The sequence below is a fragment of the Dasypus novemcinctus genome, chromosome 28 (genome assembly GCF_030445035.2).
Source record: "Dasypus novemcinctus isolate mDasNov1 chromosome 28, mDasNov1.1.hap2, whole genome shotgun sequence".
NCBI classification, from domain to species: Eukaryota; Metazoa; Chordata; class Mammalia; order Cingulata; family Dasypodidae; genus Dasypus; species Dasypus novemcinctus.
In genome coordinates, this window is record NC_080700.1 from 5,552,193 (window position 1) to 5,624,281 (window position 72,089).

General features: G+C 40.3%; 1 non-coding gene and 1 pseudogene across 1 annotated transcript; one reads left to right on the forward strand and one right to left on the reverse strand.

Moving 5' to 3' along the window:
* Positions 1 to 41,599: 41,599 nt before the first annotated feature.
* LOC131276471 (U6 spliceosomal RNA) lies at positions 41,600 to 41,705 on the forward strand. The gene has a single exon (XR_009183944.1). It is a non-coding gene; the product is annotated as a U6 spliceosomal RNA (small nuclear RNA).
* A 5,088-nt stretch (positions 41,706 to 46,793) lies between these two features.
* LOC131276459 (small ribosomal subunit protein eS4, X isoform-like) lies at positions 46,794 to 47,641 on the reverse strand (annotated as a pseudogene).
* Positions 47,642 to 72,089: the final 24,448 nt, after the last annotated feature.

The window sequence follows — 72,089 nt, forward strand, 5'->3', positions numbered from 1 at the left end:
AGGAGATTCCCAGGCACAGTGCTGCTCTAGGCCTTGTTCTTATTTCAGGCCTGTAGGCTCACAAGCATATTCATTAGTATCAGGGGCTTACTGTTGGACCTTCATTCCTTCTCAGTTCTTGCTGCTGCAGTTGGGGGGCTGCCACTGCTCCCCTAGGGACCATGGCACAGCACCCCCAGCCAGGGACCCAGTACCCCCCCAGCTTTAGTTTTTAATTGTTGCCACTATGAGTATATCCAAACATTACCATGCACCCTGGACATATGCCCTGTCAGCCATTTATCCCCTGTCAATAGTATCCCATACCAGTATTTCTCCACTGCCATTGTTGGATCACTCTGAGATCCAGAACTTTCTGAATATTGAAGCCCCAATATCATGTCAGGATCTCTTACTAGCAAAATGGAATATAGCGATGGGTTTAAAGGTTAGATATAGAATACGTGTTGACTTGGGAAAATTCTACATCCTATCTTTTTCTTTTCCTTTTTTTTTCCCCCTAATTATTTACCTTCTCTTCACAAGAGCCCTAGACGACAGCAATTCATGTATGCAATATACAGCACTCCCACACATCCATTACAAAACCTTTTCCCTTCCACAGCGATACTCTTACAACCTATTCACAACATATTTACTTAAAGTGATGTACATAGTCTGAGACAATAGCTTTCAAACCAGGTGACATCTGTGCTTACATTGTGGTGCATACTTTAGGACACACAGTTTTCTAACATTTTTAGTTATCCTATGTTTTACATTATGGTTTACATTGTCATTCTGTCGTCCCCTATATGTTTATGATGTAATATTACATATTTTATATCCTTCCTTGTGTATTCTCACGAAATTCCTCTCTTACCCCTCATTTACGTTGGTTTCACACATTTAACATACATTTTCCCATCCCCTTGGTGCCCACAGTGACAGCCAACCTCTGTTTCCCGAGGTGCCACATCCAGAGATACTTGCAGCAGTGTTCAGGTCCTAAATTGCTCAGCTGCCCCAATGCCCTGGGAGCCACCCTTTCTCCAGAGAGATACAGTTCCCTCTATTTGATGGCATTAGTCCTCCCCAGGATGTGGGTCCACCCCCACTCTCACTACTTGGGTCTCTATCCAATGGTATCACCCACTCTGGCAAAATGAGCATTCAGACATTCCCCAGGAGCCCGTCCCACATCGGGCCATCCCTTCCGAGCATCCTAAACAGGTAACCCTCTTAATTATATTTTGATACGATTTTTTCAGCATTTTACTCTCAACCAACACCTGACACTCTCCTGTGTTCGTATGCTACCCCTCCCTCCCCCCACTTTTTGGGCAATATTACTCATCTGCCCATTCCCAGCCCCCCTCAAACCCGCAAAGCCCCCCCAAAGGCAGCCCCTTGCCCCCATTTTATCTCTTCTTTGTGTTCATACTTACCACCAGCTCATCATAAATTCCACCCCTGCAGACGTCAGCTCACATCCTTCCTCCACCCCCTGATTTCCTGTAAGCCTATCATTCAGTCTCTAGCTCTCTGAGGCAGCTTGTTTATTTCATATCATTGAGGTCATGTAGTATTTGTCCTCCAATGCCTGGGTTGCTTCACTCAACATAAGGTTCTCAAGATTCATCCATGTTATCACGTGTGTTTGTAGTGTATTTGTTCTTACAGCCACGTAGTATTCCATTGTGTGTATATACCACATTTTATTGATCAACTCATCTGTTGATGGGCATTTGGGTTGATTCCAACTTTTGGTGATAGTGAACAATGCTGCTATGAACATTGGTGTACATATATCGGTTTGTGTCCTTGTTTTCAATTCTGCTGGGTATATACCCAGCAGTGGTATTGCTGGATCATATGGCAAATCTATGGTTAGCGTTTTAAGAAACCACCAAACTGTCCTCCAGAATGGTTGGATCCTTCTGCATTCCCACCAGCAGTGGATGAGTGTTCCCCTTTCTTCACATCCTCTCCAGCATTTGTATTCTTCTGTATTTTTTTATAGCTGCCAATCTTACGGGAGTAAGATGGTATCTCATTGTTGTTTTGATTTGCATTTCCCTGATAGCTAGAGATTTGGAGCATTTTTTCATGTGCTTTTTAGCCATTTGTATTTCTTCTTTGGAGATGTGTCTGTTTAAACCTTTTTCCCATTTTTTAAATGGGTTGTTTATCTTTTTATTTTCAAGATATATGAGTTCTTTATATATGCAAGTTATAAGTTTCTTATCAGATATATGGTTGCCAAGTATTTTCTCCCACTGTGTAGGCTCCCTTTATACTTTCTTAACAAACTCCTTTCAGGTGCAGAAGGCTTTAATTTTCAGAAAGTCCCATTTATCTATTAGTTCTTTTGCTGCTCGTGCTTTTGATGTGATATTCATGAAGCCATTTCCTATTACTAGGTCCTGTAGATGTTTCCCTACACTGCTTTCCAAGGTTTTTATGGTCTTGGCTCTTATATTTAGGTCTTTGATCCATCTTGAGTTGATCTTTGTATAAGGTGTGAGATGGTAATCCTCTTTCATTCTTCTACATATGGCTATCCAGTTCTCCAGACACCATTTGTTGAATAGGCCACTCTCTCCCAGTTGAGAGGGTTTGGTGGCTTTATCAAATATTATATGGCTATATATGTGAGGTTCTATATCAGAGCTTTCAATTCGATTCCATTGGTCTGTGTGTCTCTCCTTATGCCAATACCATGCTGTTTTCACTACTGTAGCTTTGTAGTATGTTTTGAAGTCAGGTAGTGTGATTCCTCCAATTTCGTTTTTCTTTTTCAGTATGTCTTTGGCTATTCGGGGTCTCTTTCCTTTCCAAATAAATTTCATAGTTAGTTTTTCTAGTTCCTTAAAAAAGGCTGTGTTGATTTTTATTGGGATTGCATTGAATGTGTAGATCAGTTTTCGTAGGATAGACATCTTGATAATATTCAGTCTTCCTATCCATGAACAAGGAATATTCTTCCATTTATTTAGGTCTTCTTTAATTTCCTTGAACAGTCTTGTATAGTTCTCGGTGTATAAGTTTTTTACTTCTTTAGTTAAATTTATTTCTAAGTATTTGATTTTTTTATTTTCAATTGTGAACGGTATTTGTTTCTCGATTTCCTCCTGATCTTGCTCATTATTGGTGTACAGAAATGCTACTGATTTTTGCGCATTGATCCTATAACCTGCAACTTTACTAAACTCATTTATGAGTTCTAGAAGCTTTGTTGTAGATCTCTCAGGGTTTTCTATGTATAGGATCATGTCATCTGCAAATAATGAAATTTTGACTTCTTCCTTTCCGATTTGAATGCCTTTTATATCTGGTTCTTGCCTCAGTGCTCGAGCAAGTACTTCTAAGACAATGTTAAACAGGAGTGGAGACAATGGGCATCGTTGTCTTGTTCCTGCGTTTAGAGGGAAGGATTTTAGGATTTCTCCATTATAAACAATGTTGGCTGTAGGTTTTTCATATATACTCTTTATCATGTTCAAAAAATTTCCTTGTATTCCAATCTTTTGGAGTGTTTTTATCAAGAAAGGGTGCTGTATTTTGTCAAATGCTTTTTCTGCATCTATAGATATAATCATGTGATTTTTTTCCTTCAATCTGTTTATATGGTGTATTACATTGATTGATTTTCTTATGTTGAACCATCCTTGCATACCTGGAATAAATCAAACTTGGTCGTGGTGTATAATTCATTTAATGTGTTGTTGAATACGATTAGCAAGTATTTTGTTGAGTATTTTTGCATCTAGGTTCATTAGAGAAATTGGTCTGTAATTTTCCTTTTTTGTGGTGTCTTTGTTTGGCTTTGGTACTAGGGTAATGTTGGCGTCATAGAAGGAGTTCGGCAATGTTTCATCTGTTTCGATGTTTTGGAATAGTTTCAGCAGGATTGGTGTTAGTTCTTTCCAGAATGTTTTGTAGAATTCACCTGTGAAGCTGTCTGGCCCTGGGCTCTTCTTAGTTGGGAGATTTTTAATGACTGATTCTATCTCTCTGCTTGTGATTGGTTTGTTAAGATCATCAATTTCCTCTTTCGTCAATATGGGTTGCTTATGTGTTTCTAGGAATTTGTCCATTTCCTCTAAATTGTCATTTTTGTTGGAATATAGTTTTTCAAAGTGTCCTCTTATGATAGTCTTTATTTCTGTGGGGTCAGTGGTGATATCGCCTTTCTCATTTCTTATTTTGTGTATTTGCATCTTCTCTCTTTTTTTCTTTGTTAGTCTCGCTAAAGGTTTGTCAATTTTGTTGATCTTCTCAGAAAAGCAGCTCTTGGTCTTGTTTATCTTTTCAAGTGCTTTCTTATTTTCTATTTCATTTAGTTCTGCTCTTATCTTTGTTATTTCCTTCCTTCTTCTTCCTGTTGGGTCACTTTGTTGTTGTTTTTCTAATTCCTTCAAATGTGCAGTTAATTCTTCAATTTTTGCTCTTTCTTCTTTTTTGATATATGAATTTATGGCTATAAATTTCCCTCTAAGTACTGCTTTTGCTGTATCCCATAAATTTTGGTATGTTGTGTTATCGTTATCATTTGTTTCAAGGTAATCATTGATTTCTTTTGAGATTTCCTCTTTGACCCACTGTTTTTCTAAGAGTGTGCTGTTTAATTTCCAAATCATGGTGTGAAATCTGGGCCTCTGTCCCTTGCAAATTTCCAGCTTGACTCCACTGTGGTCAGAGATATTGTTTTTTATGATTTCAATCTTTCTGAATTCATTAAGCCTTTCTTTGTGGCCTAGCATATGGTCTATCTTGAAGAATGATCCATGTGCGCTTGAGAAGAATGTATATCCTGCTGTGTTTGGGTGTAATGATCTATATATGTCTATTAGCTCCAGCTCCTCTATTATACTGTTCAAACGTTTTGTTTCTTTAGTGATTCTCTTTTGAGATGTTCTGTCCAAGGTAGATAGTGGTGTATTAAAATCCCCCACTATGATTGTAGATGCATCTATTGTTTCACTTAGTTTTTCCAGCATTTGTCTCACGTACTTAGAGGCACCCTTGTTAGGAGCATAAATATTTATGATTGTTCGATCTTCTTGACAAATTTTCCCTTTCACTTAAATATAGTATCCTTCTCTGTCTCTCACAATTGTTTCACATTTAAAGTCTATTTTGTCTGATATTAATATAGCTACTCCTGCCTTTTTTTTGTTATTGTTTGCTTGTATGATTGTTTTCCAGCCATTCACTTTCAATCTCCATGCGTCTCTGGGTCTAAGATGTGTCTCTTGTAGACAGCATACAGATGGGTCATATTTCCTTATCCAATGTCCCAGTCTGAATCTTTTGATAGGTGAGTTTAATCCGTTGACATTCAGTGTTATTACTTTCAAGGAATTATTTGTGTTAGCCATATTTTTATTGGATTTGTGTTTGTCATATTTTGTTTGTATTTTTTTCTCCTTCAAGTTTGTCTTTTTTTGTTGCTCTTATACTCTCCTCCAACTCTGCCTGTCCTGTTTTTTCCTTTCTTCCTGCAGAACTCCCTTTAGAACTTCTTGAAGGGGAGGTTTCTTGTTGGTATATTCTTTCAGTTTCTGTTTTTCTGCAAATATTTTGAACTCTCCATCATGTTTGAATGTTCGTTTAGCTGGATATAGTATTCTTGGTTGGAAATTTTTTTCCTTTAGTACCTTGACTATATCATACCACTGCCTCCTTGCCCCATGGTTTCAGATGAGAAATCAGCACTTAATCTTATGGAGCTTCCCTTGTATGTGATGGTTTTCTTTTCTCTTGCTGCTTTTATGATTTTCTGTTTGTGTTGAGCATTGGATAATTTGACCAGTATATGTCTTGGAGTGGGCCTGTTGGGGTTTATGACCAGTGGAGTGCGCTGTGCTTCTTGGATATGTACGTCTGTCTCTTTCAGTAGATTTGGGAAGTTTTCAGCCATTATTTCCTGCAACACTCCTTCTGACCCCTTTCCCTTCTGTTCTCCTTCTGGAATACCTATATACGTATATTTGAGCGTTTTGCATTGTCATTCAGGTCCCTAAATCCTAGCTGGATTTTTTCTATCTTTTTATCGACCCCTTCTACTATCTGTTTGATTTCTGATGTACTGTCTTCCACATCACTAATTCTCTGCTCTGCCTCTTCTAGTCTGTTGATATTTGCTGCAAGTGTATTTTTGATTTCTTGAACTGTGGTGTTCATTCCCATCATGTCTGTTATGTTTTTGCGTATGTCTGCAATTTCCCCTCCCATTGTTGTCTTCATGTTGTTAACCTCTTTTATTACTTCATCAAATTTGTTGGTGATAAATGTTGTGTGATCTTTCATTGCTTGTGCGAAGTTCTGCTCCCCTTCCTGATTTTTAGTTTGTTGATTGGATTCAGCCATGTTTTCCTGATTACTGATTTGGTTTGTCAATTTTTGTTGCTTTCTGGTCATCCTTTTATATTGACGGGTTTAATCAGTTCCTTAGCTTCTTTTTCTAGACTTGGAGATTAATTAGCTGTTATTTTTGTGTAAGTGTTATATCTTCTTTTTGTCACTTTGTTCTTCTTATTCTAATTTCTTGTTGCTGGTTAAGTTCACTTTAAAGGAAAGTATTAGTGCCAGGGAAAGGCAATTGTGTAAGCAAGCAAAAAGTGTAGAATACTATTGGTGATATATGTTAACAAAGCAAGAATATGAGATCTGGGAGGATGGAAGTTAGATTCATGTAGATTGTATAGAGTTATAGCTGTAGGTAGAGTACCTTTTATGAGGTAGATGACTGAATATGTGAGGAATAGGGTATGAAGTACAAAGCTATTGTTTTCGTGAGAGAGGGAAAAAGAAAAGAAAGGTAATAGTTTCAAGAGTGGATACCAGACAGAAAACAGAACAAAGGTATTAGAAATTAAGAGTTAGACACTTTGTGGATCAAAGAACGGGAGGTGGGGGGTGGAATACAGGAGAGACAGTAGATGATAGTGTATATCAAGATGCAGGGGAAGGGGGATAGTGTAGGTAGCCTAAATCAGTTCACACAGAAATGAGGCAGTGGAGGATGGGAAAACCCAGCAAATGTGAGGTGTTCCCTGTAGCACCTATTGTATACTTGAATTAAAATAAAATAAGTGGAAAATGAGGGACAAGAGGGCAAGAGAAAACCGAGAAAAAAAAACTAATTATAATAAAGAAAAAAAGAAAGACAAGAAGAAAGGAAGAAAGAAAAAGAGGATGGGCAAACGGTGGGGAACAGATAGGGGGAAGAGAGATACAGGTATACACATGTCACAATTGCAACACTATCTAAAACAACAACCAAAAAAACCCTAAATAACTGTATAAAAAAAAGGACTTTGGGGGACACGCTAGGAGAAAAGACTAGGGGATAATGCAATATTAGCAATCAGGGCGTCAAAAAGAGTAAAAAATAAGATAAAGTGAAAATAAAAACAAAACAATATGAACCAATAAAGATAAAATGCTAACGTTAAGGTCCAGGGCACTCAAGGACCCCAGATAGACCCCAGGGCGTGATGGATTCAGGGGTGGAAAGTCTGAGACACTGAAGACTCAAGACGTGTGAGTCTGGCATGTGGACCGCCAGAGTCCAGGGGACCCAGACCTGGCAACCTCAAATCTGGTCCACAGGAAGCTTAGGAGCCCCGCAGTGCAACACAGCCCTCAGGGATCCCCGTAGCTGGGTGACAGCCCCGTGGGGGAAGCCAGGTCCGCAAACTCTATATTAAATGTCTGATCCCTGCAATTCACCTACTCCTCAGGGTTTCAGCCTTTGGACAGCTCCCTCCCTGCGCTCCCAAAAAATGGCCACTTGAGGGCGCCTCTACACCACAGCCAGTTCAATGACCCAGATCCCAAGCCCCACCCGATGGGGTGGGCTTCAGCTGGAAACGCCGAAATCAGACTCCAAGACCGGAAATCCCAAACTTCACAAAATGTTCCCCAATCGGCTTCCAGACGTGTCCCCCTCCCTCACTGCACCCTACAACAGTCTCCCAATTGTGTCCCCTTATTGCCAAAAATCCAATTCCGTTGCAGATCAGCAGCCGGACCTGTGGGGATGGGGCTCCAGGCGGAAGCACTATTCCCCTTGTCCGGCGACCAAAACGTCCCCCGCTTCACAACAAAACACCGTCTGTCTCCCCAAATCGATCTGCAAAGGAGTCTTGTCCCATCAACCCCTCACCAGCCAGCCCAGTATACGCGAATTCCTCAGCACCGCAAAATCTCCAGAAAAAGGAAAAAAAAAAAAACCCTGGCCGCGGAGGCTCCCGGAGCTGCAGCAGCGCCCGATACCGCGGCTCTGCCCACCCAAGGAGGGAACTTACCGCACCCAGCTGGGACCTCCGTTTATATATTATAGACATATCCTCTCTGTTACCTTCCCACCAAATTGACGTCCAGACACCTTCCAACCAGCAAAAATCCCCGAAACAGCGCGGTCCCAAAGAGCCTTCAACGCTGCCCAGCCGCCCCCTGCAGAGACATTACCAGGCAAGCTCACTCAGCCACCATCTTGCCCCCTCCAGGTCAGTTTGTTTCTTGTTATTCCTTCCTCTTTATCCCACCATGGCCCTTTTTTATTTTTATTTTTCTCTTTTCTTTTCATGCTTCCTTTTTCCCTTCTTTTTTCTTTTTTAATATTAGGTGCTTCAGGCAGCATTTCTCATTTGTTGTGCTTCCTCATCCTTAATTTCCGCTTTTCTGTGTTGTACTGATTTTGGCTACCAATGCTATCCCCTTTCCTTTACATCTTTCTATCCTCCACCAGTTATTGTTTCTCTTTCATTCCACCTCTCTTTGTTTAGCCCCCAAATTTTCTGGCTTTTTATTTCTAATACCTTTATTCTGTTTTCTAGCTTTTATTCACTCTATAAATTATTGTCCTTTCTTTTCTCTTTCCCTCTCTGTTGATCACACTGGTCTTTTAATTCATACTATATTCCTCCCCATATTCAGTTCACTATCTCATTATAGGTACTCCACTTTTTTTTAATGTTATAACTCTACACAGCTTACATGAGTTTAATATCCATTCTCCTAGATCTCACATGGTTCTTCTGCTAACATTTACTATATATACTATGATTGTACTTTTTCTTTTCTTACCCCTTTTGCTTTTCTGGTCCTAACATTTTCCTTCAAGGGAAATTCGCCAACAACAAGGAAATAGAATAAGAAGAACAAAGTGACAAAGAGAAGACAACATGCACACAAAAACAAAAACTAACTAAACCTTGAGACAAGATGAAGAAGCTAATCAACTGAATAAACCCATCAATATAAAATGATGACCAGAGAGCAACAAAAAACTACAAACCATACCAATAATCAGGAAAACATGGCCCAATCCAATGAACAAACTTAAAACCAGGAAGAGGAATGAAACATTGAACAACTAATCAAAGCTTACAAAACATATACAATGGGCCAACTTAATGAAGTGAGAGAAGAGATTAAGGATATTAAGAAAACACTTAGAGAGCATACAGAAGAAATTGTAATCATACTCAAAAAGATAAAGGATATGATGGAGATGAATGGCACAGTTGAAGAAATAAAAAATACACTCTCAGCAAATAACAGCAGATTTGAAGAAGCAGAAGAAAGAATTAGTGATGTGGAATACAGTATATGAAACCAAGCAGATGGTAGAATTGATCAATAAAAAGATAGAAAAAATCCAGCAGGGACTTAGGGACCTGATTGATAGTGCAAACTGCACAAACGTGCATTATAGGCATCCCAGAAAGAGAAAAGAAGGGAAAGGGGACAAAAGGGGTGTTGGAGGAAATAATGGCTGAAAAATTTCCAAACCTATTAAAGGAGATAGATGTACATGTCCAGGAAGCACAATGTACCCCAAACAACATAAATCCCAATTGATCTACTCCCAGACATGTATTTGTCAAGTTATCCAATGCTCAAGAGAAAGAGAAAATACTGAACACAGCAAGAGGAAAAGGAGCCATCACATATAAAGGTGGCTACATAGGGTTAAGGGCTGATTTCTCATCTGAAACCACAGGAGCAAGAAGGATGTGGTATGACATAGTCAAGGTACTAAAAGAAAAGAATTTCCAAACAAGAATACTATATCCAGCAAAGCTGGCATTCAAAAATGATGGAAAGTTCAAAATATTCACAGATAAACAGAAACGATGAGAGTATGCCAACAAGAAACCTGCCCTTCAAGAAGTACTAAAGGAAGTTCTGCAGGAGGAAAGAAAAAAAACAGGAGAGACAAATCCAAAGAAAACATGGCTAATATATGTAATTCCTTGAAAGTAATAACACTAGGGAAGCGAACTTGGCCCAGTGGTTAGGGCTTCCATCTACCATATGGGAGGTCTGCAGTTCAAACCCCTGGCCTCCTTGACCTGTGTGGAGCTGGCTCATGCACAGTGCTGATGTACACAAGGAGTTCTGTGCCACACAGGGGTGTTCCAACATAGGGGAGCCCCATGCACAGGGAGTGCACCACATAAGGAGAGCTGCCCAGTGCTAAAGAATGTGCAGCCTCCCCAGGAATGGCACTACACAAGGAGAGATGACACAACAAGATGACACAACAAAAAGAAACACAGATTCCCGTGCTGCTGACAACAACAGAAGCAGACAAAGAAGAACACGCAGCAAATAGACACAGAGAACAGACAACTGGGGTGGCGGGAAAGGGATAGAAATAAATAAGTAAATCTTTATAAAAAAAGAAAGTAATAACACTGAATGTCAATGGATTAAACTCACCTGTTAATATATGCAGATTCGGAGATTGGATATGGAAATATGACCCATCTATATGTTGTATACAAGAAATACATCTTAGACCCAGGGATTCAAGGAGACCAAAAGTGAACAATTAGAAAACAATCTTACAGGCAAACAATAACCAAAAAAGGGCAGGAATAGCTATATTAATATCAGACAAAATAGACTTTAAATGCAAAACTATTGTGAGAGACAAAGATGGATACTACATACTACTGAATGAGATAATTTTTCAAGAAGAAAGAACAATCATAAATATTTATGCCCATAACAAGGGTGCCTCCAAATATATGAGGTAAACACTGGAGAAAATAAGTGATGGAATAGATGTCTCTACAATTATAGTGGGGGACTTTAATACCCCACTATCACCATTGGACAGGACACCTCAAAAGAGAATCAATAAAGAAACAAAGACTTTGAACAGTATATTAGAGTAGCTGGACCTAATAGACATATACAGAATATTAAACCCAAATAAAGCAGGATATGCATACTTCTCAAGTGCACATGGATCATTGTCTAAGATAGACCACATGCTCAGTCACAGAGAATGTCTCAATGAATTCAGAAAGATTGAAATCCTGCAAAATAACTTTTCTCATCACAGTGGAATGAAGCTGGAAATCTGCAATGGACAGAGATCCAGATCTGGCACCAAGATACGGAAATTAAACAACACACTCTTAGAGAAACCATGGGTCAAGGAGAAAATCTCAAAAGAATTCAATAACTACCTTGAAATTAATGAAAATGATAACACAACATATCAAAACTTGTGGGATGCAGCAAACACTATTCTGAGAGGGAAATTCATAGCCATAAATTGATACATCAAAAAAGAAGAAAGAGCTAAAATTGAAGAATTAACTGCACACTTGGAGGAATTAGTAAAAAAAAAAAATACAAACTCCAAAGGAAGAAGGAAAAAAAAAACAAAGATAAGAGCATAACTAAATGAAATAGAAAATAAGAAAGCACTTGAAAAGATAAACAAGACCAAGAACTGGTTTTTTGAGGAGATCAACAAAATTGACAAGCCCTTAGTGAGACTAACAAAGAAAAAAAGAGAGAAAATGCAAATACACAAAATAAGAAATAAGAAAGTTGATATCACCACTAACCCCACAGAAATAAAGACTATCATAAGAGGATACTTTGAAAAACTATATTCCAACAAAAATGACAATTTAGAGGAAATGGACAAATTCCTAGAAACACATAAGCAGACCATATTGATGAAAGAAGAAGTTGATGATCTTAACAAACCAATCACAAGCAAAGAGATAGAATCAGTCATTAAACATCTCCTAACTAAGAACAGCCCAGGGCCAGACAGCTTCACAGGTGAATTCTACAAAAAATTCTGGAAAGAACACCAATCCTGCTGATACTATTCCAAAAAATCGAAACAGAGGGAACATTGCCTAACTCCTTCTATGATGCCAACATTACCCTAGCACCAAAGCCAAACAAAGACACGACAAGAAAGGAAAATTACAGACCAATTTCTCTAATGAACCTAGATGCAAAAATACTTAACAAAATACTTCCTACTCGTATTCAACAACACATTAAACAAATTATACACCATGACCAAGTGGGATTTATTCCAGGTATGCAAGGATGGTTCAACATAAGAAAATCAATCAATGTAATACACCATATAAACAGGTTGAAGGAAAAATCACATGATTATATCTATAGATGCAGAAAAACCATTTGACAAAATACAGCACCCTTTCTTGATAAAAACATTCCAAAAGATGGGAATACAAGGAAATTTTTTGAACATGATAAAGAGTATATATGAAAAACCTACAGCCAACATTGTTTATAATGGAGAAATCCTAAAATCCTTCCCTCTAAACTCAGGAACAAGACAAGGATGTCCATTGTCTCCACTCCTATTTGACATTGTCTTAGAAGTACTTGCTCGAGCACTGAGGCAAGAATCAGATATAAAAGGCATTCAAATTGGAAAGGAAGAGTCAAAATTTCACTATTTGCAGATGACATGACCCTATTCATAGAAAACCCTGAGAGATCTACAACAAAGCTTCTAGAATTCATAAATGAGTTCAGTAAAGTCACAGGTTATAAGATCAATGCACAAAAATCAGTAGCATTTCTGTACACCAATAATGAGAAAGATTAGGAGGATATCAAGAAACAAATACCATTCACAATAGTAAATAAAAAAATCAAATACTTAGGAATAAATTTGACTAAAGAGGAAAAATCCTTATACACCGAGAATTATACAAGACTGTTCAAGGAAATCAAAGAAGACCTAAATAAATGAAAGAATATTCCTTGTTCATGGATAGGAAGACTGAATATTATTAAGATGTCTATCCTACCAAAACAGATCTATACATTCAATGCAATCCCAATAAAAATCAACAAAGCCTTCTTTAAGGAACTAGAAAAATTAACTATGAAATTTATTTGGAAAGGAAAGAGGCCCCAAATAGCCAAAGATATATTGAAAAAGAAAAACGAAATTGGAGGAATCACACTTCCTCACTTCAAAACATACTACAAAGCTACAGTAGTGAAAACAGCATGGTATTGGCATAAGGAGAGACACACAGACCAATGGAATTAAATTGAAGGTTCTGATATAGAACCTCATATATATAGCCATATAATATTCGATAAAGCCACCAAACCCTCTCAACTGGGAGAGAATAACCTTTTCAACAAATGGTGCCTGGAGAACTGGATAGCCATATGTAGAAGAATGAAAGAGGATTACCATCTCACACCTTATACAAAGATCAACTCAAGATGGATCAAAGACCTAAATATAAGAGCCAAGACCATAAAGACCTTGGAAAGCAGTGTAGGAAAACATCTACAGGACCTTGTAATAGGAAATGGCTTCATGAATATCACACCAAAAGCACGAGCAGCAAAAGAATAAATAGATAAATGGGACTTCCTCAAAATTAAAAATTTCTGCACCTCAAAGGAGTTTGTCAAGAAAGTAAAAAGGGAATCCACACAATGGGAGAAAATATTTGGCAACCATATATCTGATAAGAGTCTTATAACTTGCATATATAAAGAGCTCCTATATCTTGAAAATAAAAAGATAAACAACCCATTTAAAAAATGGGAAAAAGATTTAAATAGACACTTCTCCAAAGAAGAAATACAAATGGCTAAAAAGCACATGAAAAAATGCTCCAAATCTCTAGCTATCAGGGAAATGCAAATCAAAACTACAATGAGATACCATCTTACTCCCGTAAGATTGGCAGCTTTGGAAAAACCAGAAGAATACAAATGCTGGAGAGGATGTGAAGAAAGGGGAACACTCATCCACTGCTTGTGGGAATGCAGAAGGATCCAATCATTCTGGAGGACAGTTTGGCCGTTTCTCAAAAAACTAACCATAGATTTGCCATATGACCCAGCAATACCACTGCTGGGTATATACCCAGCAGAACTGAAAACAAGGACACAAACCGATATATGTACACCAATGTTCATAGCAGCAATGTTCACTATCGACAAAACTTGGAATCAACCCAAATGCCCATCAACAGATGAGTGGATCAATAAAATGTGGTATATACACACAATGGAATACTACTCGGCTTTAAGAACAAATACACTACAAACACACGTGATAACATGGTTGAATCTTGAGAACCTTATGTTGAGTGAAGCAACCCAGGCATTGGAGGACAAATACTACATGACCTCAATGATATGAAATAAGCAAGCTGCCTCAGAGAGCCAGACACTGGAAAATAGGCTTACAGGAAATCGGGGGGTGGAGCAAGGATGTGAGCTGACATCTGCAGGGGTGGAATCTATGATGAACTGGTGGTAAGTATGAGCACAAAGAACAGATAAAATGGGGGCAAGGGGTTGCCTTTGGGTGGGGTTTTGCGTGTTTGAGGGGGGCTGGGGATGGGCGGGTGGGTAATATTGCCCACAAAATTGGGGGGAGGGAGGGGCAACATACGAACACAGGAGAGTGTCAGGTGTTGGTTGAGAGTAAAATGCTGAGAAAATCGTATCAAAATATAATTAGGAGGGTTACCTGTTTAGGATGCTCAGAGGGGATGGTCTGATGCGGGATGGACTCCTGGGGAATGTCTGAATGCTCATTTTGCCAGGGTGGGTTGTACCATTAGGTAAAGACCCAAGAAGAGAGAGCTGGGGTGGACCCACATCCTGGGGAGGACTAATGCCATCAAATGGAGAGAACTGTATCTCTAGAGAGAAAGGGTGGCTCCAGGACATTAGGGCAGTTGAGCAAGTCATGCCCTGAACACTGTTGCAAGTATCTCTGGACATGGCTCCTTGGGAAATGGAGATTGGCTGTCACTGTGGGCCCCAAGGGGAGGGGAAAATGGATGTTGAATGGATGGAACCAAGGTAAATGTGGGGGCAAGAGAGGAGTTTCACGAGAGTACATGAAGATGAATATAAAACATGTAATATTACACCAAAAACATAGGGGAGGACAGAGTAATAATGTAAACCCTAATGTAAAACGTAGGATAACTAAAAAATTTAGAAAACTGTATATCCTAAAGTATGGACCAAATTGTAAGCACAGATGTCACCTTGTTTGAAAGCTATTGTTTCGGAGTCTGTACATCAATTTCAGTAAATATGAAATGAATAAGTTAAAAGTTTATCGCTGTGGAAGGGAAAAGGTTTTATGGTGGATGTGTGGGAGTACTGTATATTGTATATATGAATTACTGTGATCTAAGACTCTTGTGAAGAGAAGCTCAATAATTAGCAAAAAAGAAAAGAAAAAGATAGGATGTAGAAATTTTTCCAAATCAATATGTACTCTACATCTAACCTTTAAACTCATTGCTATATTCCATTTTACTAGTAAGGGAACCTGACATTATATTGGGATTTACTTTACAGGACGTTTTGGATCACAGAGTGGTTCAACAATGGCGGCAGAGGAATACTGGTATGGGATGTTATTGAAAGGCTATATATGGTTGACAGGGAGTTATACAGGGCTTATGTCCAGGGTGCATTGTAATGTTTGGATATACTCATAGTGGAAACAAAAACAACAGCTGGGGAGGGTACTGGGTTCCTGGCCAGGGGTGCTCTGTCGTGGTCCCTAGGGGAGCAGTGGCAGTCCCCCAGGTGCAACGGTAAGAACCAGGAAGGAATGAGGGTCCAACAGTGGGCTCCTGATACTAATGACTATGCTTGTGAGCCTATACGCCTGCAATAAGAACAAGGCCTAGAGCAGCATTGTGCCTGGGAGTTTCCTCCTGACAGCCTTCATGTTACTCAAATGTGGCCAGTCTCAAAGCCAAACTCAGCATGTAGATGCAGTGCATTCCCCCCAGCGTGGGACATGACACCCGGGGATGAGCCTCCCTGGCACAAAGGGATCACTACCACATACCAGCTGAAGATGCAACTAGAAAATGACCTTGAATTAAAGGTTCAATGTGGATCAACAGAATTTCCCTGTCTGCATATAATAACATGATTTTAAAATGCTGTTTGAGCTAATGTAAGGGGGAAATGGAAAGGAGAAATGAGTTTATATGGCTACAAGTCTCTAAAAAAGAGTCTGGAGGTTGTCAGAAGGATTGCCCTTATGCACACCTGAGCAGAGTCTCGGAGACAGATAAAGTAGATACAACCCCAGGTATTGGTTCTTTTGAGGGCTAAAGAGACGCACGCATTCTATGGTCATGGCAGATGGGGTTCACTGCCATGTCAGATGGCCCTTCTTTGGAGCTGGTGTTTCTGCGTGATGGAACTGGACTCAGATGGGATCTCTTTTCACAAGACTTTCATGCTACTTTACTCGAATTGTAGTTGGTGTTGGGGTTTAAGATATATTTAGGGGATTTGAATCTCTGGACTGGCAATATGATAGCCACACCCTGAACCTCAACAGACTTCAACTCCTACACTCTGATTTATAGGACTTACCCCACTCAGCTAACATAGAGTTGAAGAAGGTCAACCACCACACCATGGAGCCTAGAGTGCCTACAACTGAAAGGAGGAGGATTGCATCCAGTGTCCATGTGGAATCTGAGCCCCCTCTTGATATAGATGTGCAATGGACACAACCAATCCAATGTCCACAGAGAAAATGTGGCATTGGTGTGGGAAGGGTGGCCATGGTCGCTGCTGGGTGCGGGAACGGGAGGAAGAGATGAGATGGGGAGGCGTTTTTGGGACTTGGAGTTGTCCTGGGTGGTGCTTCACGGACAACTACAGGACATTTTAGATCCCCCCAGGCCCCACTGGATGGAACGTGGGAGAGTGTGGGCTATGATGTGGACCATTGACTATGGGGTGCAGCGATGCTCAGAGATGTACTACTTACCAGGTGCAATCGATGTGTCATGATGATGGGAGAGAGTGTTGCTGTGGGGGGAGTGGGGGGTGGGGGCGCTGGGGTTGAATGGGACTTCATATTTTTTGAATGTAATATTTTTTTAAAAAAAGAATAAAAATCAAAACCAAACAATTAGAGTAGAAAGACAATTGCAAAACTTCCAGAACCACCTCAGACATCCCATGATTAAGATTCTGTTCCTCAAGACCCCACTCCCGGTATCAAGCTGTATTAGTCAGGGTTTGCTAGGGAAGCAGAATCAACAAGAGATATCTGTTGATAGTATGAGATTTATCAGAGTCTCTCATGCAGCTGTGGGGATGCACAAGTCCAGGTTCTGCAGGCAAGCTGCAACCAGGAGGTCCAATGAAAGTCCAAGGAAGATTTTTGATGAGTTCTGGGAGATGCTGACTGTCCAAAGATGAGCTGGGAAATTCTCTCTCAATGCTGGAATCATTTCCCTTCTAAGAGATTCAACTGATTGGGTTAAGCATCACTCACTGCTAATGGCAATCTCCCTGACTGATGTAGTTATAACCAGCTATCTATGATTTCCCACTGCAGCAAAGTCAATGGTGACTAAGGTCCATAAGTGCCCTTGTATTACAGTTAGCCCAGTGCTTCCTTGATCAAACAACTGGGCACAATTACCTGGCCAATTTGACATGATAGCCTAAGCATCAAAGGGAGTATGTCTTTTGGCCAGTTTACCTATAATGGAATATTAAAAGGAATGGATGTATAGAAACTGTACATTTAGGATAGAAATATGCATAGGGTCTTAAAAGGAATGACGTTTTGATACATGTGACAACATGGATGAACCTTGGAGACATTATGTTATGTGAAATAAACCAGACACAAAAGGACAAATATAGTATGATCTCACTGATAGGAAATGATTAGAATAAGCAAACTCATAGACACGATCTAGAATACTGCTTACCAGGGGATGGGATGGAGAAAAAGAATTGGAAAATAAGGCATAAATGGTGGCAGGACTTGGCCCCATCCCTAGCCCCCATAACAGCCACAACTTGCAGAAGCTGCAAGTTTATTATTAACCTGTCTCATTGTGGAAGTGTGACCACTTACTCAGAAGGAGCCACATCCCATGACCTAGAACAGACCCCCATCCTGAGCCTAAATGTGCTGATACAATTCATTTACTCACAAGAATAGACAAGCTACATGACCCCACCAACCCCTCCCACACCCCTAGCACTCACTGCCCCTAGCCCACCACCCCCTAGGATCCCTACAGGCCCCTGAGTCTTACCCAAGCCCCAACACTCCCACTGACTAAGCATATTGATGTACTATATAAATTCATAACTGCATCTGCCAGGGGTGGGCTGAAGTTTCTCTTCAGACCCCCTCCATTGGGAGAGGTTCTCAATAAATCCTTGCCTGCAATTACTGTTCTCTGCATCCCAATTTTCTCACCCCAACATCTAATATATGGTGCCAAACCCAGGAATCTGGGAAGAGGCGACACCCACCACCTTACCTTGCAACTTGAGAAGGAATGAGCAGTGGCAGCTCACTCAGGCTTACTCCCAGATCGTGGTTGGTGAGATTGTTGCCTTATCTTGGAAAGAGGAAGCAATGGGCAGTGGAAACTTGCCTGGGCTTACTCCTTAATCCTTGTCCTGCAACTCTTGGTCCTTTCACCCTCTCCTCAAACTCCCCAGATTGATGCCCAGAGACACTTGGGAGTGCATTGAGGCTGGCAGATTGGTGAGAGACCTACCCTTGCTACAGCTGTAACTCCATCCTACACCACACTCTGGTTACCAGCTGGGTGAGTTAAGGGAATTCTCTGAAAGATCCTGTTCTTTCTCCCATTGTTTTATATAACACTGCAAACTCTAGCTAGGTCAGTGATCCTCTCCATTTTGGGTGACCATGGCAGGTGCCTGACCTGTACCCCAGAAGCTCCTCAGAAATCAGAGACTTCTGATCCTGAGTGTGGACTGCCTGCTAATAAAGTTCTCTGGCTAACTCGGGGATGCCTGACTTGCTCAGTTAACCTTTGAGAGTCCCTGATCTCATCCCAGCCTCTGAAAATGCTCCTCCAAATAGTACAGCACTGGGCTGACTCCTTCAGAACTTAAAACTTTATATCCTGAAGGAGATATCAGACCCAAGAAACTTATCTATTGCTCCACTACAATTTGGCCTCAATACAAGTTGGAACATGAAAGTTAATGGCTGGAACGTGGTACCTTTGACATACCGATCCTTAGAGATCTGAAAAACTTCGTCTAATGCAATGGCCCTCTGTCAGTCGTGTTCCTCTTACCAAATCCTATTGCTCAATCAGAAACCTTCTCCTAAGACTCCCCCACCTAAAGACTCTTCCGATTTTGATCCATCTGAACACACTCCCCCTCCTCTTTATCATTCCATCAGTGTCCCCTTCTGAGCCTACAGCCTCACCCAACTTAGGCTCTCCACCTCCATCCCCTCCCTCAGCTTCTTCCTCCTTTCCTCCCCCTCATATTTGTTCCTGCAGAATGACTCCCTCCACTCCACAAATGAGCCATTCTCAGTCCCCCTACTTCCCTTTAAGAAAGTGGTGGGAGTTGAAGGTATCCAAGTACATGTTACTTTCACCCTCTAGGATCTTAGTCAGATAGAAGAGTGATTAGGCCCCTTCTCAGAAAATCTGGCTACATACATTAAAGAATTCCAGTACCTCACTCACTCCTATGATCTCATATGTCAGGGTGTCTATGTCACCATAACTTCTACCACTCCCAATGTAAAAAGCCACATTTGGGTTGCATCCATTGCTTTGCTGATTCCCTACATACAGAGGACCCTCACTGACAATCCCCTGCCACTGACACATTTCCCACAGCCTCCCCTCCATGGGAATATCAGGCAGCCTCTAATGATTTAGATCATATGGCACACTTTCCAACCTGCATAATAGAAGGCATGGAAAAGGCAGCCCTCAAGGCAGTAAATTATGACAAGATCAAAGAAATTCCCCCCAAATCAGATGAAAACCCTGTTGCCTTTATTAATAAATTAACTGAACCGTTCCTCAAATATACCAATTTAGACCCAGACTCTGAATCTGAACAACTGTAATTACATACCACTTTATTACTCAGGCATACGCAGATATCAGAATAAAACTGCAGAAATTAGAGGAGGGACCTCAACCCCCTCAGAGAAACCTAATTAAAGCAACCTTCAAGGTCTTTAACAACAGAGAGGATGAAGCCAAATTAGAAAACACAAAGGAGATGAAGCTAAATCCTCCCTCCCTGCAGCTGTGCTGAGTCCATTCTCAAAAACCCCATCCCTCTTCTTCCTGGGGCCACCACCTGGACCCTGCTTTAAATGTGGGAAGCAAGGACACTGGGCACATGCTGGTTCTTCTGAGGGCTACAGAGACCCAGAGGTTCTATGGTCATGGCAGATGGAGTTCAGTACCATGTCAGTTGGCCTTACTTTGGAGTTTATGTCTCTGTGTTGGAGCTGGACTCAGACGTGATCTTTGTCCACAAGCCTCACCTGATACTTTTGCCGGATCTGTGGTTGGTGCCGGGGTTTAATGTTTACCCAGGGGACCTGAATCTCTGGACTGACCATGTGATAGCCAGGCCCTGCTCCTCAACAGACTCTCAACTCCTACACTCTGGTTTCTTGGACTTGCCCCACTCAGCTAAGATGGAGTTGAAGAAGGTCAATCACCACAACATGGAGCAAAGACTGCTTACAACTGAAAGCAGGAGAATTGCATCCAACATCCATATGGAATCTAAGTCCCCTCTTGATATAGATGTGCAGTGGACACAACCATTCCAAGGTCCACAGGATGGAGGAATAAAGTATGGAATAGAGTGGACTTACTGATATTCTATTCATGAACTATTGTGATTAGAAATTGAGGAGAATGTGGCATTGGTGTGGAGAAAGTGGCCATGGTGGCTGCTGGGGGTATGGAGTGGGAGGAAGCGATGTGATGTGGGGGCATTTTTGGGAGTTGGAGTAGTCCTAGGTGGTGCTGCATGGGCAGGTACTGGACATTGTATGTCCTCCCATGGCCCACTGAGTGGACTGTGGGAGAGCGTGGGCTCTGATGTGGACCATTGGCCATGAGGTGCAGCGGTGGTTAGAGATATATTCACCAAATGCAATGAATGTCTCATGATGATAGAGGAGGTTGTTGTTATGGGTGGAGAAGTGGGGTGATGGGGGTGGGGGGGTATATGAGGACCTCATTTTTTTAAATGTAACATTAAAAAAATAAAGACAAAAAAAAAAAAGACCCTCCCTAGGACCTTGTCTGGCATGCCGACATAAGGCCATTGGAAGTCAGATTGTCACGAAAACCCAGTTTCTGGGAAAATCCCTCCAACATAATTTACCAAACTATAATTTAAATCATCTTCCCAGAGGTGGGACAAGATGGTGTCTGAGTGAGTGCACCTCATAATCTCTCCTGCAAAGAAGCAGCTGAGTGGGGTCAGAGTCCTGCTGGACTGGGCTGTTTCATGTGTTTGCAAGGCAGGAGGTGTCTGGACATTGATTTGGTGGGATGGTGACATAGGAGATTCTTGCAAGAGGTCCTGAAAATGCCCCCACATCACATCTCATGCCTTCTATTATGCAGGTCCTTTTTCATTTATTTAGTTTTTTTTTTTCTCTTTTTCTTTTTCTTGCTTGTTCCCCCCCCCCTTTCCTTTGCCCCGTTTTTCTCTTCTCTTTTTCTTCATAATTATATTTTATTTTATTTATATAATAGGTGCTGCAGGGCGCACTTCACACTTGCTGTGTTTCCTCATCCTCCATTTCCTCTTTTCTCTGTGTATTGATTTTGGCTGCCTACACTATTCCCTTTCCCCCACATCTTTCTATCCTCCATCATCTACTGTTTCTCTTACATTCCACCTCCCTTTCTTTGGCCCCCAAATTGTCTGAATTTTTATTTCTAATACCTTTGTTCTGTTTTCGGTCTCTTATCCACTCTTGATATTATTATCTTTCTTTTCTCTTTCCCTCTCTCATGACACACAGACCTTTAAATTCATACTATAATCCTGCCCATATTCAGTTGACTGTCTCATTATAGGTACTCTACTTACTGCTATAACTCTACACAACTTACATGAGTCTAATATCCATTCTTCTAGATCTCACATTGTTGCTCTGTTAACATTTATTACCAATACTACTTTATATATTTTCTTTTCTTACTGATTTTGCTTTCCCTAACCCTAATATTTTCCTTCAAAGTGAACTTAGCTAGCAACAAGAAGATAGAGTAAGAAGAACAAAGTGGCAAAGAGAAGGCATAACACTTATGCATGAACAACAACTAATTAATCCCAAAGCCTAGACAAAGAAGCTAAGAAATTGATTAAACCCATCAAGATAAAATGATGAACGGACAGCAACAAAAAACTACAAACCAAACCAATAATCAGGAAAACATGGCCGAATCCAATGAACAAAGTAAAAACCATGAAGGGGAGCAGAACATCGGATAAGTAATTAAAGATCTCAAAACATATATTCGAGACCAACTTAATGAAGTAAAGGAAGAGATTAACAATATGATGAAAACACTTGGAGAGGAAATTGCAGACATACACAAAAGATAACAGATATGGTGGGGATGAACACCACAGCTCAAGAAATCAAAAATACAATCTCAGCAAATAGCAGCAGATTAGAAGATGCAGAAGAGAGAATTAGTGACATGGAAGACAGTATATCTGAAATCAAATGGATAGTAGAGCTGATTGATAAAAAGATAGGAAAAATCCAACTGGGGCTTAGGGACCTGAATGACAATGCAAAATGCACAAACATATGTATTTTAGGCATCCCAGAAGGAGAAGAGAAGGGAAAGGGGGTAGAGGCGTGTTGGAGGAAATAATGGCTGAAAATTTTGCAAATCTACTGAGAGAGATGGATGTACATGTCCAGGAAGCACAACACACTCCAAACACCATAAATCCCAACAGGCACACCCCAAGACGTATACTTGTCAAATTATCCAATGTGCAAGACAAAGAGAAAATTCTAAAAGCAGCAAGAGAAAAGAGAACCATCACATACAAGGGAGTCTCCATAAGATTAAGTGTTGATTTCTCATCTGAAACCATGGAGGCAAGAAGGCAGTGGTATGATATAGTCAAAGGAATAAAAGAAAAAAATTTCCAACCAAGAATAGTATACCCAGCTAAACTAGCATTCAAAAATGATGGAGAGTTCAAAATATTCACAGATGAACAAAATTTGAAAGAGTATTCCAATAAGAACCCTGCCCTTCAAGAAATATTAAATAGAGTTTTGCAGGAATAAAGGAAAAAACAGGAGAGGTAGAGTTGGAGGAGTGTATAAGAACAACAAAAAAGACAAAAAGAGAAGGAAAAAAAGAAACAAAATATGACAAACACAAGTCCAAACAATGTGCCTAACATAAATAATTCCTTGAAAGTAAATCCTTGAAAGTAATAACACTGAATGTCAATGGAATAAAGTCACCTGTCAAAAGATTCAGAATGGAAGATTGGATAAGGAAATGTAACCAACCTATATGCTGTCTATAAGAACAAATCTTAGACCCAGGGATTCATGGAGGTTGAAAGTGAATGGCTGGAAAACAATCTTACAAGAAAACAATAACCAAAAAGAGGCAGGAGTAGCTATATTAATATCAGACAAAATAGACTTTAAATGCAAAACAATTGTGAGAGACAAACATGGATACTACATATTAGGGAAAGGGATAATCTTTCTAGAAGAATGAACAATCATAAATATTTATACTCTGTGGGAAAAAAGGCATGCTGTTTCCATGGTAGCAAGATACTTTCTGACCGCTGGGTCATGCTGTCCCTGGAGATGTACGTGCAGGTGACTAATCTCTCTGTGAAACACAACATTCCCGCAGTACCCAGACTTGATATCTCAAGTAACCTAGGCAACAAGATTTATGAGTATACATGTTTCAATAACATAATAGAACATCTTAGGCTTTAGTGACTTTCTTATCCACTGTGCACTGTGTTATTTAGAATGAGGTAATGGGAATAGTTAGCTAGAATAGTTGCTGGTTCTCACAATTGCTTGGGGTATATAAAGAAGACCCTGAAATTAATAAACTTGTCTGATGAGCTTGAGAAATCAATGCTCTCAGAACCCCTGATGCCAATCTCTCTTTGTCTTTCATTCCCGATACCCTTCAGGTCCATCACTCCAACAATGCTCCTAACAAGGGCGCCTCCAAATACGTGAGGTAAACAAAAGAAAAACCAAGTGAAAGAATAGATGCCTCTACAATTATAGTGGGAGACTTTAATACACCACTATCAACTTTGGACAGAACATCTCAAAAGAGAATGAATAAAGAAACAAAAACTTTGAACAGTATTTTAGAGAAGCTGGATCTGATAGACATACACAGGTCATTACAGCTGAATACAGCAGGATATACATTTTTCTCTTGTGCACATGGATTATTCTCCAATATAGACCATGTGCTAGGCCACAAAGAAAGGCTCCATGAATTAAGAAAGATCGAAATCATACAAAATAACATCTCTGACTACAGTGGAGTGAAGCTGGAAATCTGCCAGGGCCAGAGGCCCAGATTTTACTCTGAGGTATGGAAATTAAACAGCACACTCTTAGAAGAACAGTGGGTCAAAGAGGAAATCTCAAAAGAGATTAATAATTACCTTGAAACTAATGAAAATGATAATACAACATACCAAAATTTATGGGATGCAGCAAAAGCAGTACTGGGAGGGAAATTGATAGCCATAAATTCATACATCAAAAAAGAAGAAAGAGCAAAAACTGAAGAACTAACTGCACATTTGGAGGAATAGTAAAAAGAAAAACACAAAGTAACCCCACAGGAAGAAGAAAGAAAGAAAGAACAAAGATAAGAGCAGAACTAAATGAAATAGAAAATAAGAAAGCACTTGAAAAGATAAACAAAACGAAGAGCAAGTTCTTTGAGAAGAACAATAAAATTGACAAACCCTTAGTGAGACTAACAAAGAAAAAAAGAGAGAAGATGCAAATACACAAAATAAGAAATGAGAAAGGAAAAATCACCACTGGCCCCACAGAAATAAACACTATCATAAGAGGATACTTTGAAAAACTGTATTCCAACAAAAATGACAATTCCGAGGAAATGGAAAAATTCCTAGAAACACATAAGCAGTCTCTATTGATGAAAGAAGAAATTGATGATCTCAGGAAACCAATCACAAGTAAAGAGATAGAAGCAGTCATTAAAAACCTCCCAACTAAGAAGAGCCCAGGGCCAGACAGCTTCACAGGTGAATTCTACAAAACATTCCAGAAAGTAAAAACACCAGTCTTACTGAAGCTCTTCCTAAAAATTGAAACAGAAGGAACATTACCTAACTCATTCTATGATGCAAACATTTCCCTAGTACCAAAGCCAAACAAAGCCACCACAAGAAAGGAAAATTACAGACTAATTTCTCTAATGAACCTGGACGCAAAAATCCTCAACAAAATACTTGCTAACTGTATTCAACAACACATTAAATGTATCATACACCAAGGCCAAGTGGGATCCATTCCAGATGTGCAAGGATGTTTCAACATAAGAAAATCAATCAATATAATACACCATATAAACAGATTGAAGGAAAAAAACCACATGATTCTATCTATAGATGCCGAAAAAGCATTTGACAAAACACAGCACGCATTCTTCATAAAAACATTGCAAAAGGTTGGAATACAAGGAAAGTTTCTGAACATATAAAGAGTATATATAAAAAAAACCCAGAGCCAAACTCATTTACAATGGTGAAATTCTAAAATCCTTCCCTTTAAGAGCAGGAAAAAGACAAGGATGCCCACTATCACCTCTTCTATTTAACATTGTCTTAGAAGTACTAGCTCGAACACTGAGGCAAGAACCAGATATAAAAGGCATTCGAATTGGAAAGAAAGAAGTTAAAATTTCATTATTTGCAGATGACATGATCCTATACATAGAGAACATTGAGAAGTCAACAACAAAACTTCTGGAACTCATAAATGAGTTTAGTAATGTCACAGGTTATAAGATCAATGTTCAAATTCAGTAGCATTTCTGTATACCAATAATGAGCAAATTCAGTAGGAAATCAAGAAACAAATACATTTACAATAGTAAATAAAAAAATCAAATCCTAGTAATAAACTTAACTAAACAGGTAAAGAACTTATATACAGAGAACTACACAATACTGTTCAAGGAAATCAAAGACCTAAATAAATGGAAGAATATTCCCTCTTCATAGATAGGAAGACTAAATATTATTAAGATGTCTATCCTACCAAAACTGATCTACAAACTCAAAGCAATGCCAATAAAAATCAACACGCATTCTTTAAGGAACTAGAAAAACTAACTAGGAAATTTATTTGGAAAGGAAAGAGGCCCTGAATAGCCAAAGATATATTGAAAAAGAAAAACCAAATTGAAGGAATCACATCTCCTGACTTCAAAACATACTACAAAGCTACAGTAGTGAAAACAGCATGGCATTGGCATAAGGAGAGACACACAGACCAATGGAATCGAACTGAAAGTTCTGATATAGAACCTCATATATATATAGCCATATAATATTTGATAAAGCCACCAAAACCTCTCAACTGGGAGAGAATGGCCTATTCAACAAATGGTGCCTGGAAAACTGGATATTCCATATGTTGAAGAATGAAAGAGGATTACCATCTCACACCTTATACAAAGATCAACTCAAGATGGATCAAAGACCTAAATATAAGAGCCAAGACCATAAAGACCTTGGAAAGCAGTAGGAAAACATCTACAGGACCTTGAATTAGGAAATGGCTTCATGAATATCACACCAAAAGCACGAGCAGCAAAAGAACAAATAGATAAATGGGACTTCCTCAAAATTAAAGCCTTCTGCACCTCAAAGGAGTTTGTCAAGAAAGTAAAAAGGGAACCCACACAATGGGAGAAAATATTTGGCAACCATATATCTGATAAGAGACTTATAACTTGCATATATAAAGAACTCCTATATCTTGAAAATAAAAAGATAAACAACCCATTTAAAAAATGGGAAAAGGATTTAAACAGACACTTCTCCAAGGAAGAAATACAAATGGCTAAAAAGCACATGAAAAAATGCTCCAAATCGCTAGCTATCATGGAAATGCAAATCAAAACTACAATGAGATACCATCTTACTCCCTTAAGATTGGCAGATATGAAAAAACAGAAGAATTCAAATGCTGAGAGGATGTGAAGAAAGGGGAACACTCATTCACTGCTTGGTGGGAATGCAGAAGGATCCAACCATTCTGGAGGACAGTTTGGCCGTTTCTCAAAAAACTAACCATAGATTTGCCATATGACCCAGCAATACCACTGCTGGGTATATACCCAGCAGAACCAAAAACAAGGACACAAACCGATATATGTACACCAATGTTCATAGCAGCATTGTTCACTATCGCCAAAAGTTGGAATCAACCCAAATGCCCATCAACAGATAAGTGGATCAATAAAATGTGGTATATACATACAATGGAATACTACTCAGCTGTAAGAACAAATACACTACAAACACACATGATAACATGGATGAATCTTGAGATGGGTAATATTGCCCAAAAATTGGGGGGAGGGAAGGGCAACATGCGAACATAGGAGAATGTCAGGTGTTGGTTGAGAGTAAAATGCTGAGAAAATCATATCAAAATATAATTAGGAGGGTTACCTTTTAGGATGCGCAGAGGGGAGTGTCTGATGCAGGACGGACTCCTGGGGAATGTCTGAATGCTCATTTTGCCAGAGTGGGTTGTACCATTGGGTAGAGACCCAAGTAGTGAGAGTTGGGGTGGACCCACATCCTGGGGAGGACTAATGCCATCAAATAGAGGGAACTGTATCTCTCGAGAGAAAGGGTGGCTCCCAGGGCATTAGGGCATTTGAGCAAGTTAGGCCCTGAACACTGTTGCAAGTGTCTCTGGACGTGGCTTCTCAGGAAATGGAGGTTCACTGTCACTGTGGGCCCAAGGGGAGGCGAAAATGGATGCTGAATGGAAGGAACCAAGGTAAATGTGGGGTAAGAGAGGAGTTTCGCGAGAGTACACAAGGATGAATATAAAACATGTAATATTACACCATAAACATATAGGGGATGACAGACTAATAATGTAAACCATAATGTACAACACAGGAAAACTAAAAATTTAGAAAACTGTATATCCTAGAGTATGGACCACAATATAAGCACAGATTTCACCTTGTTTGAAAGCTATTGTCTCAGAGTCTGTACATCAGTTTAAGTAAATATGATATGAATAAGTTATAGGAATATCGCTGTGGAAGGGAAAAGGTTTTATGGTGGATGTGTGGGAGTACTGTATATTGTATATATGAATTACTGTGATCTAGGGCTTTTGTGAAGAGAAGCTCAATAATTAGGAAAAAAGAAAAGAAAAGGATAGGATGTAGAATTTTTCCAAATCAATACATATTCTATATCTAACCTTTAAACCCATCGCTATATTCCATTTTACTAGTAAGGGATCCTGACATTATGTTGGGCTTCACTTTTCAGGAAGTTTTGGATCACAGAGTGGTTCAACAATGGCAGTGGAGGAATACTGGTATAGGATGTTATTGACAGGTGATATATGGTTGACAGGGAGCTATGCAGGGCATATGTCCAGGGAGCATGGTAATGTTTGGATATACTCATAGTGGCAACAATTAAAAACTACAGCTGGGGGGTACTGGGTTCCTGGCTGGGGGTGCTCTGTTGTGGTCCCTAGGGGAGCAGCGGCAGTCCCCCAGGTGCAACAGTAAGGACCAGGAAGGAATGAGGGTCCAACAGTGAGCCCCTCATACTAGTGACTATGCTTGTGAGCCTATATGCTTGAAATAAGAACAAGGCCTAGAGCAGCACTGTGCCTAGGAGTTTCCTCCTGACAGCCTCATGTTACTCAAATGTGGCCAGTCTCGAAGCCAAACTCAGCATGTAAATGCAATGCTTTCCCCCAGTGTGGGACATGACACCTGGGGATGAGCCTCCCTGGCACTGAGGGATCACTACCAAGTACCAAATGGTGATGCAACTAGAAAATGACCTTGAATTAAAGGTTCAACGCAGACCGGCAGAATATCCCTGTCTACATATAATAACAGGAGTTAAAAATCCTGTTTGACCTAAATTAAGGGGGAAATGGAAAGGACAGAAGGATTGCCCTTTTGCACACCTGAGCAGAGTCTCAGAGACAGATAAAGTAGATGCAACCCCAGGTATTGGTTCTTTTGAGGACTAAAGAGACCCACAGGTTCTAGGGTCATGGCAGATGGGGTTCACTGCCATGTCAGTTGGCCCTTCTTTGGAGCTGGTGTTTCTGCATGATGGAGCTGGACACAGATGGGATCTCTTTTCACAAGGCTTTCATCCTACTTTACTGGAATTGTAGTTGGTGCTGGGGCTTAAGGTATATCTAGGGGATTTGAATCTCTGGACTGAAAATATGATAGCCAGGCCCTGAGCCTCAACAGACTTCAACTCATACACTCTGATTTATTGGACTTACCCCACTCAGCTAACATGGAGTTGAAGAATGTCAACCACCACACCATGGAGCCTAGAGTGCCTACAACTGAAAGCAGGAGGATTCCATCCAGTTTGCATGTGGAATCTAAACCTTCTCTTGACATAGAGGTGCAATGGACACAACCAATCCAAGGTCCACAGAGAAAAGGTGGCATTGGTGTGGGAAAAGTGGCCATGGTGGCTGATGGGTGCAGGGAATGGGAGGAAGAGATGAGATGTGGAAGCGTTTTTGGGACTTGGAGTTGTCCTGGGTGGTGCTTCAGGGACAATTACCAGACATTGTAAATCCTCCCAGGGCCTACTGGATGGAACGTGGGAGAGTGTGGGCTATGATGTGGACCACTGACCATGGGGTACAGCGATGCCCAGAGATGTACTTACCAAATGCAATGGATGTGTCATGATGATGGGAGTGAGTGTTGCTGGGGGGGGAGTGGTGGGGTTGAATGAGACCTCATATTTTTTGAATGTAATATTTTTACAAAATGAATAAAATTTTTAAAAAGAATAAAAAAAGAAACTCTCCAGACTCTAGGGAGATGCATGCTAGCACAAACCAGTCAGCTGGGTTCAGCCTAGAGCCTTCAGCCATCCCCTGTACTGTACTGTAGGTAAAAGGAGAATTTGGACCTATTGTTGCACAGCTGCTCTTAAGTCTTTCAAAATTTTAAATGGGAAGGGTTCATGAGTGAATTCAAAAACCCCATTTGGATTTTGACAATCAACTCCAGGAGCTATTCTTTCTCATACAGTGACCAGAAAGGCCATTTGAAGTGCTTCCAAGTCACCCTCCCTTCTATCCTGTAAAATGCCTTTTTGTAAAGCTGATGAATTTGGCTGAGCATTTCCAGGCATAGGAAGGGGAGGAGGTGTTTGGGGGGGGGGTAGTAGTGACTTGCTAAAGTCAGTTAATGGCAGAACTGAAGGCAAAATAACTTTAGATTTAGTATCAAAAATTCAAAGGGAGGAGCTTCCTCACCTTATCTATTTTCCTTATTCTCTTCCTCATCTTCTGTTTGAAAAGGTTCCAAAACAGATTTAATCATTGTCCAAGTGGACCAAATAGTAACAGGGAGTGGGACGCCTTGTACATGAATTTTTCTAACTCTTTTCCTACTCTTTCCCGGTCTAATTCTAAACTTTCTACTGCTGGGAACCATGAGCAATATTTTTCCATAATCCATAAATTTCTAAAATATGAGGCTCACTGGCCTTGGATCCTTCTGCCTTAAGGAGTTGTTTGAGGAGACAGGTATATGGGTGATATTTTGTTGAACTGTTTCCATTTCCCATTGTAACCCGGCTAGAATACCCAAGAGTGTCCTTATTCACCTAGAACTTAGAAGGCCTTCTAAACCACTCATGGCTCTGCACTTTGACAACACCTTTAATTTAGCTTGAAGCTCTTCTTTCCTTCAAGCCCCATTTTGGGATCCAGTTGCTGAGACCAGCTCAGCAATAGCTCTGAACAAAGGGAAAGTGATGCAGAACTGAAGAAATAAAAGGACAGAAAGAAAGACACAAGAGAGGAAACAAAGATGGAGCCAGGGGACTTCAGAGCTTCTGAAATTGAGAGCCTCAACCTTAGTATCCACATCATATTTATTTGGAAACTAATGAGCAGCTGTTTGCTATCAGAACTGCAACATTTGCAATAACAGAAAGCAACTGCAACATTTAAAATAATAGGAAGCAACTGCAACATTTACAATACTAGGAAGCAACAAATTAGGTAAGCCATTTTCCCACAACATTAGACAGCTAGGGAAATTAAACGTATTTCTGTAGATGAGATGTTTTCAACTTAAATGTAATAAATATGCCCATTAAAGTCACATCAAACAGAAACATATTCTTAGATTTAAATAATTTGTTTTCTTTTATCAAATTTCCACCATTAGCCAATGATGTTTTTTCTGTTGTTAGACATATATAGAGCAAGGGGCAGTGGAGCTGCCTTTAAGAATTGCACGTTGAGTTTGGAAAAAGAATGGCATAGAGGATTCAAGACAAAACCTAGTCATTTCTAAGCAGATGCTTTGAAATACTGGAATTTTGAAGGATGTGGACTTAAAAATGTGTGTGTTTTTTAAAAGATGCTATTATTTATTTATTTCTTACTCTCATTTGTACTCACTTTCTGCTTTCTGTGTCTGTTCATCTTTTTATTTTTTAGGAGGCACCTGGAATGGAACCCGGGACCACCCACTTGTGAGGGAGGTGTCTAACCCCATGAGTTACATCTGCTCCCTGTTTTTTTGGGTCTCTTGTAGTGCTTCCTCATTGTGTTTTCTCATTGTGTCATCTTGTATCAGCTTGCCATGCCAGCTCTTTGCATCAGCTCACTGTCTTGTTAGTCTTCTTTAGGAGACACTGGGAACTGAAGCTGGGACCACCCAAGTGGTGCCCAACTGCTTGAGCCACATCTGCTTCCTCTAAAGTCTTTTAATGAAAGAAGACTTCCTACAAAATGTAAGGGTTTAGGAGAACTTTGAGGATGGGTATTTTTATTCACCTATGGATATCACTGTTCATAAGCCTAATAGAAGTGAACTCCAAGGCTTCTGATTCACATGTTTAGCTCACAGAGATGTTTTCAGTTGCCTGGTGTGCAAAGAGCCCTGGGTAGGTTTTACTCTGTCTTAGAATTCAGGGAGGAGGCAATTTTCCATTCCATTCTTGCCTCAGCCCCTGACCAAAAGTGAAAATTTGGACAAGTGCCTTATCCTCTCTGCAACTCAATTTCATTTTTGTAATTTCTAATTCAGCAGGTCTGGGTCTTTGTCTGATAATTTGCATTTCTAATAAATTCCCAGGTTATACTGTGGCTTCTGGCAGGTGGGTTTGGGGGACACTGCTCAGAGAGGCCCTGGTGTGCACAGAGCTTCATCAGGTAGACTGTGATCATGATGCTGATTGTTTTTAAAGCCTATTGTTTAGAAAGACTGCTGATAAAACTTCAGGAAAGAAAAGGCTTCCTTTTGTGCTCTTTTTACCATAGACCCCAAATTGAGACAATCCCATGAGGGGAAGGGGAAGGAACCATATTTAAGAGAATTTAGCAATCACGAGCTGTGGATGTTTCCATAGGCAAGCAAAGGGGGAGGCTGTGCTATCTCAGAAAGGTCACTAGAGTCCCTGCTGACCACATTACAAGTAACAACTGGAGCCCCAAGCCTTCCATTCCAGAGAGAAGGCAGCAGGGGGAAATGCACTTGCACTACTTTTCTTCCTTAAGCTATCTTTTGGAGATTTAGGTACATTAAAGCCAATGCTGAGTGGAGATTATAATATTAAAAAACTCATGATGTAGGCCAAAAATCAAGCAAATCATAATGTGTTCACACTTTAGTGATGAAGGATAAGAGTTCCAAGAAATGACTTTAACTTCATGTGAGACAAAGAATGACCAGGCTTTCTTATATCAACTCATTCAATCACTCTCCAATCCCATGGGCTATGGGAACATGGGGGTGGAGCTCTTACCCCCATTTTACCAATGAGGAAAATCCTCCTAAGAGAAGTTCAGAGATGTGGTCCAAGTTAAACAGTAAGAAGCAGTCAGGGACAAACTTGTGTTCAAATTTGGGTTTTCTCTAGTGAACTGCTTTCCTAACAGATCATCAGTTCATCCACCTGGAGCCTGCCCTGAATATAAAAAGAAATGAAATTTGCCCAAAAAGGCTTGCATTTGAAGTCTTGGTTTTAAAGATTAGATTACTCATGATTCCTAGTTTTCATCCTTTGGCAAATTATGATTTCTTGATGTTGTAAGGAGGACCTTTCCATGAGGTTACTTCAGTTAAGGTTTGTCACACTTCAATCAGACTAGGTCTTAATCATACTACTGGAGTCCTTTACAAGAGAATAAAATTCAGACAGAGAAAAACATAGATGGAACAGAAACTCAACATCAGTGGAACCTGGAAGAGAAGGGAAAGACAGCAAATGCTGCCATGTGTCTTCCCATGAAACTAAGAACCAAGGATTGCATGCAGCCAGCCCCAGAGCACCACAGTATTAGTGAAGAAAGCATCACCTTGATTTGGACTTTCTTTTAAATTCCTATTGTTTAAGTCGACCCATATCATAGTATTTGCTTGATCAGTCCAGGAAACAAAAACACGTGCTGTTGCTGACAGAGAATCTTTTGACCATTTGTGTTAGGTTGCTAAAGGCTACCAAGGTGATATATCAGAAATAGGCAGGCTTTTACAAAGGGGATTTATTAGCTGAAAAGCTTACAATTATTAGGCTTCATCAGGGATTGCTTTCTCCTTGAGCTGTCCCTGTGGGTGATCAGGCACAATGGTGGTGGCTGCTCATTTCTCACCTCTCCTCTGGGCCTCATTGCTTCCAGCTTCTGGCTAAAGTGGTTTTCCTCAGCTTCTGGCTTCTGGGGCCTTCCCACACAGCTTCTGTGAATTTCCTCTCTGTTACTGCAGCTTTTTAGTCCTTTGCTTTATTAAAAAAAGGGACTCCCATGAAAGGACCAATACCTGCCCTGGGCCTTAACTGAAGTAATTTAACCAAAAGCCCCAACCTAAAATAGGTTAACACATAGGAAAGGATTATCCCTAAGGACAGGATTTTCCACAAAATCTTTAAATGACCACAGCATTAAAGTACTGTTTTCCCTGAAAATGTTCTCCAGAGATGCTGTAATTAAAGCTAGACCACTAGATACATGAAGCCTGCTTTCTTTCTTTCTGGGTTGCTGCATTCTCAATTATCTGAATAAAAAGCTTGGTCCTGATCCAAGTTACCCAGGGATACCTCAATATTGGCTTCTGAAAAGCTTTTTGGAAACAACTGCAATGTGAGGTTGTTAGGGACTGCATCATGTCCCCACAAAATGCAGGTTCAGGTCCAAACCCCTGGTCCTGTGGGTGTGAACCCATTTGTCAATAGGACCTTTGAAGACGTTGTTAGCTAAGGTTCCCATACTGAAGGAGGGTGGGCCTTAACCCAGCATGGCTGAAGTACTTATAAGGAAAGAAGATTGGAGAAAGGAAGAGAAGCCTCTGGGAGCAGCCAGAAGCTGAAAGTCAAAAGAACTTCAAGAGAAAGAAGACTCTGCCATGTGCATTGCCATGTGATGTGACAGGCAAGGACCAAGGAGCATCAGCAGTTAGTCCCAGAACAACAATCTTCTGGGAGAAAGCATCATCTTGCTGATGCCTTGATTTTGGAGTTCTTCTAGCTTAAAAACCACAAGCTAATCCACTGTGTGGTATTTGTTTCAGCAGCTAGAAAACTAAAATGGATGTAAAAAAAATGGACAAACACAAAACAAAAGAAAACCAAACCTGAATTCTGGACTAAACCACAAGAGAAAGAAGAAAGGAGTAAAAAAATATACAGGCACTAAAAAAACAAAATACATAATCTTTCAATGAATTAACCTAACAAAAGAAAATGGCACCAAAACATCAGACATGTTTTACTGCATTATCAGCTAATGGTTGCCTAGAAGGGAAGGTGAGGCAGAACTTTATGAAATAAAGAACAGAGAGAAAGACACAAGAGAGGAGGTAAAAATGGGACCAGGGGACTCACAGCTTCTGAAACTGAGAGCCTCAACCCTAGTTTCCACATTGTATTTATTTGAAACTAATGAGCAGCTGTTTACTATCAGAACTGCAACATTCACAATAACAGGAAGCAACTGCAACATTTACAATAGCAGGAAGCAACAAATAGGTAAGCCAGTTTCCCACAATGATGTTTGGTACGGAACTGGTCCTAGGTTGCAAGGACTAATTCTGGTAATGGACGGCAATGTGCTGCTGGCATGAGATAACAGAGTGAGGTGACAACAGCCACAGATCCCAACTGGGACCCATGGACAGCCATGGATGAGACATGTGGTGAATAGAGTCAAACTCCATGTGGGGAGACAAAATCAGCTATTCACAAACACTGTGTTTTAATATCTGACTAGCAGATGTGGTTGGTGAGCTACCATATTTTCCAGAAAGTAACATGCACCAGAAGATAATATACACCCCCTAGTTTTATTGCCATAAGAATTTTTGTTTGTTTCACCTTTATCATCTTTGTTAGTTCCTTGAATCATTTTCTCCCAGAAATCATGTTCCTTTCCCTTTCTCTTAGGATTAAGTACAGTGCAAGTGGCAAAACGATCTTGGTGCACATCAGACACCAAACAATAGGCCATTGGGCAACTCAAGTCTTAAAGGTTCCGTGGGACAGGACAGAGCATGCCCATGGGAAAGGAGGGGCTGATGAGGCAGCCAGAAAGTGTGTAGAACCTTCCTGAACATCCACTCCTCTGGGCATGAAAGCATTTTTCGGATAACCTTATACGGAAGGTTCAATGCGGATCAGCAGAATATCCCTGTCTACATAAAATAACATGACTTTAAAATGCTGTTTGACCTAATGTAAGGGGGAAATGGAAAGGAGAAATGAGTTTATATGGCTACGAGTCTCTAAAAAAGAGTCTGGAAGCTGGCAGAAGGATTGCCCTTATGCACAACTGAGCAGAGTCTGAGAGACAGATAAAGCAGATACAACCCCCAGATATTGGTTCCTTTGAGGGCTAAAGAGATCCATGGGAGTTATGGTCATGGCCGATGGGGTTAACTACCAGGTCAGATGGCCCCTCTTTGGAAATGGTGTTTATATGTGATGAATCTGGACTCAGATGGGATCCCTCTTCATAAGACTTTCATGCTAATGTGCTGGAGGTGCAGTTAGTGTTGGGGTTTAAGATATATTTAGGGGATTTGAATCTCTGGACTGACAATGTGATAGCCAGGTCCTGAGCCTCAACAGACTCCAGCACCTACAATCTGATTTATTGGACTTAACCACACTCAGCTAAGATGGAGTTGAAGAAGGACAACCACCACACCATGGAGCCTAGAGTGATTACAACTGAAAGTGGGAGGATTGCATCCAGTATCCATGTGGAATCTGAGCCTCCTCTTGACATAGAGGTGCAATGGACACAACCAATCCAATGTCCACATAGAAGAGGTGGCATTGGATTGGGAAAAGTGGACATGGTGGCTGATGGGTATGGGGAAAGGCAGGAAGAGACGAGAGGTGAAGGCGTCTTTGGGACATGGAGCTACCCTGGATGGTGCTTCAGGGGCAATCATCGGACATTGTAAATCCTCACAGGGCCCACTGGATGGAATGGAGGAGAGTATGGGCCATGATGTGGACCATTGACCATGAGGTGCAGAGGTGCCCAAAGATGTACTTACCAAATGCAATGGATGTGTCATGATGATGGGAACGAGTGTTGCTGGGGGGGGGGGGGGGAGAGGTGGGGTGGTGGGGTTGAATGGGACCTCGTATATATATTTTTAATGTAATATTATTACAAAGACAATAAAAAAAAATCTTCAAGACAACCAAAAATGCAAAAAAAAAAAAAAAAAAAAAAGAAAGCATTTTTTGGCATGCCACATTGCTCTGGGAAAGTGATCATGACATCTCCATGTTCACAAAATACATCTTCAGTTCCCATTTTCCTTTCATATTGATTATTCCCTGGCATGTGCATGTGTAGCCCAAGGTCTGCAGAACAAGGCTCATTTCCTCAGTAACCTGCAGTGCACATGGACAAATGAAGAGGCATTTAGTCTAGATATTAACACAACCCTTTGGAGAAGCCACTTGACTACCAAGATGAAAAGTCTGTTTACTCACTGGCTAATTCCACTTTGGAGAAATTAGAGGAAGAAGGAATATTGTGCAAGAAGAAAATCTTTTTGAGGACCACAGTGTCCTTAAATTCAGTGTTGTGAGAGAGAAAAACTGGAAACAACCTCAAATACAAGTAATCTCTAGACTTAGGTAGGCTTGTGGGCTATCACAAGCCATGTGTTGTGAAAGGGACAATGGAATGATGCCATGCCCTCTCACCAAGAGAAGTTGAGTTAAGCCTAGGTCTGTGCTATATTTATAAAGTATATGAATCTCAAGTTTAAGGCAAAAGAAGAAAAAAAAACCTGAAAGTGGTTTTATGAAAAAATAAATGATAAATATTAATAAGTTTGACTATAGGTGGGAGAAAGTACCCTGAGAAGAACCCTAGTCAACTCTTGCAAATGGACTCAGGAATCAACGACCTAAAGCCAGAAGAGTTAAAGGAGTTTCCATTCAGTTTATTATTTTTTAAAATTCTGTATCATTTTTTAAAGGTTCATTTTATTTATTTCTCCCCCCTCCCCCTAATTTTTTGCACTTGCTGTGTGCTGTGCCTTGAGGAGGCACTGGGAACTGAACCAAGGACCTTCGATGTGGAAGGGAGTCACCTAATTGCTTGAGCCACCTCCATTCCCTGCTTTGTTGTGACTCTCATTATGTTTTTCCTGTGCCTCTTGTTGTGTCATCTCGTTGTATCAGTTTGCCATGCCTGCCCATCACACCAGCTCACTGTTTCTTTAAGAAGAACTGGGAACTGAATCACAGACCTCCCCTGTGCTAGGCAGGAGCTCAGTCATCTGAGTCACATCTGCTTCCCTGCATTCACTTTAGCATGGGCATGGCTGGCTCTCTAAGTCGGGTGTACACTGTGGGTGCTACAGAGACAAGAGCCCCTCATTCACACACTGCCAATGTGACAAGATTCTTGGTTTTCTGGCATTGCACCACAAGGAGACCTCTGCTGCTGGGTCAAAGGCTGGATGCATGGAATCCCCTGGAGGGAGGCACTGGCCTACATGGAGCCTTGTGCATGGAGCTTGCTTGCACCAGGCTATGCTTGGTGGAATTTGCCTGGATCTGGGGGCCCAGGATGGCCTGTGCCCTCCTGACAAAAACGTTTTCTTGAGCAGAGAATGGGAGGTGCATGTTGTCACTCTAACAGACCTCAGCTTCTGTGGCAAGGAAGACTCACCCAGGGGATATGGTCCTCCTCCATCTGGGACCCCTGGGGGTTATCTGGGTCTTGATGAGGGAGAGAATGAGCTGTTTTTCAGAGAACTCTGGAAGCCCTGCTTTGGAATCCTGTAAACAAGATGTGGAGAAGTGGGGTGTATTAGCCAAAAAGGGTCCCGATGCAAAGTACTAGGACTCTGTTGGCTTTTATAAAGGGTATTTATTTGGGGTAGTAGCTTACAGTTACAAGGACCTAAAGGGTCCAACTCAAGGTACCATAAGAGGTATTTCTTCACCCAAAGTCTGTTGCCACATGTTGACACAAGATGGTGGGAAATGTCTGTGAGGGTTCAGCCCTCTTCTTTCTCTTAAGGCTCTGTGGTCTCAGCTTCTTCCAATCTTAGCTTTAGGCTGGAAGGCTCATTTCTTTCCAGGTTCAGCTGCTCTGTTCTCTTCACAAGGTCAGCAGTAAACTCTCAGGTGAATGGCTCATCTCTTTTCCTGTGGCCACCTTTTCCATGTCTATCTTGTCACATGTATCTTATTCTGTTTATGTACCTCTGTGTGTCTACTTCTGTGTTGCCCTTGAATGAATGTCTGTTTATACAGCCCCCAAAGGGGGTGGGGACTCAAACTGAGTTGCCCTAATCAAAGCAGAATCAAAGCTCTAATCTTAACATAATTTAATCAAATGCATCTCAGCTGAATCTAATAAAATCAAAGGGTATCACACTCCAAGGAATAAACCCATTTTGCTAATATAATCAATATCTCTTTTTGGAATTCATAAATAATATCAAACTGCTACAGGGGGTTTCCTCTACTTCATCAGTGAAGGCCTCATCTTACCTCAGCCTCCTTGGAGATGTCAGCCACTCCCCCGTGCCTATGGACTGTGGCATGGGCTGGGCAGCTTGCAGACAGCACAGCAATGCTATCATGCAGGTGTGTGGGCATTGTCAGGGGATAGTGTGGGAGGGGCCAGGCAGTGGTGGCAGCAGTGAGCCAGCCTCCTTGGACTTGGGAACTGAGGGTGACTCAGGACCAGCCTCACCATGGGGCAGAGGCTGGAATTATAAGAACCCAGGACAAAATCCAAGTACTCCCTGAAACAAGGGAGAAGATTGTGGAGTCAAGAGGTCGAGAGCAGCCTGTCAACAGAGAGATGCCACCATCTTCCTGCAATGTGACCCAATGGCCAGCTGTGAGCAGAGTGGGACAGAAAAGAGCATGGAAGGTGGGGTCTCCAGTGCCAGAAATCCTGTTCTGCCTGCTCCCAGACAGGGCTCAAGTCCCAGGGTGAGGCCAGGCAGAGCTCAAGGACAAAGCATGGGAAGGGCTTTGGGCACTAGAGGAGAATGGAAAGAGTATGGAGATAGCCAAGAAACTTGGGTTATGGATATTTTCTCATAATCAGCATCCTCAGGGGCAGTCAGAATCAGGGTCCTACAAGTATTTGACTTCTGACCTTGCACAGAGGGAAAACAGACCCCGTGGTGCCTTTGAAGTTAATTCTGCAGTTAAGTCACTTATAGATTGGCATTTTTTATGTATCCCTGGGTATTTGTGACACCAAACCATGAACAAGGCCAGCTGCTCGTGGCCAATGTGAGGCAAGCAGGAGGCTGCCCATCTTGATGAAGGCTGAGGAAAGTACAGGGGGCTTTCTGTGCAGTTATTTAGGCTTCTGGGCAGAAAGCCTGGAATTCTCTTTAATCAAAATAAAAGAACCTGCTCCTCAGGCCCAGGAGAAGCTTTTAATGGTCTCAGCATCATTTTACATTTTTCCTGGAACATCACTCCTCTTTTTGCACATCAATGGAAATGAGAGGCTACTGGAACTGAGAGCAAGCTAAACCCTCAGGAGATTAAAATCAACTCAGATGCAAGCCTTCCGGCCACTGGGAGAATCCACCACCCAGGCCTGCATGCACATTCCATTTTGGGCAGGCAGGATCCTGTCTTATTTCCTCCTGGGGATGAAGGTGCATGGGGACAGTCCAGGTGGCCAATCAGCACTAAATCACATAGAGTTTTATGATGGCCTATCTCCTCTTGGAGAACCCCTCAATCTTAAACTCATTTTAATTACTGACCCATGGGAGAGCAAGTGCTCTCCCTGGCCAGCTCCTCTTAAATGGCTTCTGAGTCTTATCCTGAGTGGTTGCAAACTGCTTGGAGACATGTGCTGGATATTAAGCCAACCTCTTGCTTGAGAATATTCTGGCGTGTTGTGGGGCAGAGGCTGTCCTGCAGCTGGGATGGGCATAGCATGTGCTCTTGACAAGGACATCCCTCTCTCTCCAGCCCAGCAGAAGAGCCAGTGGTGGCCAGGATTGATGGAGCAGCCACAGACATAGGAGTGGTTAGCATGCTCAGGCAGAGATCCCTAGAGTCTGGTCACCAGGACCTGGTTAAATGAGGGGGTCCAGATGGAGAGAGGAAGGAAAGAGCTCTGGCCTTCAAGCACACTGACCAGAAGTAAAGGCGCAACTGGCTCTGCTGTCATCTGCTATCGTCTACCTGGTGAGCTGAATCACAGCTCCCCTGCTTGTGAGCTACAGGCAGCCCAGTGGCCAGCACTCAAATCCTTTGTAAGTCACCCAGACTGGAGCTAGCCCCTTGCTTTAGCATATGTCACAGCTATCAACAGCTCAGTTGTACATAGACTTGCGACTGCCTCTCTATTGTCTTCAATAGAATATACACTGTCTGAAGACAGAGACAAGTTTGATTTGCTTGCTTCTCTAAGCTCAGTGGCTACCTTGCTGCTGCACACGAAGTGGTTGTAGAGGTAATTAAAGTACACATTAAGGGAATATTTGCTGTCGTGGTCATCACCTCCTTTGTCTTCTTTCCTGTTCCCCCTTGACTCTGTCATTATTCCATTGCAGATTGCCCACCATCATATCCCAGCAGTGGGAAACAGTTTCAGCATTGTTCTAATAGATTTATTTTTTGTGTGATCATTCAAATGAATTAGGAAACACTGTTTTCCTACAACGTTATTATTATTGTGCTTGCTTTGGCAGCACATATACTAAAATTGGAATGATACAGAGAAGATTAGCATGGCCCCTGCACAAGGATGACACACAATTCATGAAATGTTCCATATTTTTTGTATGTGGTTGAAACTATAATGTTGAGAAAACTCTTTAGAAAATATAATAAGGATGGTTATCTGTTTAAGCTGTTTAAGTGGGGACATCTGACACAGGACAGGCTTCTAGGGAGTGTGTGAGTGCTCATTTTGTCATAGTGGATTATATCATTGGATGGAGGTCCATACAATTAGTATAAAGGTATACAAACATCCTGTGGAGGACTGATGTTCTCAAACAGAGGGAATTGTATCTCTCAAGAGAATTGGTGATTCCCAGTGGCTGAGGGCAGTCGAGGATGTCAAGCCCTCAGCATTGTTGCAAGTATCTGTGAATATGGCCCTTCAATTAATGAAGACTCTTTGTCACTGTGGGCCCTGAGGGGAGGGGGAGACAGATACTGAATAGATGAATCAGTGTAACTGTGGGGCCATGGAAGTGTTCCACAAGATCATGCAATGGTGGATATAGGACATATTACATTATACCCAAAATGTATAAAAGTCTATAGGCCAAAATGTAAACCATAATGTAAAACATAAGATAACTAAACATTTATTAAATTGTATAGTCTAAAATATAAACCCAAATGGAACCTTGTTTGAAAGTTATGTTTCACTATCTGTACATCAGCTGCAGCAAATATAATATGAACATGTAAAAAGATCATTGCTGGGGAAGGGACAGTGTTTGATGTTGGATATGTGGGAGTAACCTATATTGTATATGTGAATTATTGTGATCTAAAACTTTTGTGAAGACAAACTTAATAATTAGAATAAAAGGAAAGGATGTATACACTGAGGAAGAAATGAAAGAAATTTCCTTACTGTACATACAGGCCAAAACCTATTGCAGTAATGAAATCCAAAATCTAAAAAAAAAAAAAAAAAGCTTTTTCATTTTTCATTTGTTGATACCCAATTTATTTTTTCTTTATTCAATTTTTCTAAATTAGTATGTATTCTATATTGAACCTTTAAACCCATTCCATTTTACTATTAATGGAACTTGCCAATATATTAGGCTTCATTTTTGAAGGTATTTTGGACCATAGAGGTTAAGCTATAGCAGGGGAGGAACACTGGTGTGAGGTGTTATTGATGGGGAGAACATAGTTGGGAGCTCTCCAGGACATGTATACAGGGTACAGAAAAATGTTTGGATATTTTCATAGTAGTTACATTTAAAAATGACACCTGAGGTAGTGCTTAGTTCCTAGCCTGGGGAGGTTTATCACAATCCCCAAAAGAACAGCAACAATCCCCAAAGTTCAATGGCAAAGACCAATAAAGAAGGGTGGTCCTCTTATGAGCCCTTGATACAGATGACTATGCTTATGAGCCTGTGTACCTGAAATATGAACTAGGCCTAGAGCTGCAGGGTGCCTAAGATTTACCTCCTGAGAGCCTCCATTTTGCTCAAATGTGGCCACTCTCTAAGCCAAACTCAGCATGGAAACGCATTACCTTCCCCACCAGGATGGAGCATGACTCCTGGGGATGAGCCTCCCTGGCACCAAGGGATTACTACCAAGCACCAGCTGATGATGTAACTAGGATAAGACCTTGAATAAAAGGGTCAATTCAGACCAGCAGAATATCTCCACCTACATGTAATATCAGGTGTTAAAAACTGCTTTCTGACCTTGAATAAAAGGGGGAAATGGAAAGGACAAATGAATTTATATGGCTATGAGTCTCCAAAAAAGAGTCAGGAGGTCTTCAGTGGGGTCACACTTATGCATGTCTCAGCAAGTTCCCATAGTCAGTCAAAGAAGATACAACCCCAGGTACTGGCTCTCCTGAGTACTATAGAGACCCACAGATTCTATGGTCTTGGCAGATGACTCTGGAGTTCAGTGCCATGTCATTTGGCCCTACTTTGGAGTTTTTTTTTCTGAGTGTGATGGAGCTGGACTCAGATGTGACCTTTCTACACATGCCTCTTCTGTCACTTTTACTGGACCTGTGGTTGGTGCTGGGGTTGGTGTATACTCAGGAGACCTGAATCTCTGACTGTCCATTTGATAGCCATGCCCTGAACCTCAGGAGACTTGCCAGTCCTACCCTCTGGCTTATTGGACTTACCCCAGACAGCTAACAGGGAAGGGAAGAAGGCCAACCACCATACATGGGAGCCAAGAGAGCCTACAACTGCAAGCAGGAAAATTGCATTTATCATCCTCATGGAATCTAAGTCCCCTCTTGATTTAGAGGTGGAGTGGACATAACCATTCCAGGGTGCCCAGGATGGAGGAATAGAGTGCAGATTAGAGTGGACTTACTGATACTCTACTATCAAATTATTGTGATTAGTAATGGAAGAAATTGTAGAATTGATGTGAATAAAGTGGCTATGGTAGCTGCTGAGGGTAAGGAGAGGGAAGAAGAGATATAATGTGGGGTCATTTTCAGGACTTGGAGTTGTCCTGGGTGGTACTGCAGGGATAGATGCTAGACAATGTATGTCCTGCCATGGCCCACTGGGTGGACTGGGGAAAGTGTAAACTACAATGTAAACCATTATCCATGTGGTGCAGCAGTGCTCAAAAATGTTTTCACCAAATGCAATGAATGTCCCATGATGATGAAAGAGGGTGGTGATGTGGGAGGAGTGGGGTGAGAAGGGTGGGGGGTAAATGGGAGCCTCATGTTTTTTGAATGTAACATAAAAAATAAAGAGAAAAATGTATTATTATTATCATTGTAGCTTTTTAAACCACGGTTATGATTGATTTAATGATTAAAGGAATATTGACAGTAAATAGCATTATTTTTCTCCAATCACTGCTTTTAACTTGTCAGATTTTCCTTTTCACTCCCTTGCGTGGATCCAAGCAATTTCCAGTCATTCCTGCTAGGCCCATTCAGAACTGCCATCTCATATCTGTCACCGCTCCCAGCCTGTTCCTTCACTCCTCCTCACAATCCATACCCCGGAAGAGAAAGGTGGGGGTCATTTGTGGTGTTGGGGAACACTTGAAAATCTCATTGCAAGGTACTGGGGCCAGAGAGAAGGAAGACGCTTCATCCTCACTTCCTGTTCAAGGCTGCCATCTACCATATCAGTGGCTATTCTGACATTTGGTTTTAGCTTTGCAATAGTTTTTTTATTATTGCATTTTTTTTGGTTAAAGTTACTCCAGAAACTATTTAAGATTTTACCAATAACAAAGATTTGACTAAATAACCAGGTTTAATTTCTTTCCTTTGTTTAAATATTACCATCATTAGAACACTTATTTATGATTCCAATAGAACAGTAGCAGCTGACGATGTCAGAGCAAATGGAATTACCTGTATTTTATCCAGGACTTCAGTGCTGTACATTCTACTGGCCATGTTTACAATGTTGCCCCAGGTATCATATTGCAGTTTCTGAGCCCCAATTACATGAGCTATTACAGGTCCATGGTTAATACCTGTGACATATCAGAATTAAGTTAACTAAATTCAAACTATAGCAAATATTTTAAAAGAAAAATTTAAGAGACTACTTGAATCATCATTCTTATACAAGCATCAGTCAAACTCATGGAGCTCAAAGGCAAAGGAAAATAATCCCTATAATTTTGTCACCTCAGAAGTGTTAAAATGGTTTGTTCACTTTTTTCCTTCTAGCCACAATTCATGTTTATATGCCCATTTATCATTATCCCAGACTTATATATAAAATTAATATGCTTAAAAATACTAAATATCACATCTTTATTTTTCCATGTAGTTACAAAATTTTAGGCAAGAGATAATTTGTATATTGTTTTCTGGTGGCTCAGAGTCAATATTTATTTTAAAGGTCAATGGGAACACCAAGTGTGCTTACAATGCTTTACTTGGCTCTTCTGTCTCTGTTGGATTTATAGGCTCACTACACCATTTTACTAAAGTAACACCTCCCCTGCTTCCACCACCCATTCCAGCACATCCTCCCAGGGCCTTCTTTACATGTGAAAACTCTTCCTTCTCAGCCTTCCAGGGTGGCACTACCATCAGCACATCTATTTGTCAGATGATGAAACAGAAGGATATGGTGGTCACAGGTGGTCGGTGGCAGAGCTGCATGTGGACCAGACCTTCCATGACCCCTGCTCAGAGTGACAAGCTTCTTGGGCATGTGGCTTGCTCCACCATGTGGATTATCTTCAATGCTATCCCATGGGCAAGTTCATTGACTTCAAGGTGTACAGGTGGTGGTTTCAAATCCCTCTGCTAAACCACTTTCTGAAGGACAAACCTGATTTCTACTGCTGCTGGTATGGCATTCTACCCATTTCAACATTTTAAAAAGGTGAAATGTGTAAAATACTTTGATGGAATATGCATTTTGGGAAATTTTTCACACAGGAAAATGACTGGTACTTATAAATACACACCTAGGAAAAGAAAATGGTAGACCCAATGGAGATCCCTAAGAAACTCCTACTTGGTGCAGTGGTGGAGAATCTGGAGGAGAGAGCAAGTAAACTTCACCCTCAGAGGGGAATAGTGATGCCTAGTGATCTCCAGACAAGCTCTGGAATACTGGTGTGTCCTGTGTTCCTGTGAGGAAGGAAAAACACCCCTGGGAATATAAATCTCCTCAGAAATGAATTCTCTGAGGAGAATTCTAAAGGTCACTAAAGAGAGCTGTGAAGGCCACATGCTGCAGATCTGCCAACCATTTTCATGGGTTCACAGGTGGGGCCATGGCAGCACCTGTTACTTCACTGGATAAGCCCATACCCATGGGCACTACCAACAAGGAAAGTGACCATGACTGCTCTGAACCACTATCTTGGTTCCATGGTATTCCAGGTATTCCTGAGCTTGGGTGCATTTGGACACTTTGTAGGATGTGGAGACAGCACCTGGCATCAGGAAAAAAAGCCTTTCAGGGTCAGATGCTGGACATTATATGTCCTGCCATAACCCACTGAATGTACCAGGGGAGACTGTGAACTACAGGGAGAAACTATTATCTGTGTGGTGCCACAGTGCTCCAAAATGTGTTCACCAAATGTGATGAGTGTGCCACAATGATGGAGGAGGTTGTTGGTGTGGGAGGAGTGGGGTGTGGGGTGGGGGAATACAGGAAGCTCTTATATATATATATTTTTTACAATGAATCATTTTTTATTTTTAGTCACATGGCATTCTACATTCATGTTAACTAAAGACTATTTCACCCACAGCTCTGTTTGGCTGCCAGTCTCTTGTCTCTCTCTTCTGCAATGGTGAGGTGGATTCCTTTTCCTCAGGGAAGAGAAATCCATGGTTTGTTGCCTTTGCCAATAATGAAAATGTTGGAGAGCCAGGTGGCAAAACTGTTGCCATTGGCATCTTTCACATGAACCACATCAAAGAGCCAGGATGTCTCTCTCTGTTGGTGATCACACCAATTCTTCCAAGGTTAGCACCTCCAGTCACCATACACAGGTTACCCATATCAAACTTTATGAAATCAGTAATCTTGACTGTCTCCAAATCAATTTGAATGGTGTCGTTCACCTTAATGAGAGGATCAGGATAGTGGATGGTGCAAGCATCAAAGGTCACCAGATGAGGGATTCCTTTTGTGCCTACAAAGATCTTCCTCAAATTGCACAACTTGTACTTGGCCTCGTCAGGTGTAATACGATGAACAGCAAAGTGACCCTTGGTATCATAGATCAGATGGAAATTCTCTCCAGTCTTGTCAATGCTGATGACATCCATAAAACCAGCAGGATAAGTTATATCAGTTCGGACTTTGCCATCAGTCTTTATGAACTGCTGCATACAAATCTTCTTTACTTCATCTCCTGTCAGGGCATATTTAAGCCTGTTCCTTAAGAAAATGATGAATGGGAGACATTCTCTCAGCTTGTGCAGACCAGTGGATGGACGAGGAGCAAACACACCAGTCAGTTTGTCCAGCATCCAGTGCTTTGCAGCTGCTACATGCTTCAAATGCTTCTTGGGACCACAAGCCATGGCTGTCCTAAGCACAGAAAGAGCTCTTACATTTTTTAAAGTAACATTTTTTGTGATGTATATATCTTCAAAAAATACAATGTACAAAAATGATGGGGTGGGGAATTGGGGAATGGAGTATATGGGAACCTCTTATGTTTTTTACATTTTATATAATGTTTTTAAATGTAACATTCTTTGTGATCTATTAACTTCAATTTAAAAAGTGTAAAAAACAAACATGTTCAATGTCTAATAATGATGGAATGCAAATTAAAAGTATAATGTAGTACAACAGTGTAAGTATTAGAATGGGCAGTTAAAAAGATGGTCCATTTCAAATGTTGTCAAGATTGTGGGAGAACTAGATCTCTAATTCATTGCTGGTGGGAAATGAAAATGCTAATCCACTTCAGGAAAAAGTTTGTTGTTTAATAAAATTAAATAAATACCTATCACAAGAAAAAAAGCCTGATGAACTTCTGTAATCAGGGAGAGGCCCATGGTCTTCCCCTACCCCCATTTCTAGGACCCCTAGAATGTGTAACCCACAGTTATCATGTGATTTGGGAGATGGATCCTGAGAGGGAGGGAAGGTGGGCCAGAGAAATGGACATAGAAATGCCAAGATTGATTATCACTCCTGCCTCATTCTCTCCTGGGTCCAGGACTGCACCTTACTGCAGAAGTCAAACTGAATTGATTTGTGAGAAAATGGCTTGAATTTAAGCTTGGGAACCTGACTTGAAATTAGAATATTTCCATAATGCAGATAAGAAGTGTGGGCTTAGGAAGACCAGGACTTGACTAGATAGAACACTGTCTTGTCAGCATGAAAACTTTTTGCATGAGGAGGCATTTGAACTTTGTATGGCCTGTTCCCTATTACTTTCAATGTTGCAGTTCCAAAAACAGACACTTTTGAAAGTAAACATAGATAGCTGCTGCTTTGTAATTTCTAATAAATATGATGTGGAAAGTAAGGTCAAGGCTCTTAGTTCCAGAAGCTGTGAGTCCCCTGGTCCCATCTTTATTTCTTCTCTTGTGTCTTTCTGTTCTTTTATTTCTTAAGTTCTGTGTTATCTTCCCTTTGAGCCAATCTATTGCTGAGCTGGTCTCAGCAACTGGTGCCTGAACAGGGACTCAAAGGGAAGAAGGATCACTTCAAGCAAAACTAAAGTTGGTGTAATGGCACAGAGCCCTGACTCATTTAGAAGGCCTTTGAAGTCCTCAGTAAATAAGGACACTCTCAAGTATATTTGCAGGATTATAATGGGAAATGGAAGCAGTTCAACAAAATATCTCCTGTATGTCTGTCTCTTGAAGCAACTCCTAAAGGCGAGAGGATCCAAGGCCAGTGAGCCTCATACTTAAAATTCCTACAGATTATAGAAAAATATTGCTCATGGTTCCCAGCAATAGGAAGTGTAGAATTAGGAATAGGAAGAGCAGAATTAGGAATAGGAAGTGGGAAAGAGCAGAAAAAGAGTTTTTTTAAAAATACACATACAAGGTGTTCTGCTCCCTGTTACTATTTGACCCACTTGGACTATAATCAAATCTGTCTTGGAACCCTTGCAAACAGAAGATGAGGAGGAGAATAAGGAGAGAGAATGTGAGGAAGTTCCTCCCACTCAATCTTTTGGTGATACCAAATCTAAAGTTGTTTTGCCTTCAGCTCCTTCATTAATTGACTTTAGAAAGTCACTTTCCCCTCCACCAACAACCCCTCCATATGTCAAAATTTTGTAGCTAAAACCTTAGATCCAGTCAGGTTGGCTTTTCCTTCCTGTTATATTATGCATTACATGGATGATATATTGTGTGTTGCTCCCTCTTCCCAGACTCTTGTTTTAGCATATCAGGCCTTAGAAAAGAGCTTAACTGCAGCAGGATTAAAATTTGTCCCTGAGAAAATTCAAGAGGTTACTCCCATTTCTTATCTTGGGACTATTGTTGATAAAATTACAACTAAGCCTCAGAAGGCTCATATTCATAAGGATTCTATTAAAACTTTGAATGGTTCACAAAATTATTAGGAGATATAAACTGACTGAGGCCTAAAGCAGGCATTTCCACACAAGAGTTGTCTAATTATTTTTTCCCTATTATGAGGAGGTCCTCAATTAAACAGATCCCAGGTTTTGACAAAAAAAGCAGAATGAGGATTAAAACTTGTAGGAAAAAAATCAAAGTGTGCAAGTTGAATGCATTAATCCAGAACAGGCACAGTCTTTTGCCTTCCTTACAATCTTCCATGGGAGTACTTAAGCAAAAAGATCATATTGTAGAATGGAGAAAAGGCGGGGGGACAAGATGGTGGTTGAGTGAGTGCACCTGATAATCTCTCCTGCAAAGAAGCGGCTGGGCAGCATTGGAAATTCTTCGGGACCAGGCTGTTTCAGGATTTTGCAGGGCAGAAGGTGTCTGGACATCGATTTGGTGGGAAGGTAACAGAGAAAATTCATGTATAAGATAAAATTGAGGCTCTCTTACATGGAGGTGGGGGTTGCGCATGGGACACTCCCTCCTGGGGTGGGCGGAGCCATGGCACCAGCACCACAGTGGTGATTCCTGGAGGCTCTGCTGTACTGGGGAATTCATAAGCCCTGAGTGGGCTATTGGGGGGCTAACAGGGCAGGAGGCCTTCACAGACTGATATGGGGAGACAGATGGGAGTTTTATTGTGAGGAAGGTAATTTTTGATTGTGGACACAAATAATAGTGCTTCTGGCTAGAGCCCTGCCCCCAAGGCTGGCTGCTGATCAGCAGTGGCCTTAAATCCCTCACAATAAAGAGACATCACCAAGGGGCTGTTTCAGGGCCTGGCAGGGTGGGAGATGTCTGGAAGCAGATTAGGGGAATATTTTGTGAAGCATGGGAATTTCAGTTTCGGACACTGATATCAGCACTTCTGGCTGGAGCCCTGCCCCCTGGGTCTGGCTACAGATCTGCAGTGTCATTAAATTGGCTGCAGTGTAGAGGCAACCCCAGGTGGCTGTTTTGGGGGCTTACAGGGTGGGAGGTGTCCTGAAGTCGAATTGGTGATACAGCCACAGAAAAGACCCTAGTGAGAGAGTGAATTGTGGGTGTCTGACACATAGGTCAGAATTTGCGGATGTGACCTTCCCCATAGGGCTTGCACCCAGCTGCGGGATTCTCTGAAGGCTGTGTTGCACTGTGGTGCTCCCAGGTTCCCTGTTAACCAGATTTGAGGTTGCCAGGTCTGTGTCCTCTAAACCCAGGTGACCCACATCCCAGAGACTCACACCTCTTGAGTCTGCAATATCAAAGACTTTCCATCCCTGAATCCACCATGCTCTGAGGTCCATTGGAGGTCCTTGAATATCCTAGCCCTCAATGTTTTTATTTTTTCCTATCTGTTTTTTTGTCTTGTTTTGTTGTTTTTTAGTTTTTATTTATTTTATTTATTTTTTATTGTACTGATTGCTAACATTGCATTATTGCCTAGTCTTTCCTCCCATTGTACCCCCAAGATATATATATTTTTTTAATTATTTAGGGGTTTTTTTTTTGTTGTTGCTGTTGTGGCTGTTCTATATCTTTTATTCTTTTCCTTACTTGCTCCCCTCCATTTACCCACCCCCCTTTTTCTTTCTTTCTTCTCTTTTTTTTCCCATCTAGTCCCTCATTTCCTTCTTATTTTATTTTATCTTAATTATACAATAGGTGCTGCAGGGAACATCTCACATTTGCTGGGTTTCCTCATCCTTCATTGCCTCATTTCTGTGTGAATTAATTTTGGCTACATACACTATCCCCTTTCCCCTACAATTTGATATCCTCCATCATCTACTGTCTCTCCTATATTCCATCTCTCTTTCTTTGATCCCCAAAGTGTCCAACTCTTGATTTCTAACACCTTTGTTTTGTTTTCTGTCTTTTATCCACTCTTGAAATTATTGACTTTCTTTTCTCTTTCCCTCTCTCACGAAAACACTAGCTTTTTAATTCATACCATATTCCTCCCATATTCAGTCAACTACCTCATTATAGGTACTCTACTTACTGCTATAACTCTACACAACCTACATGAATCTAATATCCATCCTTCCAGATCTCATATTGTTGCTCTGTTAACATTTATTACCAATACTAGTTTACACATTTTCTTGCTTACACAATTGCCTTTCCCTGGCCCTAATACTTTCCTTCAAAGTGAACTCAGGCAGAAATAAGAAATTATAATAAGAAGAACAAAGTGACAAAGAGAAGATATATCACCTACACAAAAACAACAGCTAATTAATCCACAAGACTAGACAAAGAAACTAAGGAACTGATTAAACCTTTCAAGATAAAATGATGACCAGACAGCAACAAAAATCTACAAACCAAACCAGTAATCAGGAAAACATGGCTGAATCCAATGAACAAATTAAAAAGAGGAAGGGGAGCAGAACTTCGCACAAGTAATTAAAGATCTCAGAACATATATCACAGACACATTTAATGAAGTAAAGGAAGAGGTTAAAAATATGAAGACAACAGTTGGAGGAGAAATAGCAGACATACACCAAAGGTAACAGATATGATGGGAATGAACACCACAGTTCAAGAAATCAAAAATACATTCACAGCAAATAACAGCAGATTAGAAGAGGCAGAGCAGAGAATTAGCGATGTAGGAGACAGTACATCGGAAATCAAACAGAGTAGAATTGATCATAAAAAAGATAGAAAAAATCCAGCTAGGACATACGGAACTGAATGACAATGCAAAATGCGCAAACATACGTTTTATAGGCATCCCAGAAGGAGAAGAGAAGAGAAGGGAAAGGGGTCAGAAGGAGTTCTGCAGGAAATAATGGCTGAAAACCTCCCAAATCAACTGAAAGAGACAGATGTACATATCCAAGAAGAACAGCACACTCCACTGGTCATAAACCACAACAGGCCTACCCCAAGACATATACTTGTCAAATTATCCAATGCTCAAGACAAAGAGAAAATTCTAAAAGCAGCAAGAGAAAAGAAAACCATCACATACAAGGGAAGCTCCATAAGATTAAGTGCTGATTTCTCATCTGAAACCATGGAGGCAAGAAGGCAGTGTTATGATATAGTCAAGGTACTAAAAGAAAAAAAATTCCAACCAAGAATACTCTATCCAGCTAAACTAGCATTGAAAAACAATGGAGAGTTCAAAATATTCACAGATAAACAGAAATTGAAAGAGTATGCCAACAAGAAACCTCCCCTTCAAGAAATTCTAAAGGGAGTTCTGCAGGAAGAAAGGAAAAAACAAGACAGACACAGTTAGAGGAGAGTGTAAGAGCCACAAAAAAGACAAAAAGAGAAGAAAAAACAAACAAACAAAATATGACAAACACAAGTCCAATCAAAATATGGCTAACATAAATAATTCCTTTAAAGTAAAAACCTGAATGTCAACGGATTAAACTAACCTATCAAAAGATTCAGACTGGGACATTGGATAAGGAAATATGACCCATCTATATGATGTCTACAAGAGACACATCTTAGACCCAGAGACTCATGGAGGCTGAAAGTGAATAGTTGGAAAACAATCTTAAAAGAAAACAACAACCAAAAAAAGGCAGGAGTAGCTATATTAATATCAGACAAAATAGACTTTAAATGCGAAACAATTGTGAGACAAAGAAGGATACTACATATTAGTGAAATGGACAATCTGTCAAGAAGAACAAACAATCATAAATATTTATGCTTGTAACAAAGGTGCCTCTAAATACATGAGGCAAATGCTGGAAAAACTAAGTGAAAAATAGATGCATCTACAATTATAGTGGGGGATTTTAATACACCACTATCAAATCTGGACAGAACATCTCAAAAGAGAATCACTAAAGAAAAGAAATATTTGAACAGTATATTAGAGGAGCTGGATCTAATAGACATATACAGATCATTACACCCAAACACAGCAGGATATACATTTTTCTCAAGTGCACATGGATCGTTCTCCAAGATAGACCATATGATAGGCCACAAAGAAAGGCTTAATGAATTCAGAAAGATCGAAATCATACAAAATAGTATCTCTGACCACAGTGGAGTGAAGCTGGAAATTTGCAAGAGAAAGAGGCCCAGGGTTCACACCAAGATATGGAAATTAAATAGCACACTCTTAGAAAAACAGTGGGTCAAAGAGGAAATCTCAAAAGAAATCAATGACTACCTTGAAACAAATGATAATGATAACACCACATACCAAAATTTATGGGATGCAGCAAAAGCAGTACTGAGAGGGAAATTTATAGCCATAAATTCATACATTGAAAAAGAATAAAGAGCAAAATTTGAAGAACTAACTGCACATTTGGAGGAATTAAAATAAAACAACAACAAAGTAATTCAACAGGAAGAAGAAGGAAGGAAATAACAAAGATAAGAGCAGAACTAAATGAAATAGAAAATAAGAAAGCACTTGAAAAGATAAACAAGACCAAGAGCTGCTTTTTTGAGAAGATCAACAAAATTGACAAACCTTTAGCGAGACTAACAAACAGAAAAAGAGAGAAGATGCAAATACCCAAAATAAGAAATGAGAAAGGTGATATTACCACTGACCCCACAGAAATAAAGACTATCATAAGAGGATACTTTGAAAAACTATATTCCAACAAATATGACAATTCAGAGGAAATGGACAAATTCCTAGAAACACATTAGGAGCCTATATCGACAAAAGAAGAAATTGATGATCTCAACAAACCAATCACAAGCAAGGACATAGAATCCGTCATCAAAAACCTCCCAAGTAAGAAGAGCCCAGGGCCAAACGGCTTCACAGGTGAATTCTACAAAACATTCCAGAAAGAACTAATACCAATCCTAGTGAAACTACTCCAAAAAATCAAAACAGAAGGAACATTGCCTAACTCCTATGATGCCAACATTACCCTAGTACCAAAGCCAAACAAAGACACCACAAGAAAGGAAAATTACAGACCAATTTCTCTAATGAACCTAGACGCAAAAATCCTTAACAAAATACTTGCTAATCGTATTCAACAACACATTAAATGAATTATACACCATGACCAAGTGGGATTTATTCCAGGTATGCAAGGATGGTTCAACATAAGAAAATCAATTAATGTAATACACCATATAAACAGATTGAAGAAAAAAATCACATGATTATATCTATAGATGCAGAAAAAGCATTTGACAAAATACAGCACTCTTTCTTGATAAAAGCACTCCAAGATATCTGAATACAAGGAAATTTTTTGAACATGATAAAGAGTATATATGAAAAACCTACAGCCAACATTTTTTACAATGGAGAAATCCTAAAATCCTTCCCTCTAAAATGAGGAACAAGACAAGGATTCCCACTCTCTCCCCATCTATTTAACATTGACTTAGAAGGACTTGTTCGAGCACTAAGGCAAGAACCAGATATAAAAGGCATTCAAATTGGAAAGGAAGAAGTCAAAATTTCATTATTTGCAGATGACATGATCCTATACATAGAAAACCCAGAGGTCTACAGCAAAGCTTCTAGAACTCATAAATGAGTTTAATAAAGTCACAGGTTATAAGATCGATGTGCAAAAATCAGTAGCATTTCTTTACACCACTAATGAGCCAGATCAGGAGGAAATCAAGAAACAAATACCATTCACAACAGTAAATGAAAAAATCAAATATTTAGGAATAAATTTAACTAAAGAGGTAAAAAACGTATACACCAAGAACTATACAAGAATATTCAATGAAATCAAAGGAGACCTAAATAAATGAAAGAATATTCCCTGTTCATAGATAGGAAGACTGAATATTATTAAGATGTCTATCCTGCCAAAACTGATCTACACATTCAATGCAATCCCAATAAAATCAACAAAGCCTTCTTTAAGGAACTAGAAAAATTAACTATGAAATTTATTTGGAAAGGAAAGAGGCCCCAAATAGCCAAAGACATATTGAAAAGAAAAACAAAATTGGAGGAATCACACTACCGGACTTTAAAACATACTACAAAACTACAGTAGTGAAAACATCATGGTATTGGCATAAGGAGAGACAAACAGACCAATGGAATCGAATTGAAAGTTCTGATATAGAACCTCATATATATAGCCATATAATATTTGATAAACCCACCAAACCCTCTCAACTGGGAGAGAATGGCCTATTCAACAAATGGTACCTGGAGAACTGGATATCCATATGTAGAAGAATGAAAGGGGATTACCATCTCATACCTTATACAAAGATCAACTCAAGATGGATCAAAGACCTAAATATAAGAGCCAAGACCATAAAGACCTTGGAAAGCAGCGTGGGGAAACATCTAGAAGAACTTGTAATAGGAAATGGCTTCATGAACATCACACCAAAAGCATGACCAGCAACAGAACAAATAGATAAATGGGACTTCCTCAAAATTAAAGCCTTCTGCACCTCAAAGGAGATTGTCAAGAGAGTAAAAAGGGAACCCACACAATGGGAGAAAATATTTGGCAACCATATATCTGATAAGAGACTTATAACTTGCATATATAAAGAATTCCTATATCTTGAAAATAAAAAGATAAACAACCCATTTAAAAATTGGGAACAAGATTTAAATAGACACTTCTCCAAAGAAGAAATACAAATGGCTCAAAAGCACATGAAAAAATGCTCCAAATCTTTAGCTATCAGAGAAATGCAAATCAAAACTACAATGAGATACCATCTTACTCCCATAAGATTGGCAGCTATGGAAAAAACAGAAGAATACAAATGCTGGAGAGGATGTGAAGAAATGGGGACACTCATTCATTGCTGGTGGGAATGCAGAAGGATCCAACCATTCTGGAGGACAGTTTGGTGGTTTCTCAAAAAACTAACCATAGACTTGCCATATTACCCAGCAATATCACTGCTGGGTATATACCCAACAGAACTGAAAACAAGGACACAAACCAATATATGCACACCAATGTTCATAGCAGCATTGTTCACTATCGCCAAAAATTGGATTCGACCCAAATGCCCATCAACAGTTGAGTGGATCAACAAAATGTGGTATAAACATACAATGGAATACTACTTGGCTTTAAGAACAAATACACTACAAACACTCGTGATAACAGGGATGAATCTTGAGAACCTTATGTTGAGTGAAGCAACCCAGGCATTGAAGGACAAATACTACATGACCTCAATGATATGAAATGAGCAAGCTGCCTCAGAGAGCTAGAGACTGGAAGATAGGCTTACAGGAAATCGGGGGGTAGAGGAAGGATGTAAGCAGACATCTATATGCGTGAAATCTATGATAAACTGGTGATAAGTATGTGCACAAGGAAGAGATAAAATGGGGGCATAGTGTTACCTTTGTGTGGGGCTTTGCGGGTTTGAGGGGGGCTAGGGATGGGTGGATGGGTAATATTGCCCAAGAAATTGGGGAGAGGGAGGGGCAACATATGAATATAGGAGATTCTGAGGTGTTGGTTGAAAGTAAAATGCTGAGAAAACCTTTTCAAAATATAATTAGAAAATTTACCTGTTTAAGATACTCAAAGGAGATAATCTGATGCAGCACAGAATCCTAGGGAATATCTGAATGCTCCTTTTTGCCAGAGTGGGTTATACCATTGGGTAGAGACCCATATGATGAGAGTGAATGTAGACCCACATCCTGGGGAGGACTAATGCCATCAAATAGAGGAAACTGTATCTCTCAAGAGAAAGGGTGGCTCCCAGGGCATTAGGGCACTTGAGCAAGTCAAGCCCTCAACACTGTTGCAAGTATCGCTGAACATGGCTCCTCAAGAAATGAAGATTGACTGTCACTGTGGGCCCCAAGGGGAGGGGGAAATAGATATTGAATAGATGGAACCAAAGTAACTGTGAGGGCAAAAGAAGTGTTTCACAAGAGTACACAAGGATGGATATAAAACATGTAATATTACACCAAAAACATATAGGGGATGGCAGACTAATAATGTAAACCATAATGTAAAACATAGGATAACTAAAAAATTGAGAAAACTGTATAGCCTAGAGTATAAACCACAATGTAAACACAAATGTTACCTTGTTTGAAAGCTATTGACTCAATATCTGTACATCAGTTTCAGTAAATATGATATGAATAAGTTAAAGGATTATCGCTATGGAAGGGAAAAGGTTTTATAATGGATATGTGGGAGTACTGTATATTGTATACATGAATTACTGTGATCTAAGGCTCTTGTGAAGAGAAACTCAATAATTAGGGAAAAAGAAAAGAAAAAGATAGGATGTAGAATTTTTCCAAATCAATATATATTCTATATCTAACCTTTAAACTCATCATTATATTCCATTTTACTAGTAAGGGAACCTGACATTATATTGGGCTTCACTTTTCAGGAAGTTTTGGATCACAGAGTGATTCATCAATGGCAGTGGAGGAATACCAGTATAGGATATTATTGACAGGTGATATATGGTTGACAGGGAGTTATACAGGGCATGTGTCCAGGGTGCTTGGAAATGTTTGGATATACTCATAGTGGAAACAATTAAAAACAACACCTAGGGGGATACCGGGTTCCTGGGCAGGGGGGCTCTGTTGCGGTCCCTAGGGGAGCAGCTGCAGTCCCCCAGGTGCAACGGTAAGGACCAGGAAGGAATGAGGTTTCAACAGTGAGCCCCTGATACTAATGACTATGCTTGTAAGCCTATACACCTGAAATAAGAACAAGGCTTAGAGCAGCACTGTGCCTAGGAGTTCCCTCCTGACAGCCTCCGTGTTACTCAAATGTGGCCAGTCTCAAAGCCAAACTCAGTATGTAAATGTGATGCCTTCCCCCCAGCGTGGGACATGACACCTGGGGATGAGCCTCCGTGGCACTAAGGGATCACTACCAAGTACCAGCTGATGAAGTAACTAGAAAATGGCCTTGAATTAAAGGTTCATTGCAGATCAGCAGAAGATCCTTGTCTACATATAATAACATGACTTTAATATGCTGTTTGACCTAATGTAAGGGGAAAATGGAAAGGAGAAAAAGGCTACAAGTCTCTAAAAAAAGAGTCTGGAGGTTGTCAGAAGGACTGCCCTTATGCACACCTGAGCAGAGTCTCAGAGACAGATAAAGTAGATATAACCCCAGGTATTGGTTTTTTTTGAGGGCTAAACAGACCCACAGGTTCTATGGTCATGGCAGATGGGGTTCACTGCCATGTCAGGTGGCCCTTCCTTGGAGCTGGTGTTTCTGCGTGATGGAACTGGACTCAGATGGGATCTCTTTTCACAAGACTTTCATGCTACTTTACTGCAATTGTAATTGGTGTTGGGGTTTAAGATATATTTAGGGGATTTGAATCTCTGGACTGACAATATGATAGCCAGGCCCTGAGCCTCAACAGACTTCAGCTCCTACACTCTGATTTATTGGACTTACCCCACTCAGCTAACATGGAGTTGAAAAAGGTCAACCGCCACACCATGGAGCCTAGAGTGCCTACAACTGAAAGCAGGAGGATTGCATCCAGTATCCATGTGGAATCTGAGCCCCCTCTTGACATAGATGTGCAATGGACACAACCAATCCAATGTCCACAGAGAAAATGTGGCATTGGTGTTGGAACGGTGGCCATAGTGGCTGCTGGGTGTGGGGAATGGGAGGAAGAGATGAGATGGGGAGGTGTTTTTGGGACTTGGAGTTGTCCTGGGTGGTGCTTCACGGACAACTACGGGACATTTTAGATCCCCCCAGGGCCCACTGGATGGAACGTGGGAGAGTGTGGGCTATGATGTGGACCATTGACTATGGGGTGCAGCGATGCCCAGAGATGTACTTACCAGGTGCAATGGATGTGTCATGATGATGGGAGAGAGTGTTGCTGTGGGGGGAGTGGGGGTGGGGGCGGTGGGGTTGAATGGGACTTCATATTTTTTTAATGTAATATATTTTTTTAAATGAATAAAAAAATAAATAAATAAATAAAGGTTCAACATGGACCAGCAGAATATCCCTGTCTACATATAATAACAGGAGTTAAAAATGCTGTTTGACCTAAAGTAAGGGGGAAAGGGAAAGGACAAATGAGTTGATATGGCTCTGAGTCTCTAAAAAGGAGTCTGGAGGTTGTCAGAAGGATTGCCCTTATGCACACCTGAGCAGAGTCTCAGAGACAGATAAAGTAGATACAACCCCAGATATCAGTCCTTTTGAGGGCTAAAGAGACCCACAGGTTCTATGGTCATGGCAGATGGGGTTCACTGCCATGCCAGTTGGCCCTCCTTTGAGCTTGTGTTTCTGCGTGATGGAACTGGACTCAGATGGGATCTCTTTTCACAAGGCTTTCATGCTACTTTACTGGAATTGTAGTTGGTGCTGGGGCTTAAGGTATATCTAGGGGATTTAAAGCTCTGGACTGATAATATGATAGCCAGGCCCTGAGCCTCAACAGACTTCAGCTCCTACACTCTGATTTATTGGACTTACCCCACTCAGCTAACATGGAGTTGAAGAATGTTAACCACCACACCATGGAGCCTAGAGTACCTACAACTGAAAGCAGGAGGATGACATCCAATATCCATGTGGAATCTAAACCCCCTCTTGATATAGATGTGGAAGGGACACAATCAAGCCAAACAGTAAGGATCAGAGTGGACTTAATGATATTCTATTCATGAACTATTGTGGTTAATAATTGAGAAAATGTGGCATTGGTGTGGAAAAAGTGTCCATGGTGGCTGCTGGGTGCAGAGAATGGGAGGAAGAGATGAGATGTGGAGGCATTCTCGGGACTTGGAGTTGTCCTGGGTGGTGCTCCGGGGACAATTGCCGGACATTGTATGTCCTCCCATGGCCCACTGGATGAAATGTGGGAGAATGTGGGCTATGGTGTGGAACATGGGACATGGGGTGCAGCGATGCCCAGAGATTTACATACCGGATGCAATGGATGTGTCATGATGATGGGGGAGAGTGTTACTGTGGGAGGAGTGGTGGGGTGGTGGCGGTGGGAGTGAATGGGGACCTCATATTTTTTGAATGTAATATCTTTTAAAAAATGAATAAATTGAGTAGAATTTGGGGGAAAAAAAGTAATGATTCCAAAAAAAAAAAAAAGAGGTTCCCATATATTCCATATATCTCATACCCCACCCCACCCCAACTCTTCCCTCATCAACATCCCCTTTCATCATTGTGGCACATTCATTGCATTTGGAGCACTGTTGCACCACATGGATTATAGTTCACATTGTAGTGTACACTCTCCTCCAATCCAGTCAGTGGGTTACGGCAGGATATATAATATCCAGTATCTGTCCCTGCAATATCATTTAGGAGAACACCAAGTCCTAAAAATGCTCCCACATCACATCTCTTCTTCCTTCTCCCTGCCCTCAGCAACTACCGTGACCACTGTTTCCACATCAGTGATACAATTTCTTCTTCTGCTAGAGTCACAATTGTTCTTTAGTAGAATACCAGTAAGTCCACTCTAATCCACATTTTATTCCTCCATCTTGTGAACCCTGGGATGGTGATGTCCACTCCATCTCTAAATTGAGTGGGGACTTAGATCCCACATGGCTGATGGAAGCGATTCTCCTGCTTGCAGTTGTAGGTACTCTCAGTTCCCTGGTGTGGTGGTTGGCCATCTTCACCTCCCTGTTACCTGATCTGGGTTTCTGAAATGCTTAATTGGTGTGTATTAAATATTAGCTATCCCTGTTGCTAATTAATATTCTGTGCCTCTAAAGAAATTTGGTGAAAATGTTGCCCCCCAACTCGTCACTATATATTTAAATTAATGATATTTTCCTTCCTTTTAAAGTATCATTATTTAAATTAATGATCCTTTCTTTGTTTCTAATATCAATTTAGAAGTTAAACTGATATTTTGAATGGGATATTATTTGATAATAAAACTAATCTGAAATATTATGAAAAATAATCAGTGAAATTACACTGATTTTATCTTTAAAAAGTGAAAACCATAGCTATCCATTAATGGGAGAATGTCTACTATGGCTACATCAAACACTAAGAATGCATTATTTTGTTGAAATTAGTTTAAACTAATTATTTAAATTAGCTTTCTTCTGCTGAGTGTAAATTCTGAGAGAGATTGCTGTTTTTTAGTGCCCATACATTATTTTATGAAATAATGGTAAGTCTTTTGGTTTGAAAAATCTAGGTTCTTATTGTTTTTATTATGAGCTTGTTTGAAATTATAATTTTCCTTTCAATGGAGGAATACTATCATATATACTATGATATAAGGACATTATGAGAAAGGGATAGGCCCTGGGTTGGACAAGACTTTCTGAACAACAACAATAATTAATAGCAGCCATCTTTTAGTATGTGCTTATTCTACTGTTTTCATTTTATGGATGGGGATATTGAGACACAGAAGGTGTAAATCATTCAAAGTCAAATGGCTAGTGGGTGGCAGAGCTGATTTTAAAACCAACATGCTTTTCAATGTCTCTTGAAAGCATCATTTGGAGTTGTTCCACATAGCAGTACAGGAGACACTGAGTGAGCCCAAGGCATCCTTATGGGTGAGTTTTCACATGCTGAAGTGAGAGAATTACACAGGTTTCCCTTTCTCCGTGGCTATGTGGTGTTCCTAGGTGTGCGGCTCCTCAGCTGACAGGCCTGCCTGCTTCTGATGAAGAGGAAAAATCTTCTTCAAAACTGCCAGAGCAGAATCAGCATTTTGGTTTGGAAAGGGCCCTTCAGGGAGTTTTTGCTGCTTGCTTTCTCTTCCTTGAACCTCTCACATGGCCTTCTGATGCTGTATTTGTTCATAAATTTCTATAGCATTAATTCAGGTAATATGAGATTATTTTAGGGTTCAGAGGTTTGTTCTGATGATCTTTAAACCTCTTAAACTCATTGAATCTGCTTTCTCAATGGAAGAATATAGGTGGTTATGACTGAGCATTTTAGGAATTGTAAGGAATAAGGGATTAATGTTCAGTAGTGCTTTCTTAGGTTACACACAGACAAATTTTGATATTTGCATTTCAGAGTTGGGTAATGACATAGTTGTAATTTTTTGGAAACCTAGTCAGATTTTTACCCTTGCCCTATCAACATAGTCCCTGAGGTTTCACTGCTGACTAGGGAAGTGCTGAGGCTGGCTGAACATGCCTTTGATGCTGGGTGAGGTAGGGTCCTTCATAGAATTGGATTCTCAGAGCCACCCTAAAATGTAAGTCCTATGTGCTTTTAGGAAGAATGTTAATATTGTGAGTTGTCTTCCTTTTCAGGGAATTGGAATCAGCTAAATCCTAGCAGAAAAGAAAAGTTATAACCATGCTTTAAGTTTTTATGAGGATTAAAAATAGTAAATTTATATCCAAGGCCTTGGACAATGGAGTAAGTATTTTATAAATCACCGCTATTATAACCATGTCCCAAGGAGTCACCTTTCTTTACAGGTCATGAATGTGGGTGGGGAGGTTTGAGGAAATAGACTTTCTGCCCCTTCTCAGCCTTGACATGTGAGGAGGTTTGAGAACATGGACTTTCTCTTAGCAGCCATGAGAACTTTGGAAATGTGGTTGTTCACTCATCCACAAGCCAGTCTCCTTACTTGAAAATCAGGGATAATGATACTACTACCTGTGTCATACAGTGCTCATGAGAATTAAATGACCCTATCAGTGTTAGAAACTAAGGCATGGTGGTCTCGAAAAGGGAGACATGCTGTTTCCATGGCTACGCTTTTAACATAGGAATGCAGCAATTAAGCCTTTCCAGTCAGCAGGATAGAGCTGTCCGGGCCAGGGAAAAATACAAGCAAATACACTTTGTAGTTTGAAAAGAATACTAAATCTTTGTACTTTGAGATAAGTTCTTTAATTTATGAGTCTTGTTAATGTGTAGCTACACTGCTTGTTATCTTGATAGTTGGAGTATATATAATGCCACATGTAGAAAATAAAGTTGTCTGAGGAGTGATTGCTCGCAGAACCCTGATCCCAGCTCTCTCTTTCTTTCTTTGTTTCACTCTCTCCTCTTCTCTTTCTTTCATTCCCGATACCCTTCAGGTCCAAATCGCCAACATATCAGACTATCTTATGCATACTGTCTCACATACCAACCTATCAAAACATTTTAGTGGTATAGAATATCTCTAGAATGATGCAAGTTGAGGAACTGAGGCTAGGGTGGAAAGAAAGCATTTCCCTGTATAACTTTTCCTCCTTTTGCATTTTTCACACAATTCAGGTATCTCCCATTCAAAAATATTTGCTTGTTATTAGCTTTATCCTAACACAGATTAGATTTAAGTCTAATTTACTGACCATAATCTTTAATCTTTTATTCATTGTCCTTACTTTGTAATTTGTGTGTCCTTATGGAATGGAGGGAAGAATGATTTAGATAATACCTCTTGAACAAACTTGAAGCTGATTCCTTTTCAATAAAACTTCCTGAAAAGCCAGGCATTCTCAAAACTCACAGAGGAAGATCTAGAATATAGATTACAAGGGGATGAGGTGGGGGTAGGAAAAATGGAGTTAACGCTTATAATGTACAGAGTTTCTACTGGGATGATGGAAGAGTTTTGGTAATAGATGTTCATGATTGTAGCAAAACATAGTAAATGTTATTAACAGGACTGAGGTATGTATTTTAATGAGGTTGAAGATGGAGGTTTTAGGTTGTATATATGGTAAACAATTTAAAAAAGACATTGTGCTGACAGCACAATAGCAGGTACTTACATTTTTATGGGAGGAAATGGTAAAGTTTTTTGTGTTGGAAAGGCTTTCTGCATTTTGTTTATTAGTTAAATCAATTGTGACAAAATGTGTCCTGATATTTTTGTTTGGAAAATAAGATCATTTCATTCTGAGGGCTCAGGCTGTGTGTGCAAGCAAAAGAAGTAAAAAGAAGGGAGAGATGAGATGAGATTGGGATCATGATCAGGTGGGAATGGAGCAGGCAAAAGGAAGAAATATAGACTGGGAGAGGTGGCGAGGAAGAGAACAAGGCACCCTGGCCTAGGGAGTGACTGCAGCATTACACATGGTGGCAGGGTGCCAGCTGGGACCTGAGCCTCAGCAGAGTTGCAGCTTCTACTCTCCAGTTTGTTGGACTTGCACAGGTCGGCTAACAGGGAGGTGAAGATAATCAACCACCACACCTGGAAACCGAGAGTCCTACAACTACAGGCAGGAGAATCCCATCCATCAGCCATGTAGGATCTAAGCCCCCTCTCAATTTAGAGGTGGCATGGACGTCACCAACCCAGGGTCCACAGGATGGAGGAATAAAATATGGATTAGAGTGGACTTATTGGTATTCTACTATAGAACTATCATGACTAGTAATGGAAGAAATGTAGCATCAGTCTGGAGAAAGTGGCCATGGTAGTTGCTGAGGGCAGGGAGAGGGAAAAAGAGATGAGGCGTGGGGGCACTTTTGGGACTTGGCAGGGTCCTAAATGATATTGCAGGGAAAGATGCTGAACATTATATATCCTGCCATAACCCACTGAATGTACTGGGGGAGAGTGTAAATTACAATATAAACTATAATCCATGTGGTTCAGCATGCTCCAAAATGTATTCACCAAATGTAATGCATGTGCCACAATGATGAAACAGGTTGTTGATGTGGGAGGAGGGGGGTGAGGGGTGAGGGGTATGTGGGAAACTCTTATATTTTTTAATTTAACATTTTTTTTGTGATTCAAGTACCTTATAAAAAAGACAATTTAATAAAAAAAGAAAATTTAAACTTTAAAAGACTCAGTTCATAGATGTAAACAAATGTATAGTGTCATATATCTGTCATTGCAGTATCATACAGAATAATTTCAAAACCCTAAAATGCTCTGTAAAATTATAAACTGTAAAGCACAATGTGCAAACCATAATGTAAACTATAGACCTTGGGTAGTAACAATGCTTCAATATTGGTTCATTCATTTTAACAAATATATCTCTCCAATGAAAGATGTTAATAACAGGGGAAATTGTGTAAGTGAGTGGAGGGTTATATGTGAACTGCTTCTAAAATTTTTGTGTTTTTCTTTTGGAATCCCATGTACTTTTGATGTAAATATTCTGTAATCTAAAACTTCTCTAAAATAAGTTTAATTTTAAAAATAAGGTAAAATAAAAAGCATTAAAAGAGAGGAGGAGGAGAAGGAGAAGGAGAATGGGAAGGAGAATGGGAAGGAGAATGGGAAGGAGAAGAAGGAGAAGGAGAAGGAGAAGAAGGAGAAGAAACAAAAATTTGCATCCTAGGAAGCTCAATCTTATTGGGCTGTCACTGCTTTCAGTTCATCTCAGTGGACAGATATAAGGAATATATGAATATTTATACTGTGTATTTTTATATCTATAGATACTGATATAACTGTTTCTAAAGAGAATTACATCTACATTTATATATATGCAAAGCCAAAAATCCATCCCAAGGCCAACTATTTAATTTATAAGACCCAGTGCAAAATGAAAAGTCTGATCCTTGTTCTAAAAGCAGGAACAAAATGTGCCATTAGCGAAACTAAAATATAAAGCATTTCCCCTTCCCATACAATGTCTACTTTTCATGGTATTTATTGCTTACTACTTAATACCATTCTAAGTAAAGAAAAATTAAAAATGAAAATCATTTGCATGAATTTTTCTGTTCATTCTATTGTGCAGTGTCATTTTTAAATGTAAGTACAAGAGCACTTATATAACTTTTATGTGGAATCCCTAAATTCCACAATTCCTATTTCAAAGCTGTTATTTCATTGTGCATGTATTTTGTTCTTACTATAATAGTCAAAACTCTGCACAAAACTAACACAACTGTTTTTATTTTGCTTTTAGATATGTGCACATTTTACCAACACTCTCTATCTTTTGCTTAGTGATGAATAAGGACAAACTGAACTATTAGTTGCCCTTTATTTCCCTTGTCTTTTGTCACCATTTTCACTGTAAGTGATGACTAATAGAGGGCAACATGATTAAGTAAGGATATGATAGGGGTCCTTGGTTGTTTTATGTTTTTTAGAAGCCAAATCTTCCTTCTATCTTAAAAGTAAGGTCTAGTTTGAAAGGGAAGTGTGGCCTCTTGGAGCTGTTGTCATCCCATTTACTAAAGAAGGAGATATGCTTATCTTTTTACTCACAATGAGTCTTGCTGGACTCCCACCCATCATAGGTTCATTGTAATTTTGTGCTGATGGTATGTTGTGAATGCTACATGCCAATAGGCAGGCAAAAAATGGTAGATATGCATATTGTTTCTATCTCCTCTGTTTCACTGCCCTGTTTGAGTTAACTTACAGAAGATAAAATGGTTAAGAAGTTCAGGATGATGAAGGCAGAGCATTAAACAAAACACAGAGAGTCCTGAACATGGTTCCCTGTGTATTTGAACAGTTCATGGGATCAGGGAGATGGCCTTAACTCTGGCTTCTGGCAACCCAAATAAAATCCAATTAAAATCTGCTATCAAAGATGCTATGGGTTTGGTAAGAAAAAAACCTCCTATCATAAATATATAAGTAGTAACATCCACATGTAAAAACCTCATTGTTAGGGAAGGGGGAAAAGGGAGAGGATGGTGGGTATAGGGGTCCCCCTATATTCTGTATGTAGCTTTACTGTGACCTAAATCTCCTTTGTAAACATAAAAAAAGAGATGAGACACTGAGGAAGAAATGGAAGACATTACCTTGCCACTGTACATCAGGACATCACATATTATAGTGATGAAATGCAAAACTTCAAAAATTTTTTGAAATATTTTTCATTTTTAATACCCCAATTTTTTACTTTATTTTTTTAAATTATGTTTTATTTCTAACATATAAACCTACCATTACAATTTCATTTTCATATTAATTCGATTTGGCAATATATAAGGCTACAATTTTTAAGAAGTTTTGGATCTCAGAGGGGTTCAACTATGGGGGCTGAGGAGAATTGCTGTGGGGTGTCATTGATGGGGGATGCATGGATGTGAGTTTGCCCAGGCATAAATAAAGTGTATATAGATATGTTTGGATGTTCATTGGGTATTGACACAGTGGATAGAGATTCACACAACTAAGAGAGTGCTGGATTCCCATCCTGGGAAGCTCGGTTGCATTTCCCAGTGGAACTGCAACAATCCCAAGTGTAAGGGTAATGACCAGTATAGAAGAATGGTCCAGTGATGGGCCCTTGATACTGATAACTATGATTATGAGCCTGTTGTGCTAGAAATTTCATCTTGGACTGATGTTGTAGGTTGCCTAGTATTAACCTTCTGAGAGCCACCATGTTGCCCAAATATGACCACTCTCTAAGCCAAATTCAACATATAAATGCATAACCATCCTGCCAGCATGGGGCATGACTCCTGGGAATGGGCCTCCCTAGCACTGAGAGATTACTACCAAGCACTGGCTGGTGATGCAACCAGAAAAAGACCTTGAATAAAAGGGGGAAATGGTAAAGACAAATGAGATCATACAGCTAAGAGACTAAAAAATGAAATGGGTGGTCATCAGATGGGTTATGTGTATGCACATCTCAGCAGGATCTCATAGTCTGCTAAAGTAGATACAATCCATGGTAGTGGTTTTCCTGAGGGCTCTGGACATACTCAGGTCCTGTGGTCAGGGCAGATGTCTTGGGAGTTAGGTGCCTTGCCACTGAGCCCTACTTTTGAATTTGTGCTCCTGCAGGTGATGAAGTGGAACTCAGGTATGAGTTTTCTACACATGCTCTGTCTGTCCCTTATAGTGAACCTGTGGTTGCTGCTGGGGTTGGCATATGTCCAGGAGACTTGCATCTCTGGGTTATCCATGTGGCAGCTGGGCCCTGAGCCTCAGTGGTGTGGAAGCATGTACTTTCCAGTTTCTTGGACTTATCCAGGTCAGCTGACAGGGAGGGGATGATGGGAAACCACCACATCAAAAAATGAGAATCTACAGTTGTGAGCATGACAGTTCCATCCACCACCCATGTGGGACCAAAGCCCCCTCTCAATTACAAGGTGGAATGGGCATCACCAACCCAGGGTCCTCAGGATGGAGGAATAAAATATGGATTAGAGTGGACCACTGGTATTCCACTATAGAATTACTGTGACTCTAGAAATGGAAGAAATTATATCATTGATGTGGAAACAGTGACCACAGGGTTTTCTGAAGATAGGGAAAGGAAAAGGAGATGTGATATGGGGGCATTTTGGGGACTTGGAGTTTTCCTGAGTGATATTGCAGGGACAGGTGCAGTACATTTATATATGCTACCTTAATTCATTGAATGGACTGGGAGAGAGTGTAAATACAATGTAAACTGGCAGTTGGCTCTGGAGTTCAGTGCACTGTCAGTGGGTCCTACTTTGGAAATTGTGTTCCTGAGTGAAATGGAGTAGGATTCAGATACGGCCATTCTACACATGCCTCTTCTGTCACCTTTATTGAACCTGTGATTGGTGTTGGGATTGGTGTATACCCAAGAGACTTGAATCTCTGGACTGGCCATGTGCCAGCTGGGCCCAGAGCCTCAGCAGATTTGCAATTCTTACTCTCTGGTTCATTGGACTTACCCAGGTCAGCTAACAGGGAGATGAAGATGGCCAACCACCACACTAGGAAATGAGGATGCCTACAACTCCAAGCAGGAGAATCACATCCATCAATCATGTGGGTCTAAGCCCCCTCTCAATATAGAGGTGGAGTGGACATCACCATCCCAGAGTCCACAAGATAGAGGAATAAAATATGGATTAGAGTGGACTTATTGGTAATCTATTATAGAACTATTGTGACTCTAGCTATTGAAGAAACTGTCTCATTGACATGAAGACAGTGACCACGGGAGCGCTGAGGGTAGGGAGAGGGAAGAACAGATGTTATGTGGGGGCATTTTCAGGACTTGGAGTTGTCCTGGGTGGTAGTGCAGGGACAGTTGCTGGACATTGTATGTCCTGCCATGGCCCACTGAGTGGAATGGGGGAAAGTGTAAACTATAGTGTAAACCATTATCTATGTGTTGCAGCGGTGCTCCAAAATGTATTCACCAAATGTAATGACTGTCCCATGAAAAAAAATTCACAATATGATTACATGTAACCTACACTAGAATGTAAAAAATCCAAAATCATGTAGTAAGAAGTTTCATGAGGATGTTAAGGATGTAGAGCCCTCTTACATGGCTAGTGGAAAGGGAAATTGGTACAAGTTTGTAAAATCGTATGGCAGTACCTGAAAACGTTAAACATAGAGTTATTATGTGACCCATGCAAGCTCATTGTTAGAAATCTTCCCAAGAGAAAACATATGCTGATGCTAATCCTTAGATTGATAACAGCTTTTTGCATAATAGCCCAAAGATGTAAACAAACCAAAATGTTCAACTGTTAAATGGTTAACAAAATATGACCTATCTCTATAAGACAGTGTTATATAAACTGGCTAAATGGGAGATTTTATGCTGTATATTCACTACTACGATAAAAAAGCATTGTATGAAAAAGAAAACTCTTTGAATAAATGAATGAATAGTACACAAACTCAGACCTCCAGGTCACTCCTGATTGCCTAGAGGTCTCTCCTTAACTAGTTTTGAGCAGAACAACGGGAAGTGCCTTTTATACTATGAACAAGAATAAATTCATCCTCATTCTATCACTAAATACTTAGCATTAATTTTCCTTATCTTGAAGTCATATAAGACTTGGAAAGTTGAACACTGACTATTCAACAGCCCTGACATAAGCTATGTGTTAGTGGTCATTTTCAATCATTTCATAGTCTCTTCCTGGGCTGACATTTCCTTTAAAGAAGTTGAACTTTCTGCACCTTTTCAGTTTGCCACAAGGAGGACATTGTTCTGTTGACTTAACTGAAAAAGCAAGAGCAAGAATGAGGAAAAGAAATAGAGATCAGTCACAAAGACAGCTAATCATGTTTTACAAAAGATTAGCAGAGAAGGCTAAGGTTGAGAAAAGTTACACTTGATAAAGCAGAATCCTATGATTGGCTAAGTGGTTGAGGATTAACCAGTCAAAAAGAATAAATGTGTAAAGAGTATTTATGATGCCTTTGAGAGGAAGACAGACCAGACAGGGGAACTAGATCACAAACAGATGTCTTGACACCTGCAACTAATGATGCATCTTCAGAGATGCATACTTATTAGCAAGCTTGGCAACACCGATGATAAATTTGAAAAAAAAAGTTCTATTTCAAATGCTTTATAAATAAACTTAGAAAACTTGCTTCTGTGTGATGTCCTTATTTGTTGCCCCCCAACCTGAAAGCTACAATTCACACAGAGAGTCAGATAGCCATATGAGCTAAAGGCTCCTTCCTCCCTTTCTCTTAGCCTTCAAAACCCCAAAATGTGTTCACTGAGTGCGATGAGTGTGCCACAACGATGGGGGAGGTTGTTGGTGTGGGAGGAGTGGGGTAAGGGGTGGGGGGTATACAGGAACCTCTTATATTTTTTAATGTAACATTTTTTGTGATGTATATATCTTCAAAAAATACAATTTACAAAAATGATGTGGTAGGGGGTTGGGAGTGGATTATATGGGAACCTCTTATGTTTTTTAGTTTTTTATGTTTTTTAATGTAACATTTCTTGTGATCTATTATCTTAATTAAAAAAAAAAAAAACCATCCCACACCACAGCCCCAGGAAGCATTCTCAGCTGCCCCCAACAGGCAATAATCCCTCCTCTGCACACACAAAATGCTTTTCCACACCAATTATATTTTGTCTATCTATGGTTGCCCCAAAGGAGCATGAGTTCCTGAAAAGCTGGGGGGTTGTGGTCTCTTCATTATCTTTGCATCCCCATTGCTTGGCCCCTAAGGAGGAATCAGTGGTGCTGACTTCTTGATGAAGATGAGTTAGTGTAGGGAGCAGAAGACCTGAAGCCAGTGGGATGACACTAATTTCAGAGTCCTCACCCAGAGATGTCAGTTGAAACTGAAGGTGCACACTGGGGCAACCACCAGACATAGGCTGTCCTGTAAGCATCTCTCAAATAGTGAGAATTTAGCAAAGAAAAGCTTTCAGCAGGGAACAGCCCACCTAATTAACAAAATGCTATCTAATGAGTGCACTCAAGTACACCCCTCATTTGAAAATTAGGAACTCCCCTTTCATGTTTACTTAGCATGTCTAAAGTACTTTAGCATGTATTCTGAAGAGGCCCTGGAAGAGGCACAAGGAGACACCACATTTGATGGGAGTGATTTTTCCACCAACACTTCCCACAGAGAAGCTGGGTAGACTGTTGCTCCATCTGAAAGTGCATTACCTGATAAAGCCTCCAGTTTGCTTTTATTTCTAGGGCTCTCTTTTCATCAACTTTTGTTCTACAATAGGTTCTGATACTACAATAAAATTCCAACCACTAGCACTTGCCAACAGCTAACAGGTTAATGGCACAAAGAAGGGAAAAATGAAAAATCATACACTGCCTAATCTCTAAATCAGGGATTTTTTATATTTTTTCTTCCACAGACCCCTTTGCCA